Source organism: Furipterus horrens, unplaced genomic scaffold (genome assembly GCF_987537825.1).
Source record: "Furipterus horrens unplaced genomic scaffold, mFurHor1.1.pri manual_scaffold_4, whole genome shotgun sequence".
Taxonomy (NCBI): Eukaryota; Metazoa; Chordata; class Mammalia; order Chiroptera; family Furipteridae; genus Furipterus; species Furipterus horrens.
The window spans coordinates 4,051,821-4,121,757 of NW_028327174.1; the positions used below are offsets into that span (position 1 = coordinate 4,051,821).

Here is a 69,937-nt window from a genome sequence, read left to right on the forward strand (position 1 = left end):
TTTGCTTTCTGTGACAGAAGGGAAGTGGGTAGGGTTTTGTGCCTGCCCCTCAACAGTTGCACGCCTTCCCCACAAGGGTACCTCTTCAGTCTCTTTCTCTGTCTCCGTCTGTCTTGTGAAGAAAGAATTCTGGTGGAGGTTTGCGGAAAAGTGCCTGTGAATGAATGTAAACTCCCTTTGTATCTGAGGCCCCCGACTTCTCCAAACTGCCGTGCTAGCTCACATTTGGCCATTAAGAATTCATTAAAATTCTAGGTGACTTCCTCTTGCCCACTTGTATGGCAGCTACTTTTTTCTCCTGTGCTCTGCCAAAGATGAGAGCGTTCTTGAGTGCCATCTCTTTTGGAGAGTCTCTCTCTTGGAATTCAGTTTACTTGGTTGCTTTGCAACCTCAGCTTTCTGATGGGCTCAAGAGAAGTTATGATTTTGTAGATTATCCAGCCTTTTCTCATTATATTAGGAGTGACGTTCTTCATACTTATACATTCTAAGCCAACACCAAAAATCTTTACTGAATGTATAGTCTGTGCCTGTCATTGTGTTAGGTACTGGGGATAGGGAGGTAGACCAAATAGATCTGATCTCATGGAATTTATATTCATAGAAGGGAGGCAGGTATATTTACATATTATAATATCAGGTGGTAATAAGTTCTATGAAGAATACTGAAGCAGATCAGAGAAAAGGCAATAATGGTATTTTCCCCTTCCCTTATGCCTGCCTATTAGCGTAGACATTGTCTACACTTCATTGTACTTTTTCTTCTCCTCGGGGATCTCTATGTTGGAGAGCTGAGTAAACATGTCCTGCCCTAATCTGATACATGAATTGCCAAGATTTCAGCTCCAAACAGTAAATGGGACCATCATCCCCATCAGAAAGGATATGACTGTTCCTTATGAACATGCCAGGTGTTGTTTGAGGTCGAACTAGTACCAAGAGACACAAAATAAAGGGGCATATACTTCGACTCCATATAAGGAAGAACTTTCAAATAGTCACCGCTGCCTGCAGAAACAAAGGATACTGTTCTGGAAGGTAATAATGTTCCTTTCCTTGGATAAGTTCCAGCCTAATCCCGGCACGTTTCCAACTTCCCCTAAGGGTATCTAACCAGAGTGGTGAGAGGCACACGATCCTAGCCTCCACAGGGAGACCGTTGCCAGAGGCTTTTCCTGGGAAGCTGCCTCCCGAGCCGCTGAGCGCCGGTTCTTCATCTCTCACCCCATGGTCCGGACGAGCAACCCGAGTCTTAGGGAAGAGCAATGACTGGACGAAGACCACGGAGCTAGGAAGCAGTCGGCAGCACGGGGCCTGGGGCCAACGCTGCATTTGGCTCCAAAACCTGTTATCCTCCCCTGCCGCACCCAACCTCAGGCGGCGGCTTCCGGTGGCTCCACGCCCACTGTCGTAAGAGGCAACTTTCTCCGGGTCAATGCCGGAAACATTGGCCAAAGGGCGGGAAGCAGCCCGCGGTGCTGGAAACATCCGCTTGTCGCCGGTGCTCGTCAGCTCGGAGCGGCTCCCGAGAACTGGATTTCCCCCGGACCTTGGACCCAAACCGATACGTTCAGAAAATCAATTTTCAGCGCAGAAAGTTTCCCGCCCAAGGCAAAAAAGAATGTAGGGGACTAACAAAAACTCGGTGTCCGGCCTCCAGTCCTCTCCGCCGGGCGTCGGACACGGCGGGTAGGCCCGCTCCCCTCAAGCTTCCTCCGTTGCCCCCTGGAGTGGCTGCTTCTGCCGCACTGGTAGGGAGGAAGCGAGAAGACGTCGGCGAAGGAAGCAGTCCTCCCGCGTAGGTGGCAAGCCACCAGATGAAATGGTGGGGGCTCCGAAGGCCGCGCGCACGGGAGCAAGCGCCGCCCGGGCCCTGGCCCTCCAACCGCTGGCGAAGACCTGGAAAAGGCGCGCAGGCCTTCTGCGCACGCGCGTGTAGTGCCGGGGGCGGGGCTTGAATGGGCGGAGCCAGCGGCACCGCTGAAGAAGGCCCGAGGCTCTGAGCGCGTGCGCCGGTTGTGGGCGGGCCCGTGGGCGGGGTCTGAGGGGCGGGGCCCGGCCGTCACGCGCAGCCCCGCCCCCTGGGCCGCAGCCTAGCTCCGGGAGGCGGCAACCGCTCCTACTCGGCCATACCCGGTTGGCTGGACCAGCTGCGCCTTGGTTCTCCGGTGACCATGGGGGACCCCAGCAAGCAGGACATCCTGACCATCTTCAAGCGCCTCCGCTCAGTGCCCACCAACAAGGTAGCGTCCGCCGGGCGCGTTCAGGCTTGCTCGGCATCCCCGCCGGACCCCGCGGCCGCCCTGCGGTGTCAGTGTCTGCGGCCGCGGAGGAGGAGCCGGCCCGGCCTGTGACACGTCGCACTTGCGGCTGCGGCGACTGGGCCTCTCCTGGGTCCGAATCGCTTGCCGCCCCCCAGCCTCAGCAAGGGAGAAGCGGCGGTGGGGGGCGCACACCCAAGGCCGCGGGTGGGGCGGGCAGCCGGGGGTCCTGGCGGCGGGAGGCGAGCGCACCTGGGGGGTTCTGAAGGCGGGGGGCAGACACCGGGCGGAGGAGCGCACGCGGGGCAGGGCGGCCTTTGGGGTGGCCGCGGGGACACTGTGAGCTCCCGAGAGTGCTGGGGGTGAGCTTGGAGGTCCCGAGAGAGGTTGGGAAGGGTACCCGCGGCTTCCTGTGAGTGGGGCGGACACCGCAGGCCACCTGTGACCCAGCTGGTCGCATGCACCGGGTCAGAACTCCAGCTGGTAGCACTGGGCGCTTGGGAAGGGTCGGCTCACCCCCTCCCCACCCTGGGACGCACCCCTAAAGTGCCTCAGGGCGCCGTCGGAGCCTGATTGGTTCCGTGAGTCCCTCGATGGCAGCTTCAGCGTTCTTCTGTGATGGAGCTGCCCCGCGTTCTGCGCAACGGCTTCCAGCTCTTTTCTCCTTCTGTCTCTTTCGAAGAAAGTGCAACCCAGAGCATTTCCTTTCCTTCTCTGTGGGTCTGTCTCTTTGGAGACTGGGGTTTTCCTTGTGTTCCCGTCTCCAAAGCCTGTCCCCCGCCTCAACCACCCCCTCGCCCCCCATGGCTTTTGAAACTTTTGGAAACTGGCTGGAGATGTGATGACGCATTGGGCTAAAGTCGCGCCCTCCTCGGAGGATCACAGGTCCGGATCACAGGTCGGACTGGAACCTGGAGAGTGCAAAGGGCTGTCCCGTCAGCGTGGACTCTCTCCTCTCCTCCGGTGACAGCGCTGCCTGGGCCCCATCGTCAGCTCCAAAGCCAACAGCTGTTAGCGAGCCTGGTCCTGAGCCGGGGCGTGGCGGCATAGAAAGTTCCTGAGTTTTACAAACTGGGGGTGTCTTTGTTTTCAGTCTGGATGCTGGAGGGGATCCCGTAATTTTACAGCCTAAGGGGAGTAAAAAAGGAAACAATTCATTGGATGTCCGTGAAGGCAGGAAAGTCAGGAGGAGAAAGCCTGCAGGAGTTCTCGGGTGCTAATTTCTTTGCTAGTTTCGTGATTTTCAGTTTTAGAGTCTTCTGTTAATAAAGAGGGATTCCTGTGTATCTAGGCAACATTTGGATCTGCAGTTAGCTGTAGAAACTGTATTTTTCAGTCTGCTTTGTTTCAGAAACATAACATCAAAGGGAGAGCGCTCTCTTCAAATAAGAAGTTGGTGTCTTTCTGCCAAGAGGCACTTTGAGGGACATGTACAGGCACACTTGTACGTTGTCACCCTGCTGCTTTCTAGACACGTCTCCCTGGGCAGGTTACTTGAACATTTACTTTGTCCCTTATTTTTTTCAACTGAAAAGTGGGACGTGAGCAGGATCGAACTCAGAGGGTTTTTGTGAGGATGAAATGAGGAAATCCCAGAAAAGCACTTAGAACAATACCTGCATATATTGTTCTAGTAATACATGTCAGCTCTTTTTAAATTATTTTTATTATGAATACCACACCTATGAAACATTTTATATTCTGTCATAGAATTAGTAAAAGCATTGAGCAAAAATAATTTCTGGTAATGTTCCACAGTATCGTGCTACATTTCTTGATTAGGACTTTTGCCCTGGCTGGTGTGGCTCAGTGGGTTGAGCGCCGACCTGCAAACCAAAGGGTCGCTGCTTTGATTCCCATTTGGGGCACATGCCTGGGCTGTGGGCCGGGTCCCCAGGTAGGGGTGCATGAGAGGTAACCACCCATTGATGTTTCTCTTCCTCTTTCTCCCTCCCGTCCCCTCTCTCTAAAAATAAATAAATAAAAAGCTTTTTTAAAAAAAGACTTTTTATATGATCATTAGTAAGAAACAATTAACCAAACAAAGATGAAAAGTAGTTTTAATGATGTGAAAGAATTGGATGACAATAAGCATTTTCAAAATGGGCTTCCAAAAAGAAGCTCTAAGATACACGAGACAGGAAAGCTAGGTAAAGAAAAACAACTCGGTTTACTTTTAGAATGTGGTGTCCAATTTCTTCCTCTCATGTGTGATGACCAGTAACTCTGGACCAAGGGTTTTAACTCATAAGGGTCCGTTTTCTAGTTTGTGAAATCCTTCCTGAGAGCTACACTGTTGCTTGGTTTTCTGTTGATTGCATGAGTCACTCAGCAAATATCCACTGAGCACCTGCGGTATGCGGGACACTGCGCCGAGCATTGTGGGTACTCTGATGTACCCTCAGCAAAGAGACAGGCTCCTGCCTTCGGGGGGTGGGTGGTCCAGTGGACACAGGATGGGTCGAGGGCTGCCCGGCTGCGTGAGAGGCCGTGTGGGACAGGGGTGCAGACTGCCTGGGTCCAGTCTCCGAGATAACGTTTCTTAGCTGTGATACTTCATAGTTCTTTCATTTTCTCTAAAATGGGGATCAAAACTGTGTGCTACATAATTTGGGAGAATGCAGGATGAAAACTCAAGGACCTCGTTTGAAAAGAATCAAAATGTTAAGGTGAGACAGCGGAGCATTAACCAGCCACCGGCCCTTCTGAGTGCGGGTCCCTGTGGGACTTGCAGGTCACACGCAGCCCGGCAGCTGGCCCTGAAGTTGTCATGAAGAGTCATTTGGCCAACAGCAGTGCCTGACGGGGAGTGAACACTCAGTGTCAGCTATTATTTCTAGAGCAACCATTATTCTCATCATCAGGCAGAACAAACTGTTAGTCAAAACTACTTCTTTTTCATCAACAGAATAACTCAAATTCTGCTTAGAAAAGCGTGTCCCAGCTTTGTGCAGTCCCCGCTCCCAAAGCGCGGTCTCGTGCTCCGCAGGAGACTCGAGGGGGCCCTGGTGGGAGCCAGACTCGTATTTCTGACTGCCTCCCGCCCTCCGATCCCACGGGTCCCACTCCCGGCTCGCGAGCTCTTCCACCCCTCCAACTGCCCCCCTACCTGATTTGTGTTTAATGCCCCTTTGTGCCGGGCTGGTGCCCAGCGCAGGTGACCGAGATAGACGGGGCCCGCCCTTCATGGAGCTGCATTGTAGCAGTCTCTCATCTCGGTGGGTGGGTCTGGAGGGTGCCGAAGTGGCCGCATCAGGGAGCCCGCCCTCCTCTCCATGTGGCCGGCCTCCCGACTGCCTCAGGAGTGGGTCTCGGGCTTGCCTGCCCTGGGCTGTGCACACCTCACCTCTGCTGTCACCTCCGTCCACACTGCCATTTCCTGCACAGGCCTTTGCCTCTTACAGCCCTTTTGGCTTCTCCCGGAGACCCCAGGTGCCTCCTGGACCCTGTCTAGGAAGCGTATTGCACCCTGCCCTTGCTTGCTAAGGGTCAGCCTTGCGGCTGCCTGCCTCGCCCACCAGATGCTGGTCTGTGGGCCCCGGCCACGCCTGCTGACACACCTTCGTACGTCCGCTTTGTGTGCGCTGGGTCCGTACCTGACTGCACGCGCGGTCACCCCTGTCACTTCAGGAAGTGAGGGATTACAGATGGCCTCTCGCAGAGGGACAGCGCCTTTGGCACAGTCCCACGGAAAGGGATCCCTGACCCTAACGGCTGTTAGCGCGGGGCGTCTGAATTTCCGTGGCCTCGTCTCCCACTGCAGTGAGCTCCTCCAAGGCCGGCACGTGGCCCGGCGGGGGGCAGCGGGCAGCGGGCAGGGGCTCAGGGGGCTTGTGGAATCAGCGACGCCATCTACTTCATAACACCTCGGTGCCTGCCACTGCGCCTGGGACTGTGGCACCGAGGTGAGCGGCCGGCACCTTTCATGTCAACTGTCACGCCACCCCCGCAATTTATGCGTGCTTAGCATGAGCCTGTCATGGGGAGGGGTTTGGGAAACCCGCTCGTGATTTTTGCTCTTGCATTGCCCGCAAAAGGCCAGAAGCCAGGTCGCTCTTGATGGTTATAGTCGGGTCAGTCTTCAGATAGGTGGCTCTGCCTATAAACTACCTAAAATATAGGCACTTTTTTCCTGGAAAAACATTAAAAACAATTTTATTAGTGGAATTGTTACTACCCTGTAGTCCTGACTTTAATTCATTGTGTTAATTTATGTGGCACGCATTGCATGTCCTAAAGTATTTTCACACTTCTGTTATCAGATGAAGAATGTCAGTGTTGAGCAAGGCAGGCTCGGGGTCTCTCGTGAGGCTGCGGTCACCTGAAAGCTGGGCTTTCCACTCCCACATGTGCTCACGCAGTGGGACTGGCTGCTGAGGGCCTCAGTTCCTCCCCTCCTGAGCCTCTCCACACGGATGGCCAAGTGTCCTCAAGACATGGCACTGGCTTCCCCCAAACCCAGTGATCAGAGAGAGAGACAGAGAGAGAAAGAGAAAGTCACGGCATCTTTTATAACCTAATCTGGTGGTGACATAGAATTTCTGCCATATTACGGTCACACAGACTCCCCGGGAAAAGTGAGGGTGGGGATTATGCTGTGGACATCAGGAGGGGAGGGTCACTGGGCGCACCAGCGAGTCTGGCCACTACACTCCCCCTCCTCCAGCTGAGGACAGAAGTGTGTACAACGCCTGCCATCCATCACAGAGCCACTGTCCAGGACCATTCTCAGCAGGGGACATCCCTAGCTAGTGTTCATTTATGTGACTGGTAGGAACCCTGTTAATGCTTCAAGGATAAGTAATGTTTGAGGTGATACATGCCCGATCTCTCTTCACTACCCTTACTGCATAGTGCTATAACAGATTCATAATAATGTATAATTTACTGTGTAATTAATGTATTACTAAGATATAATAATATAATGATAATGAAAGAAATTAAAATTTGAGGTTTTAAAAATCTAGTTGAGATAGTCGCTATTAACCAGTTTAAACTGTGAAGGTTAAACAGCTTTCAAGCTAAATCATGTATTGTGTCTTACGGGAGGGCTCATCTGGCTAATATAAAGTAATTAGTGACTGAGTTTTTGAATTTTCTTTCAGGCGTGTTTTGATTGTGGTGCCAAAAACCCCAGTTGGGCGAGCATAACCTATGGGGTGTTTCTTTGCATCGATTGCTCGGGGTCACACAGGTCCCTTGGTGTCCACTTGAGTTTTATTCGGTAAGTCAATCCGTCCCCATTGGGGGGTGGGAAGGGTTCCATTGTCACGTGGGTCACTTGCCCCTTTTTTCTTTAGGTTTCCTTTGACATCAAGTAAAATGAGAGGTTGATTATGAGTTATGAAGATTTCAGCCATAATTCTGTAAACTGGGGAAATGAGTTATTTTCTGTTTAGTTACTGCTATATACAGCTCTGTCCGAGACAGGAGGGTGTGGTGTTGAGGACAATCGGAGTGCTGGGTGTGAGACAGTATTTCCTTTCACTTTATGGTCTTCTCATAACCCAGCAGTACCAAGGAGCCCTGCTGTGACACCAGAGAAGGGGGCGTGGGGGCTGTCACACCCCAGCAGGTGGAGAGCTGATGTCCTTGTAGCAGGGGTTCCAGCACCTCCAGCATCGTCCCACAGCCCTGGCTCCCAGGCCGCTCATACTGCAAAGCCTGAGTGATGACTTTTGTATGAATTGCGGTAGCAGCTCCAATGTTTATAATAGGGACGTCTTTTGTCTCTTTTCATCGGGAGTCTCAGGCTGCACTGGCTCCTGACAAGCCCCGATCTCTCGCTCCCACACTGGTATGGGTGGGGCAGAGGCCTTCGTGGGGCCTTCATGTGCAAGAGAGAAAGGCGGCCCCTCCGGACACACACACACACACACACACACACGCACACGGCCCGAAGCCTAGTGGGAGGTGGCAGGTGCCCTGGTGTAGGGCAGGAGAAACTGAAGTGATAAAAGAAATAATCAAAGGCTTCCAGTAGGGCTCAGGGCTCCGAAGCCCAGCAAGGCCTGCACGTCAGCAGCTGTGGGTGTGTGTGCCCCCCACCCCGCCCCAAGCAGCCATGCAGGACCTCTGTGATTGCAGGCCACCTCCAACCCGGTCACCTATTTCCCTGCCACTTCTCTTCCCAGGGAAGGAACCAGCTAGGCAGGCAGGCAATTTGGAATTGTGGAGAGCAATTTTACCTTATATTTATGACTTACGGAATATTGATACAATGCAGTTACTATAAAGAGCATTTGTTCCTAAAGCAGAAAGTCTATTCTAATTCATAATATTTTGTACGATGACACAAAAACTAAACAGTAATAATAGCAACATAATTTTATTTTTTAATATATTAATTTAAAATTTTTCGCGAGTTTTTTTTTACTTTTCAGAAATCAGTTTGTGAAGGCCTGATGTGCGAGATATTTAGAGCCTTATAACTCCATATGTAAATATCTAGAAAGGGGAGTTCTGCCGTGTGTTCTTATTGGTATTAGTGTCAGTTTCTGGTCTTCTTTTCTTTTTCTGAGCTGCAGGTATCAGAATATTTTGAATGCACTATTCTGTCCTCGTCTCTCTCTTTCTTTTTTTAAAGATTTTATTTATTTTTGGAGAGAGGGGAGGGGAAGGGAGGGAGAGAGGGAGAGAAACATCGATGTGCAAGAGATACGTTGATCAGTTGCCTCTCGCACGCCCCCAAATGGGGACCAGACCTACAACCCAGGCATGCGCCCTGACTGGGAATTGAACCAGTGACCTTTCAGTTTGCCAGCCGGTGCTCAATCCACTGAGCCACAGCAGCCAGCGCCTCTTGTCTCTTTTTTAAATCTTCAGGGATTTAATTGCCTGGGGCAGTTTATTTTTAATGTGCTGCCCTCACTCCCCCAAATCGGTGGTTACCAGTTAACACAGAGACTTCCTCTGCAGAGCGCAGGAAGGCTAGACTCGGGGCGTACGTGGCTGTCTGTCTGTCTCTCCTTGCTGTGTTCTTTCCTCTTCTTCTCTGCCAAGCCCTGCCCTGTATGAGCCGGCCCTCCCTTTTCCTCACCGCTGAAGTGCACTGCCAGTCTCAGCCCTTCCAGGAAGTGAGGTGGCTTTCGGGCGTGTTCCTTGGTCAAGGGAAGGACTGACTTAGAGCCTGGCAAGGCTGGACAGCGGGGTCAGTTTGGGCTCTGGCAGGTTTAATCACTGGCCTTATAAAGTCAGATAAATAAAACTGAATGAATCACAGTGCTCATAAACGATTCAGAAACAGCTGTTAGAAACTGCCGTGGAGAGGGCAGTGGCCTAGGCTTCGGCCGAGACAAAGTCAAAGGTGATAAGGGCACTCGGCCTCTTTTTTCTTTTTTTTTAAGAGGTGGAGGGTTGTTCTTTGAACATTTCTCGCCAATTAAAAAGAATTACAAACACTAGCTTATTGGGGAGAACATGGTGCCTTCACTCATACGGGGTTATGGAGGCTGTGGGTAACCTGTTTTCCCCTTTACACACTTAGTTAACTGGAGCTATTGGGTTAAAGTGAAAACTCATTTTTCCACTCTTCTGACTTCTGCCGCTTACTTTTTCCTTAGCACTCAGATTCTCTTACCTTTCACCATCTCTTCATCTAAATTAAAGACAAGGAATCACGCGCCGTGAGCCGCCTGCTGGTGCCGGAACGGGCACCCACGAGCGACTCGGGTTTCTCCCGAAGGCGGAGTGTATTCAGAGCCCGCTGTCGTCACAGCGTTTTGTTTTCAGTCCCAGTGCAGGAGCGAGGATCGCCGTCAGCTCCACTCAGCGGCTATTCGTTTCTTTTTTATCTTTGTTTCTAAGTAATATATAAACAAGGTTTGGCTTTATTTTCCCAAAGGTAGTTTAGGACTAAAATTTGTAAGGCACATTAGCATGTCTGAGGACCTGCAGCTTTAGTCTGAGGTCCTCGTTTAAGTCAGGTCCCCATTATGCGCCTGTGGCAAGAGTGAGAAAACCAGGGCCACCCCTGTCCTCCGGAGCTTGCTGCTTCCGGCACAGGGTGACGGGGTTACCGTGGTGAGACTTAGCCATCTGCTGTGGCGTTTACCAGGGACCAAGCGCTTTTGCAGATAGTAGCCTATTTAATTTCTATAGGGGTGAGACAGCTAGTCCTGTCATTGTTCCCACTTTACAGAGGAGGAGAGGAAGGTGCAGAGGTCCAGTAAGTAATTCCTCCAGGGTCACGCAGCCTGAACGGCAGAGCCGAGGTTCACACCCTCTGGGCTGCTGCCGGGGCTGGCTGTTCGCGGCCACCCTGCAGGAGGTGGGTGCGACGGCCACCTAACTCCCTCTGGGGGGACAGGGGTCCTGACAAGGTGGTGGCTAAGCAAGATCTTTCAGAGAAGGAATTTCAGAACAAGATACATAATTTAATCACCTTGCTTGGTAATCATTCTTTTTTTTATTTTATTTACTTATTATTTTTAAAGAAAGGGGAAGAGAGGGAGAAAGAGAGGGAGGGACACAACAATGTGTGAGAGAGAGACATGGATCAGTTGCCTCTCCCGCGCCCCCAACTGGGGACCTGGCCCGCAACCCAGGCCTGGGCCCTGACTGGGAATCAAACCAGCGACCTTTCGGTTTGCAGGCCGGCACTCAATCCACTGAGCCACACCAGCCAGGGCTCAAACTCTAAAAGATTTATTTTTGTCTTTGGGAACTCTGTTTCTTATCAAGTATGGTTTAATTTTCACTTATGTCACCATGAAGTAGATATGTCATATGTACACATAATAATAATGTGTATTAGTGTCATGATTAGTCTTAAGGCACCCATTGGCTTTAAAATAACATCCTAACACTTACAAAGGTTAAATGCTACAAATCGGCACAGAAATCAGGAAGTGGAAGGGCAGCATAAGAGGACATTCCGGGGAGGTCTGATGCCTTTTTCCTTCCTCCCTTGCCCATCCTGGGACGGGTATTCTACCCGTGGCCATTCCAACATGTCCGCACTCCTTTACAGTTAGTGCGGGACAAGCCGCTGTGGGACACAGGCTAGCCTCGCTCTTTGCCACCAACTATTGATTCAGCATAAAGACGTCCAGCGTTGCTGTGCTGTCCCGTCTGGCTTTACCCTGATCACCTGGTGAATTTTTATTGTGGGGAAATACACTTACTGCCTTTCCCTTGCCCTGAGGTAACCTTAGATTCCAGGTGTGGTGGGGTAGGAGGCACTTGCAGCTTTCACTTAAAGAGCATTCAGCCCTGAGTGTTCTTCCCTCCCTCATGGTGGTGATGGTGGGTAGGTCCTTTCCGCCTGACGGTAAATGATGAGCATCCTCCAGGCTCCTACTAGGGGTCAAACTGGACCCCTGAAATAATCCAAACAGGATACCTATTTTGCGTAGAGACACATTACCTAATTTTAGATCATGACCCACTGAGGGTGTGCGGCAGAGCCAGAGGTGTTCCCACAGCCCCAGGAAGCTTGTTGTATTGTTCCCTAGAGGATATGGCTGCTGGTCAGTGCAGCAGAGGTGCTGCCGGCCCGGCGTGGCCGGCCCGTGGTCGGCGTGGCAGGGACAGGTGGTCGGGGCCATCAGAGCCCTGGCTTCTAGGGAAGGGGAGAGGGACCAGGAGCTGCTGTACCAACGGCCGTGCACTTCGGGGCACCGGCAACCTGGAAACCTGTCACTGTCAACACGAACTTAGAATTCTTCAGGATCCTGATGATCGAGGAACGCTTGTTCTCCAAAGTTCAGTGGCTTGATTCTGGGGAAGAAGAGTATTAACATTTAAGAATGTCCTTTCTGTTTAGATCCACAGAGCTGGATTCCAACTGGTCTTGGTTTCAGCTGCGATGCATGCAAGTTGGGGGAAACGCTAACGCGGTGAGTTCCTCTCAGACTTGGTTTCCTTCTGTGCGGACGTGTGTTCCCCTAGCAAAGACGTTCAGCGTTTGCACTGTCTGGGAGGCCCCACTGCAGCGGTTCTCACCCTTCCTAACGCCACGACCCTGTAATCCAGCTCCTCATGCTGTGGGGACCCCCAGCCATAAAATTATTTTCGTTGCTACTTCATAACTGTAATGTTGCTGCTGTTATGAATCATAATGTAAATACCTGATATGCAGGATGTATTTTCATTGTTACACATTGAACATAATTAAAGCATAGTGATTAATCACAAAAACAGTATGTAATTACATAGGTGTTTTCCGATGGTCTTAGGCGACCCCTGTGAAAGGGTCATTCGACCCCCAAAGGGGTCGTGACCCACAGGTTGAGAACCGCTGCCCTACTGGATAACAGAAAGACACGAGGGGCTTGGGAGTTGGACGACCTAACTTGTTTATCCAGAAGTCTGTTAAACACCTAATAAACACAAAGCTTTGGGCTAGGTGCTGGGATATAATGATGAACAAGACAAATAGATCCCCTCTCTTAGAGACGGAGACAGAGTCGTTAAAGAAGCAAATAAACAAGAACCTAACAGGGGGTGATAGCGCTTGGAAGAAAACTGAAAGAGAAGGCGGTGATGTAGAGGAATCGGGAGGCTTCTGTATGACAATAGTTTTTAATGTGCAATGGTGACTTTTGTGCTTGGAGTGGAATGAAGGCTTACAGCTGCTTACATCTGAATTTTATTTAAGTTAGGAAATTACGAATTTTTAATAAAACCTATTCTCCAAAATTTCACATACAGTACATAAATATCATATATTAATTTATAAACTTAGTAATAATTTCTGTGCAAAATAGCCAATTAAATGGTCACTTAATTTATAATTGTATATAAAAGAGCAGACTTTTTAAACCCTACTTACAAACCTAAGGATCCTCAAACATTTTAAACTTCATTTACAAATTCAATATATCTGATTTCTCAAACTCTAAACTGGCAGCCTTGCAAGTCTAGCCAGCAAAATGACCCAAAGCTATTTATCTTTTAAAAGATTTTATTATTTATTTTAGAGAGAGGGGAAGGAAAGGAGAAAGAGAGGGAGAGAAACATCGATGTGCGAGAGAAACATCAACTGGTTGCCTCTCTCACGCCCCTAACTGGGGACCTGGCCTGCAAGCCAGGCCTGTGCCCTGACTGGGAATCGAACCGGCCACCCTTTGGTTCACAGGCCGGCACTCAGTCCACTGAGCCACACCAGCCAGGGCTGATACCCTATTTATAATGCCAAGTGGTAGAGGTTTAGTAAATAGAATTCTGATAGATGTGCTGTTAAACATTCAAAGTATAAGAAATCAGATTTGCATACATTTCAAATAAAAATTATATCTAGCATCAATTTGTTATTAAAAATTAAAATTGTAAATCTAAAATCGTAGTTTTCAAAATACCAGATCCCCTTGGATTAGTGTTTCTCAAACTTTTTTCATTATCATCCCCTGAGCAGAAAAATTAACTTTAAATTAGATTTAATTTTTCCTCAGTTAGAGGAAATTAAATACTAAGGAATATGATTTTGTGAGGTAAGGGTGAGCACTGGAGGTTCCTTTTCCAAGAAACAGTTTCACCCCATTAAGAATGCACTCAATCCTTAATATTTCAAGCATCTTATTAGAAACCTGTGCCCATTATCAGGATGTCCACAAACTTGTTCCAAAACTTGGTGCTGTGGGTTTGATGTTCTCCGTCCTCATTTCTAAGCCTTCCCAGGGTTGCGGAGTTCCCTGGCCCACCTCCAGAGGGCAGCTCTCTCTTCTCCAGCCAGCAGGGGTGGCGGAGGCTGGGGAACGGGGTAGGGGAAGGTCAGGTCATTGTCGTTCCACTCAAGCAGGGGAGGCGGAGACGTCCTACTCAGGTTTGCGTGCCAGCTCTGCCTCTCACTCACCTGTGTGACGTGGGGCAAGTTGCTGAACCGCTCCGTGCCTCAGTTTCCCCGTCTGCAAAGTGTAGGTAGTAACAGTGACGTCCGATGACGCTGCCACGAGGATTTAATGGCATGGTACCGAGAGAGCCCACGACAGGATCTGGTACTTGTGGGTGCGCAATGCCATTATTCATCAGATGGGGTCAGTAAGAGGATTGCTTATATAGGCCTTCGGGACAGCCTTCCAGTAAAACACGGACTCTGTACTGCACCCTGTGCCCGGGCCCTCATGGGGGGCTGGGAGCAGCTGCCGCTGCTGAAGCGTTCCCTTGCCCCCGCGTGTGCGCGGCGGTGCTGGGTAAGGAGCGCTGAACACGGCGGAGAGCGCTGCGGCTCCGGACCGGTTTGTCAGAAACTCCGATTTACTGGGATACAGATTAAGAGTGGGTTTCTCGTGAATGAAAAGTGGTCCCGAGTGGAAAGCACCCCCGCAAATAACGTTTAGAGTGACAGAGGTGGTTTACTGGGGCCAAGAAGGGCCAGTTATTTCATTTTTTAATTCGAGGCTTATGTCCAGTTTTACCAAAATAGTAACGTTCCGACTGTGGAAGGCAGTCCCTTTTACAAGGAAAACTTTACTTTAAAACGCCCGTGCTTTGCACGGTTTGGGTTCCCACTAGGACGGTGTGTATTTTCAAAACCCCTCAGAGTAACGTCTGGGGTCCCTGTGCGCAGCGGGCTGCCGTCTGTCTAGTAACCGCGTGCTTCCCTCCGCAGTCGTCCTTCTTCCACCAGCACGGCTGTGCCACCAGCGAGACCAACGCCAAGTACAGCAGCCGCGCGGCCCAGCTTTACAGGGACAGAATCAAGTCGCTGGCCTCCCAGGCTACACGGAAGCACGGCACTGACGTAAGCGCGGCACTGACGTAAGCGCGGCACCGACGTAAGCGCGGCACTGACGTAAGCGCGGCACCGACGTAAGCGCGGCACTGACGTAAGCGCAGCACTGACATAACACAGCATGACGTCAGCGCGGCCCTGACGTAAGCGCGGCATGACGTAAGCGCGGCACCGACGTAAGCACAGCATGACGTAAGCGCGGCACTGACGTAAGCGCGGCCTTGACGTGAGCGCGGCCCTGCTTAAGGGAGGACCTCACGTAAGCGCGGCACTGACATAACACAGCATGACGTCAGCGCGGCCCTGACGTCAGCGCGGCCCTGCCCGATGGATGGCTCCTTCCGAGCGTCGTTTCTGTAGCCCAGGTGCTACCGCCCCAAGCGGGAGACCGTCCCAGCGGGGCTCTCGGAGCAGGAAGCAGCGTCCGGCGGCGCCGGGGTGCCCGCGCAGCGTGCTCTCGGTGGCCGCCCGGACGCTGCTGAAGCCGCCCCCAGGGGACGACAGGGCCAGGCTCCCGCCGCCGCCCTGGCCAGGGTGTCGTCCCCTGGTCACCGCACAGCCGCACTGGACCCGTGCGACTGCTGACAGCCGCCTTACTCTCTGTGGCCCGTGGGCTGCGGCGCTGAGCCCGGCCAGCAGCCCTGTGCCTGGACGGGACTGTATTCCCCGCGGGGCACGTCATGGCCGTGCGCGTGCGGGCACCCCGCAGCCGTTCTAACCCAGGAAACGGGCTGCGGGAAGCACAACAATGTGAGGCCGTGGCGCTAAACGCATAGGCCCCGGGGAGGAAGCTGTTCTACGGTGTGAACCGAGACGAGGCCGAGTGTCGCCTCGCGCCGCCCGGCGGCGAGTGAGTACGTGCGGCGGCTCTGGGCCTTTGCTGCTCCGCACGTGCCTGTGAAGGGTCACGAGCACCCCGAGAACTCACCTGGGAGGCCGCGGGCGGAGCAGGGCGAGTACGTGCGGTAGCAACGAGGGTCTCCACAAACGCGGGGCCTCCCCGGCCTCTGGGACCCGCGCTCAGGCCCGCAGTCCCTTTCGGGGCTGTCCGTGACCCCCTCAGGGTTTGGAGGCAAAACCGGCGGGGCCGGCGCGTTACTGACACGCGCCCAGGGGTCCCGCACAGGCCCGTGCCGACTCGATGACAACGGGAAGCGCCGACCTGCAGCACGCGGGTCTCCAGAAGGGGAGCGGGGGGCGTAAAGCCTTCGGAGCCGGGGAAACGCCAACGGGCTTCCGTTTTCTTCCAGCTGTGGCTTGACAGCTGTGTGGCTCCGCCTCTGTCCCCTGGCCCGAAAGAGGAGGACTTTTTCGCCTCGCATGCTTCTCCCGAGGTACGAATTCTTCTGCTCTCCACAACCTCGCAGCCTGCAAAGGGTGCGCATTTAAAACTGCTTCCGTTGGGATCCAGGCTCAGCGGCTGGGCTGAACGAGCCTGGCACGGAGTCGCTTACACAAAGCTAGGCGTGACTTTCGCATCAGCAGTTCCGAGGGACCCGGCCAGGGTTGCCCCAGGGGTTTGTTTCGTTGTTTTCATGAGGCTTTCGCCTCAAGGCCCACGGTGGCCGCTCCAGTTCCTGGCCTTTCCCAGCAGTGGGACGAGAACAGACCCCCAGAAAGCAAGGGCCCCGTCCTCCTGCAGACAAAGCCTAGAGGGAGCGCCCGTCACTCTGCTCGGGTCCCACTGGGGAAGCTGGTCACCTGCCCGTTACCTCGCTGCCCAGGAAGCTGGGAGATGGCTGCTGGCAGTCTGCCACAGCTCAGTTCGGAGCTCTGGAAGTGGCAGCGAGGACAGCTTTTTGTTTTTTTTAACCCAACTGTTAATAGGAGCTAGAATCTCATCACCCCTGGTTGGCTGTGTACTAGAACTTATCTCACGGCTGTTGGAAGAATGAAATGAGTTAATGCAGATAACAGTGATTAGTACCTAGCACAGAGTAAGCCATCAATAAATGCTGTCTCACGATCTTCATCTTTGTGGCCTGATAGTAGCAGTGGCAACAAGCCATGGTCCTTCTGCGATTTTCCCCGAATCACTTAGATCAGGGAGTATAAACCTCTAACACCTGACATCTTTACTGACTGGCCCTTTAGGGAAACGTGTGCTGACCTCCGACCTCCGACTCGAAGCCTCAGCTCTTCTGTCCACCACCCCCCGGCCTCCTAGTCCCGCTGGGGAGAGGGCACCGTTTGCTAACTGCTGCTCATCCATTTTTTAGTTAATTTTCAAGTAAAAAAACATGTAAAGTTTCATAAATTGCTAAACCTTGATTATTTTTGTTATCATAACTTAATTTGCATATACATGTTATTATTGATGCAGTCAATAGTTACCAGAAATAGTTATCAAAAAAGTGAGGAACAGAAAACAGTAAAAAAAAAAAAAAAAAAAAGTACAGTGTTCTATTGTGAGCTTTGCCATTGTTTACTTTAGAACTAGACACAGAATATCTGTGGTTAGTTAGTAGCTGAGAAATGTTAGGAATAGAAAAGAGGGGCTAAGAAGAGGAGAGAAATGAATAGTTTGGTGTGGTTAGAGTTGGAGAGTTAGTATGAATTCATGTTTTTTTACTGTCTATACACACATGTACACACATGAACTGATTCTAGATACGTGTGTACATGGGTTAGTACCCACATATGTGTATTGCCTGGCTCTGTCCACTAGAGGGTTTGGGGACAGTGACATTTCAGTACAATAAGCACACTCAGCACCCAGATCCTGGTTTCCCAATACCCTGTCCAATAAAAGGAACCAGGGCCTCCGTTGGGGCTGAGGCAGCTAGTAGGACAGGGGCTGCTGGGGCGGACGGCCTGCAGCGTCCTGTAGAGTTAAAAAGGGAGGAGGTGCTGGAGGGGGGGCGCAGGAAGAGGGTGGGCATGTCTAAGGGACTCGGGAACCAACCTGAAAGAGCTTCCGGTGTTCAGAGCTGGAACAGTTTGAACAACAAAATAAAAAATGACAGTATTGGATTGTAACCCAAAGAATGACATAAATATCCGTAAGTCTATTCTGATATAAATAGATGACTAAATAAATGGGGAAAAGGGACAGTCTTCCCTACAGAAATGTTCCAAATCCTGTATAATCGATACTCCCCGTTCAGGAGGTAGTTCTGTGTCCCTGCTTTTGAATGGGGGCCAGCCTTAGTGCCTAGCTTCCCAAGACTAGGAATGGGAAGAGGAAAACGGGAACCTACCAGGAAGAGACTGGCAGGCACCGCCTGCACCAGCTGCTCAGCATTAGCATCGCTGGCGTTCAGTCATTTTGACGTGAAGCCATGAGAAGGGCACCTGCCTCTCTGGTTTTCTTTCCCCGAATCTCGTCCTGTCGTGAGAAAATGTCAGACAAACCCAGGCTGAGGGGCATGCTACAAAACACCTGATCAGTACCTGTCAGGAGTTTCATGATCATGAAAAACAAGGGAAAACAGAAACTTACAACCCGGGGCCGACTAAGGAGAAGTGACAGGTGTAGTGTGGGATCCTGGATTGGATCCTGGAACAGAAGAGAAACGTCAAAGGAAAAATTGGTGACATCCAAATCACGTCTGGAGTTTAGCTGGTCATGTTCTTAGTTTTGACAGCCGCACCATGGGGATTTTAACAGTAAAGGAAGCTGGGTGAAAGGAAGAAACTCTACTATCTTAGAAACTTCTGTGTAAACCTAAAATTATTGCATAATAGAGATTTTATTTTTTAAAAAGAAAAGGAATTTGAGCATTGAAACAGAGACTTAGACATGTTTAATACAATATCCTTCCCACTAATCCAGGTACTAAGAAGGTGACTATTTAAATTATTTGATTTGTTGTTTTATGACCTTTCTAACTTTGTTCCAGGTGAGTGGCACAGGGTGGACCTCAGCGCACCCAGAACCATCTCCTTTGGCGCCAAGGAACGTGGAAAGCCCCGCAGCAAATAATGAAGGTAGTCTTGGGAGCTGCCCCCGACTGCTGTCCTGTGGCTCAGTGACGTGCTATGAAACCGTTAGAGAGGCCAGGTTAGGAGGTGGACAGAGCAGATTACTGGGCAGGAATATGACCTCATTTTTGTAAGAAAGAGAAACAACACACACGCGCTCACAAAGCATTCTGGAAGATACACCCCAAATTCTGGCCTGGAGGAGGAAATTACGGAGGATTTGTACTTTTGATACAATTTTGAAGTAACTAAACTTTTATAACGAGCATGTTTTATAATAAGGAAGTAAGATTTCAATTTTAAAAACTTCTGTGAATGGTTGATACTTAATGATTCACATTTGGTGACTTTATTATAGTATTGTATTTATTGTAAATATACTCATATAAATGGCTTACATTTAAAAAACCGGGAGAGGGGGGTATAAGGGGTCTAAATGGTAATGGAAAAAAATACAATAAGGATTAAATTTAAAAATTTAAAAATTTAAAGAAAACATGCCCTGGCTGGTGTGGCTCAGTGGCTTGAGCGCAGCCTGTGAACCGAAACCTCGCCAGTTCAATTCCCAGTCAGGGCACAGGCCTGGGCTGCAGGCTGGGTCCCCAGCTGGGGGCGTGCGAGAGGCAACCAATCAATGTTTCTCTCGTACATCGATGTTTCTCTCCTTCTCTTTCTCCTCCCTCCCTTTCCCTCTCTCTAAAAATAAATAAAATCTTTTTTTTTAAATGCAATTCATATTTAGACAAAAAGCTTGGTTTCTTAATATGCAAGGAGCTCTGGCGTGGCTGGCTTTGTATGGTTTACAACCTGTGATTTTTTTCACATTCCCTTTTTCATGCACATGACCCTAAATGCCTGCAGACAAGGCAAATGACACATCCCCAGCTTTTTGGCTTCTCCGACTTCCACTGCCCTGCGGCCGCACCAGCCTACACGTCTTCCCTGTGCTTTCTGTGTGGTTTGGAGCGGGACTCGGACCCTGGCCGTCACGTGGCCGCCTCCGTACCGGAGTCTCAGCTCCACGTCCCCTCCTCAGAGAGCCCCCGAGCACCCAGCCTCAACTGTGTTGTGCTATGTTGCCTTCCTCATGGCATAGCACCCCTCGGCTCCAGGGACTAGCCTGTCTCTTCGCTCCCATGCCCATCATGTGTCCCTTCCGCTGGGCTGTGAGCACCTAAAAGCTCTTTTTTTTAAATTTTGACTTCTTCATATTTGGAGAGAGACATGGATTTGCTGTGCCGCTTATTTTTGCACTCACTGGTTGATTTTGAGTGTGTGTCCCTTGACTGGGGATTGAACCCTCAGCCTTAGCGTATCAAGATGACGCTCTAACCAACTGAGCTGCTTGGCCAGGACAAGAATTCTTTTTAAGCTAAGCAGTGTGCCTGAGCTGGTGACGGGCTTGTCATCGTCCACGGGGGAGAAGAGACACCTGATCCCAGCGCACCGCTGACTAACCGGGGAGGCTGGGCTTGTGCCTTCCGGAATACAGACCGCCGAGCGCCGACCGTTTGAACGTTGTTACTGTTACAACGTAGTGGCATAAAAGGCCTTTGGAGATCGAAGGCTACCTGCCTTGGGAGACCCACTAAGCTCTTAAGTCCAGGTGTCTCAGTTCGTTTTACTAACCGAAAACTAAGGAAACTAAATGCAAAACAAGGTTGTGTCCTTGTAAATATTTTTTAAGCTACATTCTTTGCTGAAGAGTTTCCCCAGAAAGGTTTTATTGTTTAGAATGCCCCCTCCTTTTGCACTTGTAACAGCATTTTTCTGTCTCTTCCCCATCCAGAATTATTATTTTCTGTTTTTTTTTTTTTTCAATCCTCACCCAAGGATGTTTATTGATTTTAGAGAGAGGAAGGGGAAGAAAGAGAAACAACGATCGGTTGTCTCCCATGCGTGCCCCCACCGGGGATCAAACCCGCAGCCTCGGTCTGTGCCCTGAACCAGGGGTCGACCTGCAACCTTTTGGTGCGTGGGGTGACGCTCCAACCAACTGGGCCACCCATCCAGCGCCAGAAGTTCACTTAAGGAGCTGTTAGTTAGGGAGACTTGCCATCTCAAGGCCTGATCCAGAATTGCATTTGGGTGACCAGGTGCAGTCTTGAGTAAACGTAAGGATTGCACAATAAAAAGGGGAGAACAACATAATTTTAACAACTAGAATATGAGGCCTTAAATACCCTGCTGGTGTGTCCTTGTTCACTGCTGTTTCTCCGTTCATTGCCCAAAGCAGTTCCCGGCCCAGAGTAGGTAATCAGTAAATGCGTGGTCATTCTTTTTCTACAAAAACCGTTGCTCTCACTCATCCTCCTTTGCCTGTTTGAGAGCCTTAACTAGAGTTTACCTTTTAAATATTTATAAAAATAGAACATTTGCACTTCCTCTGTTGGGCCTGCCATATTTTAAATAACAGCTTTATTGACATAAAATTCACATACCATAAAATTCAGTGGCATTAAGTATATTCACAAGGTTGGCCACCCTCACCACTAATTCCAGAACATTTTCATAACGTTACAAAGAAACCCCGTACCGCCCTAGCTGGGTGCTCAGTTGGTGAGCGTGTCGTCCACATACGCCAAGGTCGTGGGTTCGATACCCCAGTCAGGGCACATACAGGAGTCAACCAATGATGCCTCAGTAAGCGGAACAGCAAACTGATGTCCCTCTCTCTCTCTGTCTCTCTCTCTGTCTCTCTCTCTGTCTCTCTCTCTCTCTCTCTCTCTCTCTCTCTCTCTCTCTCTCTCTCTTCCCCCTTTTCTCTTTCTCTAAAAAAAGAAATAAAATATAACTACCAAAAAAAGAAACCCCATATTCATTAATAGTCCCTCTCCATTCTCTCCTGATCATACCCCCAGCCCCTGGCAACCACCAGACTGCTTTCTGTTTGTAAGGGTTTGTCTGTTCTGGACATTTCATGTAAGTGGACGCAGACAATGTATGGTCTTTTGTGACCAGATTCTTGTGTTTAACATAATTTTTTAAAAGTTCATCCATGTTGGAGCATGTGTCAGTATTTTTTTTTTTTTAATGACCAAATAGCATTCCATCGCATGGATATAGTACATTATGTTTACCCATTTTTAAAGTAATGAAATTAAAATAACAATGTTTTTAAGTAAAGACGTAATGGAGTTCCTAACTAGGATCATTTTTTAGGTCAGTTAGAAAACAGGGCAGATTGCTTGGCAGCTGAAAATCTAGGTTTCTATCGTCGATATCGTTGGTGTTAGAGTTTCCAGATACTACTCTATGTTGGGTGTGTAGTCCACATACATGCTAGCTGCCTCAGAACAGTTTACTTTAAAACACGAGATCACACGGTAGGGAGACCACTAACATTTTTACTCTATAAAGCAACTGGATAAAAAATACACTTCTATTTTAATGTACTTTTAAATCAAAATTCTTACAATGATACAATAGGGTACAGAGTGAAAAATAAAGGGACTCGTTGACAAAATTAGGTAAGATATGTAGTACTTAGCAGGTTCAATGTATTACATATTCAAAAGCGAGTTTGATGAGTATATTTTCTGCATTCACGTCAGCATTTTTAACTTGCAGGTGGACCAGAGCAAGGACCAAGTGTGGAAGATCTTAACGTCCCCGCCAAGGCTGCCTTAGGTAATGTGAATAAGGATATTCTGAGTGGGAGGGTGAGATTCATTAAGAAAAAGCTGAATCCTGTCTTTGCATCCTGCCTAGAATTTGTAGAGTCTATGGCACCGTGACTGTTAATCTGTACTGTTAATGAGATCGTATTGAGCCGACATGCCGTTCTGTTTCGGCCGGCTCGACGGCTGTGCCCTGCCACAGCGGCCCGGGGACCTGGCAGAGGCGGCTGGTAGTGCTTACGATTTGCTGTTTTATGTTGCTTTATGTTAGGTTTGCAGCCCGGCATCAGCGGGGGTCAGAGCAGCCCCACCGTCCCTGTTTACTCGGAGACTCTTAGCATTTTCTCCTCCTTCTGATTTTATAATAGGTGATCTTAATCTTTAATTTTTCATTATCAGGGAAGTACTGCCTGAAGTTAGTGCATATTACTTTGCAGTCATTGAAAAGCAACTGCTTTAGTGAAACATAACTAAACTTTAGAAATGTTTCAGGTCTCCTCGTCATGTAATAACAGACTTGTAGGGGGCTGGCAGCAGATTATGTGGCCGCTGCAACGCAAACCTAGAAGCAGTGGTGGGAAGGAAGTGTTCGTGGGTCTGTTTTTCCTGCTTGAAATGGAATGACATTCTCTCAGGAGGGCTAAAGATTTTGATCTTTTGTTGTTTGTGGTTTTATACTATCTTTTCCTGTTAAAGCACATTTTCAGCTTTGTAAAACAAAATTAAGTTTTTATTCTTACTGGGTCTCTTACACATGATTCTAAAAATAAAACATATATTCTGTGATTAAAGTTTACCCAAAAAACAATATTTTAGAAACTTTCTCTAAAAGCAGTATATACTTTTGTGTAATTTGGAAAGTCCTACTACTAAAATAATAGGCTGCCTTAATATTTCTTATTGATTAATACGTCAACTCTATATCACTGGGGGCGGAAAAGCATATCACCGACTGCTTTAGTTGTGTGTACACAACGAAATGATGCCTGGCTCACTTTACATTTTAAATGAATTTTGGAAGATTTTGCGGAGGAGGTGGCTGAGCCCGGCACAGGCCGTGTATTTCTGTTCAGGGCGGTGTTAAAACAACACGTCCTCTGGTTCGGGTGCGATGCGGGGAAGCTGAGGCCTGCGCCCTGGGGCAGCCGCGTTCCCATAGACCGCGCTCGTGCGCAGGGCGGCGCGCAGGCAGGGCCGCCGTGGGGAGCGCTGAGTGATATACAATGTCTTAGAATTTTTTAAAAAGGAACACTAAAAATAGAAAAAATTATTTCTGTTGGTCTGACTTTCTACTTTTTATTTTTTGACAGAGGGTTCCTCCATCATAAAAAAGAAACCAAGTCAAGCTAAAAAAGGAGTGAGTATGATGCGTAAAGCGCCCGGAAGCTCAGCTCTAGAATAACGTGCGCACTGGAGAAACCCTCCCTTGTCGTTTTACGTTTGTTTACTTTGCGCCGTGTTCCGTGTAGTAAGTGTGGCCTGGGCGAAGCCTCCGTGTTTGGTGCAGCGAGGTGAGCGTCATCCCCAGGGAAGATTTCCTAGGACGGGAGCTTAACGTCCTTTCTGCTGGTGGTGACATTCCACAGAACAACCCCAGTCAGCAGGGCCCCCGGGAGTTTCTGGGATCGCTGCGTGTCTGTCCGCAGTGCGTCTCACCATCCGGTGAGGCCGGGGGCGTCGTGTGTGGGTCTCGCAGATGCCATGGTCCTTTCAGAGCCGCCGTTCCGGACGCGGGTGGCAGGGTTTGAATCCTGCCTTCGTCACTAACTGGCCGTGTGATCCTGGTCAGGCGGCTTCACTAGCACGAGTTTCTGCTCCTCCTCTGAACACTGGGGGGAAGAGTGGCGCCCGCTGCCCAGAGTTACGAGGACCGAGCAGGGAACAGGTGTCAGGTGCTTGTCACAGCGCCTGCCGTAAGTGCTGGCTGTTGTCACAAAGTCGTCCAACAGTTTGGGTGGAATATAATCTTGTGTCTCTTCTAGCTTGGGGCCAAAAAAGGAAGTTTGGGAGCCCAGAAACTGACGAATACGTGCTTTAATGAAATAGAAAAACAAGCCCAAGCTGTAGATAAAATGAAGGAACAGGAAAACCTCGCCAGTTCGGGACCCAAGGAAGAATCAATGTAAGTCTAATAATAGTTATAGTAATACAGTTTTAGCAACTGAAACTAGTAATTAAACAGCTCGTGAGTTTACTTTGCTGATGCCATTTATTTTTACGTGGGTATGAGGAGGATAATGTAAGATTCGGTTTTATGCAAACAGACATCACAGTGATGTGTGGACGGGAAGGGAGAGAGACCATGGCAAGGGAGCGCATGACGATTCCTGGCTGTGAGGGCAGGACAGGGGCGCCCTCAACGGGGAGGGGAAGACAGCTGTGTCGGGAGGTGCTCCCCCGCGGAAGGTGCTCAACCCCATTGGTGGGAAGTGCACAGCGAGGCGCCCCTTCAGCCACGAGGAGGCTGCAACCAAGAAGACAGATAATAACAGGTGTTGGCAAGAACGCAGACAAATCGGAGCCCTTACACATTGCCGGTGGCAGCGTAAAAGTTCAGCCTCACGTATGACCCAGCAGTTTGACTTCTGAGAGAAGTTAAAACGTACGCCCACCCATTCACACAGAAACTTGTGCATGAGTGTTCACAGCAGCATTGATCCCTAGAGCCAGAAAGTAGGAACAATCCAAATGTCCATCAGCTGATGAATGGAAAAACAAAATGTGGTCCATCCATATAGAGGGGTATTGCTCAGCCATGAAGAGGAATGAAGTGCTGACTCATGTTACAGCCTGGTAAACCGTGGCGAGTTTGTGCTAAGGAGCCAGCCACGGAGACGGCATGACGTGTGAGTCCATGTATCTGAAACGTCCAGGACAGGGACGGGAAGCAGACCAGTGGTTGCCCAGGGCCGGGGGCAGGGGCGGGGGCAGCGGGGTTACTGGTAGTGGGCGCGGAGTTTGTTGTGGGCGCGATGAAAACGGCCTGGAATTAGCAGTGGTGATGGCGGCGCAACCTCATGGGCATGCTGGCCACCAGCGAGCCCCGGCTTCAGAGGGGCGCGTTTCATGCTGTGCGTCGCAGCTCGGTAGGTAGTGAGAGGGTATCCATAACGTGGCCCTGCCGGACCTGGGCTCCGACCCCCCGCGGGAGGCCGCGGGTGTGCTGGTCCTCGCAGGTTTGGGTCACTCGGCGCGGGGCAGAGGGACGAGGAGGAGGCTGAGAGAACAAAGCAGAGGGAACTGGGCCAGCGTGCCGGGAGCTGGAATGCGGAGGGGACAGTGAGGGCTGGAGCGCGGGGCCGGAGGCAGTGTGTCTGGGGAAGGGAGCCCGGCCAGCTGTCCCGGGGGCAGAGCACAGGGCGGGGACCGGAAGCCAGGGGCCCGCGGTAGGCTGGTGTGAAGGAAACATGCAAGGCTCTTGAGAATCTTCCTTCCGTGTGGAAAGAAGGAGGAAAATGTGGGCGTCTGGGACGTGCCCGGGAGCGGCTGTCGGGGGGCCCCTGGGGTCCTGGCCTCCCGGTGGCTTCGTGGCGTGGCGTTCCTCTCGCTTTCACATGCGCTTGTCCGTCTCGGCACGAGCGGTTACAGACCGCGTGGCGGGAACAGCCGCGCTGCGTGAGGCTGGTCGGAGGGCTGGCTAGTCCGTGCGCATTAGGGCGCGTGACTGGGGCGCAGCGCAGAGTGGGGCCCCGGGGTCGTGGCCTCTTACTGTTCGCACCGGGGCGGTGTGCTGAGGGGAACTTGCATGGTGAGCCCAGGTCCTGTGAGGCTGCCGCTTCTCCCTGTCATTTAACTCCGAGGACACAGGGGGCAGCACGGAACCGTATTTGTCTTTAAATGGGGCTTGGAAAGGCTTGTGTCGAACGTTAGCAGTCCCAGACGTCCGTCCTGTTCTCTGACTAAGCTGCGTTTTTGACGCTGGGAAAGGGGAGCTTAGATCTGAGTGTTCTGCTGGCTTCCCTGGGTGGCCGGGAGCGGGTTGGACCCCGGTGGCCCGGGCAGGGTTCCCAGAGAGCGCGCCCCTCCCACGCCCCCCAGCGCCCTTCCTGCAGGCGGGGGGAAGGGGACTGGGACACGGTTTGGAAGCCGTGCCAGCCTTGACGCACGGCCGTCGTTAGGGCTGTCTAACGCTCTGTAACAGCAAGGGTGCCGGGCACGGGGCGTCTGTGACTTCCTGCGGGAGCCCAGTTTTGACAGCTGCCTCCCCCTGTTCGGGGCAGCCGACGCTGGGCCCAAGCCCTGTCCTGCCTCTCAGACCCGCCGCAGCCCCGGCTGCCGGGCCAGTGCCGTGCGCGCGGTGAGCAGGGGCGGGTGCTATCCTTAAGATGTGAGACTGTTATTCTTCTGCAAGCCAGTGGGGTTACCAACTTTATTAAAGTAAATAAAGTTAGTTCAGTTCAGTAAACTGCCAGGAACAGTGTTGTTTCTCGTGTCACCAGACTGTGAAACTGAACTGTCCCTGCAGTAGCCTGACCCTCGCCTTCTGGCAAGTTCTCCGCCCATCCTGAGGTGTCTGTGCACAGTGAGTAGGAAGTGGGAGAGGAGGCAGAGCTCCCCGCAGGCTGGAGCTCTTGCGTGCCCCTCGCCCCCGCCCTGCACCCCCCAACCCAGGGCCGGTCCTGGGAAGGGCTCCAGCAGTTCTGAGAAACGCCAGTCCCGACTTCTTAATCCCACGAGTGCCTCCAGCGCCCAGGGCACAGCAGGTTACGGGAAGCCCCGATGTTAGCGCACACGCTTTGCCCGGGGACAGGCCCCACCCCCTGGCAGATGTCCTCGGGAGGCAGGCTTTCTCGTAGACTTTCATTCCCATCCGTTCACCTTCTCCAGAAGAATTTGTTGCTACAGTGGTATCTATTCCTGATTTTAAACAGATCTGTTGTTCCCTTCCCAGAGTTATACTTGAAAGTGTCTTTTTCTTCTGAGTAATAAAATGGGTCTATTGCCATAACTTGTCCCATAGGACTAACAGTAAAGAAAACAAGCTGCCAGGTTAAAACAAAATGAAGAAGCCCTGCTTGACTCATTAAGGAAGGAAACAGTAAAAGCAAGATTACTTTTCCTGAGCCGGAAACTTGGTCGTCATTCCCTGCTACTGCACAGAAATGCATTTGTAGTCTTATGAAATTTATACAGTACCTTGCTTATGAGGAATTGATGACATTTTATACAATATTATAAAATGGATGATAGCTTAGAAATCCCGGTATGGTACATAGGTTGCTTTCCTGGGCCCTGAAGTTTTGTTGCTCTCTTACTAATATGATAAAACACTCTTGTGATTGCTAATATAGGCATAGCTTTCTTTATGAAAAATTAAGTATTTGCAGCACTTAGAAATGTGACAGTAAGGGACATTGTTTTGTGCATCTTCGTGCTGATTTTGGCGCAGTACTTGTAACGGGTATTTGAGAAGCGATGCTCGGTTTCTGTCTGGTCACACAGGAAACCCTATTGGCAGAACAGTGACGATTCTGTTTTAGACGCTCTCAGAAGCCTGATGACATACAGAGAACTATGGGACATGGCCTTGTAAAGCGAAGCATCTGTTGCAATTAGTCGTCGGCGGCGGCAGCCGTCCGTCTCGAGAGACGATGGTATAGCTTCCCAAGTCCATCTGCACCGCCGAGAATGGTTGTGCAGTCCGACTCGGGAGTGACACGGTATCTGTCTCCTCCCGTGTTGAATCAACATCTTGCGATGACGCTGGAGTGTCCTCTCCAGTGAAGCTGAAGCTACAGAGCCTGGGCAGGGTGATATGGAGGGTCTGCTGTTGCCCATGCAGCAGACCCCCCCTCTCTTCGCAGCTGAAGGGTCCAAGGGAAAGACTGAGTCAATACAGCTTGGCTTCAGGTGCGCCGCAGGAGTTGCCGGTGTTGACTACAACGTCAAACCGCCTTAGGGACTCCAGCTCCGGATTTTCTGTCGGGGTTTACTCCCTTAGCCTTTCCCCTGAAGAGGTATGCCGCAAGGCAGCGGAGGTTTTTTGGAGTCAGAGTTTTCCTTCTCTGATGTACCCTGACTGGAAGATCGAACCAGCGACACTTAGCTCGCAGGCCGACGCTCAATCCACTGAGCCAAACCAGCCAGGGGGGTGTTGCAATTAGTAACCCCTTCTTAATTCATCTATTTGTAAAGTCAAGTATCTTTTTTATCTTAAACCAGAAGAAACCAGTGAACTAACCTCATATGCTGCTGTGTAATGTGGAAGTATAATAAAGTATCAGTCCAAGTAAGAAACTGCTCTTTCCCGTCCTACGTAGCGATAAGTTTGGTGTACATTGTTATACATAATAGGTAGTATAAGTTATTATTATATGACAGCAGGTAATATAAACTAGGACATATGTAGGTTCAGCAGTAACCAAAAAGTGACTTTAAATTTTCTTGAGCACCTACTCAAAAAAGACGTTTAAAAAATGCCAGAATGCCTTCACAATGGTATGGGGAGAAGCACAACGCTAGAAGTGTAAGTGACGTGTTTAATGTTGCGTAGTATTTTACTAAGAACACAGAACTGCAGCTGAATTAAGGAGCATTCCGTTTTCTGGCAGCGTTTCGTCCTTACGATTAGCCTATAAGGATCTTGAAATTCAAATGAAGAAAGATGAAAAGGTGGCCGTGAGCGGGAAGAAGAAGGCGGAGTCGGAGAGGCTGGGCATGGGGCTTGGGAGCTGCAGGAGGTACGTATGCCCGGCTGCCTGGGTGTCAGGGCTCACACCCGCTGGCGGGTCCTGAATGCATTGTCTCTGTTGTTCGCGACTTTAATGACAGTGCTGTGGTCGTCAGCCTGCCTCCGGTGGGTCTGCCTGAAGCCCGTGCCCAGTATGGCATGAGAACAGGTCTCAGGAGTGGGGAGTGGGCCTGACCCGCCCTCCGGCGGATGCCGCAGCGGGGCTGGGGTGTGTGGCTGGGTGCTGTGTAATTAGTCACAGTCCTCACTCGTGTCCACTGCTTTCCATGCTTATACAAAGGACAAAAAAGGTTTTATTATGCGTGTTTTTAACCTCACCAGTGAATTCATTTCTGCTGAGAGTATAGAGGAAGACATTCTCTGGTGAGCACAGGGGTCTTTTGAACTAACTAATGTAACTTTTTCCCATTGGACTGTTTTTCCAAGTGGTATTTCACATTCAGCGACGTCAGACATGCAGACCATCGAACAGGAAACACCAGTTACAGCAAAACCAAGGAAAAAGTACAGCGATGACCATGATGATTCATTCTTCACTTCCAGCTCAAGGTAATCTGATAAACGGTATCTGTAAGTGTTTCTGAAGAGCAATGGTCGGTATGCACTTACTCATTTGCATTGGGAGCAAATACAAAGCAGCTTGCTTCACTGCTTTTAAAAGTTTCGGGGAAACATTGTTAGTGGGCAGTGTTTGCTAATATTAAACTGTTTGATAAGAAGGTGGGAAGGTTGTGTTCCTCTAAAACGGGGAGCTGGAGAAACATGCAGACCCCCGGAGGTACACACTCAGGTGTAGCCTGAGTTCCGGAGCCGGACCATTTCATAGCTGAGCCCCCAGCTGCCCGTCTCGTTTCAGAATCCCGGCTCAGGAGCGCCCACTAGGCAGCGCGGAGCACTAAGTAAATCCTCTGTGTGTGTGCGTATTTATTAATAAAACGCTGCTGCGCTCGGAAGTGCTCCCAGGACAAAGCCTCTCCCTGTCCCTGAGCGCGCACCTCCCGACCGGATGCGTTGCCCAGCAGGGCCGTGAGGCTGCGAAGCTGGCCGTGGAGAGTGCCGGGTTCAGGTTCCAGCAGCCCGCGGGGGCGGAGAGAACGGGGTTGACCTTGAGTGTCTCACTTGTGGGGCTCCTCCAACAGCCTGACCGCACAGCGAGGGTCCTGCTGACAGGGCACCGAGGGGCGGGGCGGGGTGCCCGCTGAGAAGCGAGGGGCTGAGCCTGCGGGCCCAGGAGCCAGGCAGCCCGGACCCGAGTCCCGGCCCTGCCCCTGGACGACGGCGCGGCCCTGGCCCGGCGGTTTCACTCCGTGCCGCGGCGTCCCCATCTGTCAGGCAGGCGTGCTGGCGGCGGCTCCGCACAGCCCGGGCGCGGGTCCGAGGGCTTCACAGGAGGCGAACGTTTGCAGCGGCACTTGTCTGTTATTGATGTTGTTTTACCTGCTGGTGTTATGTAGAAACTCAATTCAAGAGACGTGTGGCTGCGTCTAGATGTGGACCTGTTATCGTTAAACCACAGTGAGGGCCACCTTCCAGTTAGCAGTCTGGGAGACGCAAGTGTGGGCCCGGGGGCCATGGGCGGTGCCCACGAGAAGGTTCCTGCTGCGGCCGCGGAGGGGGGCCGTGGGGCTGCGTGGCTTTCACACACAGGCTTGGGCGGTTTCAGATGAGTGACACTTGTGTACCTCATCATTGTCCTGCCCAGGTTCCTGGAGAGTACTAGCCTTAAAAACCTCTCTTAGCGTAGCTTCAAATTATTTCAAGTCCAGATATTTTACCCCCCCCAAAAAAGTTGCTGGTTTTGTGGTGTCCGCCGTCAGCACTTCAGAGGCCCGAGGGCTTCCTGTTTGCCGGTTGTGAGTACCCTCTGTCACACCCCGGTGTCGGCTCCCTTCTCGGGAACACCCAGGCCATGGCCCTGAGAAGTATTTACATTCGTGTCCTGCAGGGGCAAAGGAAATGTCGTGTGGAAGCGGCGTGCAGGTCTGAACATGTCAGCGGCGCGTGGCGAGGGAGTGTGTGTGGTCAGAGGACGGGGGGGGGGGGGTTGGGGAGTGGGGGGGTTAACGTGGCTTCGACATTCACCTGGGAAAGTGAGGCAGGCAAGTCTCAGTTTATTCAGGTTAAGTCAGTACCGCAGCCGCGTGGCCCGGGGCACAGGGAAGCGCCCGACTCCCGGCCGCCTGACTGTCGGCAGCTCGGGGCTGCTGCAGGCTTCTCCTCCCGAGGCTCCGTCGGAAGAGGTGGCCCTAAAGGCCTTCACTGCTATGAAACAATTATTTATGCCTGCGACCGGGCTGCAGATGGTGTTTTCGTCCAGACCACGCTTGCTGGATCCCTGCCAGCCAGACCTAGGCGCGGCGCTGACCGCGAGGAGCGCACCGGCCTCCTCTAGGCCTCGGTCGTTACCTCCGTGGGCGGAGCGAGGGCGCAGGCGGGCCCTGCCAGCTGAGGTCAGCGCCACATGAACTTGCGGAAAGCAAGCGGATTAGTGCCATGAAGAACTCTCATTGCTTCCAAATTATTCATTAGCCCATTAGAACTTGAATATTATGAATTATGAAAGAGTGCTGTTTCTATTAAAAATAAGATCAGCCATATCTTTGTTGTTTGTTTTTTATTGAGTTCCATTATTTCCAGGACATGGACAATGTAATTGTCTATTGAGCACAAAACGATGAAACTAGAACAACGCGCGCAGCCCTAATGTCCGTGGGGCGGACAGTTGTCTGGTGCAGTCACGCAGATATGCAGTGGGTGGGCGGGCGCCCTTGGGGGGATTTTAAGGGATGTTTTCAAGGCTGAGAAAGATGGAGCAGGAGAGCAAAATTTAAGTAAAAGGCCTCGAGACGTAAGATCTAGAAATCAAAGCGTTAGGAAGCCAGTGAAGGTGTGGGGGTGAGGTTTTGGAGGCCGTCGTGTTTCTGAGGAAAGGCACGCGGGCTGTGGCCAGTAGTGGTCCCGCCACCCCGCCCTCCCGGGGGCAGCAGGGAGCCGGGCCAGGCGTCTGTCCGTCCATTCCGGTGACTGGGCCTCCTGCGTCGTGTGAGAGCACAGACCCCGCCAGTGCCCCGCTCCCCAGCGCCCCCACAACCCAGCACCCTCCAGGGGACTGGGCAGCCCCCTGCCCTCCTCAGTGCGTTCACACTTACACATCTCCCTCGGCTTCTGCGCTCAAAGCCGCCAGTCCCGCAAGGACAGGCACTGAATCTGTCTCCTTGCCCTGCACCCTCACCTAAAAGGGTGCCAGCCCCTCACGGGTGCTTAGTAAGTATTTTTAAATTCCTCATTGAATTGGTCTTAGTTCTTTCTCTTGGGCCCTTAGAAATAAGCCTCTCACATATCTGAAGGTGACCCCAGGCCACCGTGCAACCCACATCTTTCAAACCTTCTTCCTCTGATGTCGAGTCACTTTGTCGTCCTGGTCTCTGCCCGGAACAGTGACGGTTGTCTGCTCCTCCAAGCAGAGCCCGCCCGCGGCTCCAGGCTCCTCCACCAGCCAGCACAGGGGGGGCCCGGCCGGCTCCCAGCCGGAGTCCACGCGTGCTTGGACACGGCGTGTCTTCCTGCCGGAGGGGAGGCAGGTGTGGCGACGTTCGTTCGGAATGACCCTCTTGCCACATTTGGAAGTTCTGCTTTGTCTGTCATCTGTGAGCATTCACGCTCTCGGCCTCAAACAGCAAATGTATCCCTTCGCCCTATTTTTGTCTCTACCAGGAAAAGGAGTATATTTGTTCTTAGCTTTTCCTCCCAAGTCTTAGCTCGTCAGGGTCCCTTCCCTGCCTGTGGGTTTTATATTCGTCTCTGATGACAGGCCCCTCTGGCCGCCCGGCCACCTGCCTCTGCGTGGCTCCTGATGGCTTCGGAGCTTGGAGCTCACCTCGGTTCCTTGTGCTCTGGTCTTACTCTCTGACGCTTGGGAAGCCACTACGTTCTCTGCCATCATCCTCCCTTTCCTAACCCTGAGCCTTGGCACCTGCCTCTCTCCCCCGAACCCCTTGAATGCCAGCTTTCTTGGGAGCGCACATCCGGCTGGGCTGCTTCCACCCTAAGCTGTCGTGAAGTCTGAGGGGACGTGATTGCTGCTCGTTAGGGCTCTGACACGCCCACCTCACCCGCCAGTCGCTGCCCTGTCCCCGCAGACCCTGCCTCTCGTTGTCAGAGGCCTCCTTTTTTATTTTCACCCTCACCTGGGGATATGTCCCTTGATTTTTAGAGAGAAACATCAGTCAGTTGCCTCTCCTACGTGCCCTGACTGGGGCACGGACCCGCAGCCTTTGGTGCTCGGGACCACGCTCCAGCCAGCCGAGCCAGCCGGCCGGGGCGTCGTAGGCAGAGATCTCTCTCTCGCCGGCAGGACGGAAAGCTGAGCTGCCGCTGAGTTTGGTGTCTGGGCCATGCCCTTCCTGGTGATGCTCAGCCAATTAAAATGTAAACGGGCCCAGAAGGGCAGCATCTCCTCTGAGATGCTTGCAGATCAAGGTCACAGCTTCAGGCTGAAGGAGCGTCTGCATTATAGTCCGTTTCAACAACCCACAGCTTTGTGTCTGGCTCCAGAGGAGGCCAGTCAACGTCCTGGACGTGAGTGGCTGTCGCTGTTAGGGCTGAGGCCTTCTCCTGGGGCTCCCGGGGCGGGGCTGCCCCCAAGAGCTCCCCGGTGCCACTGTTCTGCAGGCCCCGCGGCATTACGCGTGACTGCCTACCTCAGCGGAACTGGACGCCATGCAAACAGAATGTGTTACCCATAGTGGGTAGCACCTAAAGGCGTCATGTGCTGTTGGGATAGGCTAGGTTATGCTGCAGTGGCAAACAGCTTAGCACAACCAAGGTTTATTCTTTTTTTTTTTTTTTAAGATTTTGTTTACTTTTAGAGAGGGGGAAAGAAGGAGAGGAACATCACTGTGTGAGAGACACATTAATCAGTTGCCTCTTGTACACTCCCAACTGGGAACCTGGCCCACAGCCCAGGCCTGTGCCCTGACTAGGAATCGAACCGGGACCTTTCGGTTCGCAGGCCAGAACCCCATCCGCTGGGCCGCACCAGCCAGGGCCCAAGGTTTAGTCTTGTTCAGTAAAGTCAGCTGAGGGCAAAGGTGACTGTCCAGCCTACGTGTCCTTCAGGTGACACCTTAATTGTCCAGATAAGTGGAGGCCTCAGCTGCCTGCAGCTGCAGCACGTGGAAAACAGTGGACAAGGGGCCTGGGCAAGTCGAGCATGTGGAGTCCTCGGAAAGACTCTCCCCGTGTCTGCTCCTGCCTCACTGGTTAGATCACATGGCTGCCTCCACCTTCCAAGGAGCCTGGAAGTGCAGTCCCCACGCCCCCGCCGCAGGCGGACAGCGGCGAGGTCCCCACCCCAAGTCACTGTCCCCATGCTTTCCTCACAGGTACTTTGACGAGCCAATGGAGCTGAGGAGCAGTTCCTTTTCCAGTTGGGACGACAGCTCAGATTCCTATTGGAAGAAGAAGACGGTCAAAGACACCGACACCGTCCCGAAGACCGCAGGCTACTCAGACAGGTGCGAGGGGCAGGGCAGCGGGGCCGACGTCTCGGGGACGGTCTCCGGGACTCGTGAACGATTGTCTTCTGCGAGGTCAAAGAAAGCCTTGGCGCCCTGGGCTGTTTTCTGACCTTACCTTTCCCAGAATGGGTTATCAGTGGACGTGTACAGGAACTGGTTTAGACTGGCTTGTTCAACGTTTCTTGGTGCCTTAAGACTCATGCGCGTCCTTGTGTTGATGCCTTTTCATTGCTGAGCCTGTCTGTCCACTCTGCTGTCGAAGAGCTGTGCCTAGTTAGGGGCGTTGTGAATGAAGGACGTTTAATTCACTGTCCAAACCAGGGAACACGGGGGGTAGTGCAGGGTGACACTGTCGGATCGCCTTGGGACCACAGGCGTAACCAGGGGTGTCCTGGGGAGCAGGCGGGTGGGCACATCCGATTTGTCCTGTGTCCTCCGTTACGTGGAGCTGCGTCCCGTGCGCGTCCCAGCGTGTTCCGTGTTTGCTAAGCAACCTGTGGGGCTGAGTGAAATGACAAGCCCATCTGAAATGGAAAATTCCTTCGAACGTGCGGTTTGGGCGGGTATTGATTTTTTGTACTAGAGTTCTCGGGCCTTTTGAAAGTGGCCTGATGTCCTTTTACAAAACTGTGTGTGGCTGTCGGCTTTTCTGAAAAGTAAGGCGGTGTGCGCAAACGCGACGCACGAGGAGCACGTCACCTCACCTCGGATCAGTTTAACTGCTTTGCTGTGGTTGTTTGTTCTGTGTGTGTGTGTGTGTGTGCGCGTGCGTGTGTGCACGCTGAGGACGCAGGGTCTACTCTCAGCAACTTTCATGTCAAGATGTACCGGTGTTACTAAGTCCTGCTGTCCGTCAGATCCCCAACACTGACGCGTCTGATAAATGGACCGACGTCTGCCCATCCCCCCAAGCCCCTCCCCCACCATTCTGCTCTCTGTTTCTATGACTGTGATTTTTTAAAAACTTTTTGGATTCTACTTATAAATGAGATCATATGGTATTTGTCTTTCTCTGGTGTTTTTAACTTAACAAAATGTCCTCCAGATTCATCCACATTGTCACAAATTGCAGGCTGTCCTTTTTTATGGCAAAATAATACCCCATTGTGTGTGTAGGTGTATATATCGCTCCCATTTTCTTCACCCCCTTCCCCTGTTGACAGACATGGGGTTGTTTGCACACCCTGGCCGTTGTGAGCAGTGTGTCAGTAAACAGGGAATTGCTGCTGTCTCTTCAGGATACTGACCTTGTCTCCTTTAAATATGCACCCAGAGGTGGGATTCCTGGATCACACGATACTTCTTTCTCTGTCCTTTTTTTTTTTTTTTTTTTTTTTTTTTTTGAGGCACTTTCATACTGTTTTCCACAGTGGTGGTACTGATTTACATTCCCACCACCACTGTGCAGGGGTTCCCTCTTCTCCCACCCTTACCAACACTTTCCTCTTGTCATTCGGGTGACAGCCACTCTCCCAGGCGTGAGGTGATACCTCCCTGTGGTTTTGATTTGCCGGTACCAGATGGCTAGTGATGCTGAGCACCTTTTCATGTACCTGTTGGCTATAAACTTTCTCCTTAGAACTGCTTTTGCTACATCCTGTAAGTGTTGGTATGTTGCATTTCCATTTTCATTTGCTTCACGATATTTTTAAAATTTCTTCTTTGGCCTTGTGGTTGTTCAGAAATGTGTTAATTTCTACATATTTGTGAATTTTCCAGTTTTCCTCCTGTTGTTGATTTCTACTTTCATATCACTGTGGTTAGAAAAGGTACTTAATATGATTTCAGTCTTCTTAAATGTGTTAAGAGCTAACATACGATTTGAATTTGTTTGGTGACCTAACATGCGATTTACCCTGGAGGATGCTCTACGTGCGCTTCAGCATGCGTGTCCTCCTGCTGTTGGACAGTGTACGGTTCAGTTCCAATTGCCTGTATTGATTTCCTGTCCGGGTGATGCATCCGTTGTTGAAAGTGGGACACTGAAGTCTGTTATCATTGTGTTCTGTCTGCTTGTCCCCTCAGACCTGTTAGTGCTTGCTTAGCATATTTAGGCGCTGCGGTGGAGGGCACATCTGTATTTACAGCTCTTATATCCGCTTGATGAGCCGACCCTTCCATCTTTACGTGATGACCTTTGGCTCTTATTACAGGTTTTGGCTTAAAGTCTATTGTGTCTTATATAAATAGGGCGCTGTCCCTGCTCTTTTGGTTTCCCCCTACATGGGGTATCTTTTTCCTTCTCTTCAATTTCAGCCTGTGTGTGTCTGTGGACCTGAAGTGAGTCTCTCGTAGGCAGCATGTAGTTGTGTCTTCTTTCATTGTTTTCAGTCCTCACCTGAGGACATGGTATTAATTTAGAGAGAAGGGAAGGGAGGGAGGGAGAGAAGGGGAGCAACAACAATATGAGAAACATCGATGGGTTGCCTCTTGCACACACCCCAACCAGGAACCAAAGCCGCAACCCGGGCCTGTGCCCTGACCAGGAACTGAACCCACAACCTTTCAGTTTACAGGACAGCGCTCCAGCCAACTGAGCCACACCGGCCAGGGCTTGTTTGTTTGTGTTTTAAATCCATTCAACCATTCTGTCTTTTGATTGAAGAATTTAATCCATTTACGTTTAAAGTAACTATTGACAGGTAAGATTACCATTGCTGTCTCATTGGTTTCTACTTACTCTGTGGGTTCCTTACTCCTTCCTCTCTTGCTGTCTTTCCTTGTGATTTGATTCCTTTCTTTTCAATGCTTTTGTATCTGCGGTAGGGTTTTTGTTCTGTGATTTCCATGAGATTTCCATTCAGCGTAGTTACAGCAGCCTGTTCTAAAGCGTGGAAAACTTAGCTTACACAGAGAAACTCTACCTTTTACTCTCCCCACCGACATTGTATGTCTTTGATGTTCCAGTTTAAGTCTTTTGACTTTGTGTAGTCACTGCCAACTTATCCACTAACGAACTGTTGTTGCTGTATTTTTACCACTTTTGTCTTTTAACCTTTGTGCCAGAGTTCGGTGACTTACACACACCCTGACAGCAGCGTGCTCTGCGTTCGGCATCACCAGGGAGTCTTAGACTTTCATACGTCTTCATGTTACTGATCAGCAGCCTTTCATTTCAGCGCGAAGGACTCCTGTTCGCACTGTTTGTGAGGCAAGTCCAGTGACTGGCAGTGTGTCTGTCCCAGCACTTGGGATGTGCCGTCTGCCGTCGCCCGGCCTGCAAGGCTTCTGCCGAGAAACCAGCTGCCGGCCTCCCCGGAGCCCCGTCGCGCGGGATGCGCTCCCTCGCTCTCGCTGCTTTCCAAGCTCTCTCTTTGACTTTTGACAGTTTTATTAAATGTGTCTTGGTGAAGACATTTTTGGATTGAATCTGGGGATTTATGAGCTCCGTCTACCTGGCTGTCTGTATCTCTGTCCAGATTGTGGAAGTTTTTAGCCATTATTTCTTTAAATAAGCGGCCTGTGCTTTCTCCCTCTGCTCTTCTCGGGCTCCCATAATGTATCCGTTGTTTGCTGGGTGCTGCCCGATAATTCACGCAGGATTTCTCCCCGCCCTCATTCTTTCTTCTCCTCTGACTGGGTAGTTAAGATAAATTATCTTTGAGTCCACAGGTTCTTCCTGCGTGAGGACGGCCGCTGCGGGTGCTCTCCATCGCGTTTCCCTTGTGCTCTCCAGCCCAGAGGCCCGGTTTGGCTCTGCTTGGTGACTTCTGTGTCTCCGCTGCGTGTGTGTCATGCCCCAGATGTTGTCGAGTTGTCTGTCTGCATCCTTGCAGGTTGCTGAGCTCCCTTAAAACAAGGATTCCGAATTCTGTCGGGCAGCTCTTCGCAGCCGGGCGCTGGGAAGTTGCCTGTGCCGTCTGCTGCCATGTTTCCCCGGTTTCTCACTTTGTGTTGCTGTCTTTGCGTTGAAGAAGCCGGCACTTCCTCCGGAACGGAAGGAGGAATCCCTTCTTCCTTCAGTCCTGCTAGGCATTCTGAGGCGCACTCAGACCCTTTCTATGGATGCTCTCACGCCAGGCTTCTTAGTCCCTTCCGGGGTGAATTCTTAAGACGGTATATCGTGTCTCGGCTCCCCAGCCAGGCCGGGTGCTGAGAGCCTCCGTTTGCGTCCCCCGAGATGCTCCCGTCCGTGTGCCCCCTCCCAGCCCCGCAGTGGCCTGGCTTTCGGCAGAGGCTTGGCCCCACCGTCTGCACGTGCAGGGAGCCAGCTGTGGGGGGAGGGGGGGGGGCGCCCGGAGCATTGGACGGTGCCTGCGGGCCAGCGGGGAGCTGTGCAGGCGCCTCGTGCCAGCAGCTTGTGGGCGGGCCTCCGCGCAGCCTGCCGCGTGTGAGCCGGACCCGTGTGCCCTGGCTGTGCGCTTCCAGCCCTTGGCCATGTCCCGCCCGCTGGGGAAACCAGGCGCCCACTCACCACCCTCTCCCTTCCCCCAGGGGAGAAACTGTGGGCCAGGTGGGTCTCTCTTGGCACTGAGCTGTGCCGCCTCGGGGGGGGGGTGATGTGGGCAACGTGAAACTGTTCCTCTCCTTCAGTGTGCCCAGCCTCGGGGTTTTTGCCCCAGAGCTGTGCTGGAGCCTCTCTGCTGGGCCCCTGAGCTCCCACAAAGGCGTCCTCGGGTGACTGTCAAAGTCAGTGTTCTGTAGGAGGCGGTGGGAGGAAACTCCGATTCCGCCATCTTGTTGACATCACTCCTGTTTTGGCTGTTTCTAATTGTAGACCTACTGCTCGCCGCAAGCCAGACTACGAGCCAGTTGAAAATACAGACGAGGCCCAGAAGAAGTTTGGCAACGTCAAAGCCATTTCATCAGATATGTACTTCGGAAGACAAGCCCAAGCTGAAGTAAGTGTCGGGGAGTCTCTGTGTGGGCCCCACGGAGCGGGGCCTGGGCGCGGGGGGAGCAGGTGATGGGCGCCGCGTGGGGGGGCTCGGGCTGCGAGGAGCCCTGCCCCCGAGAGCCGGAGGCCGGGCTCACACCCAGGGCGCTCTGGCGGGGAGTGGCAGGAAGGTAGGGACTGTCTCCTGTTTCTCTAACTCCGTCCCCAGGGTTTGAATAGCCATCCATTCAATCAGGCAGCTTTGATACAGCTGCAGTTCACCTCCTAGTTTTCAAGCACAGCTAAATGAAGGAAATAGGTGTGTTTTGGGAGGGTGGGTATATTTATTTTCAGGTTGTTGCATCTCTTCTCAGAAATGTTAGTGAGCTCTCGGAGTGGAATTGTGCTATGCAGTAAAGCTCCAATGGAAACGGAGAGGGTTAGGCTTCATCCCAATTCCGAGGTGCTCGTGGGCTGGCCCACAGCTCTTGGAGACGGTCGCATTACCAGGCTTCGTGGACTATCCCAGGAGCCCTTTCCTAAAATGCACTGATTTGACTTTGGAGCAGTAGAACTTTCAGCACCTTTTCAGAGTATTCAGGGGGCCCCCCAATGGGTGTCGCTCCGTGGGTTGGGTGTCGTCCTGCAAAGTCAAAGGTCGCAGGTTAGCTTCCTGGTCAGGGCACACGCCTGTTTGCGGGTTTGGTCCCCAGTCAGGGTGCATACGAGAAGCAACAGATCAATGTTTCTTTCCCTCTTTCTTCTCCTTTCCAGTTTCTCTAAAAGTAAATAAATAAAATGTTTTTAAAGGCACAGTTAGAGAGCCACTGGGCTTTCCCCCCCACCCCCTAAAATCTGCCTTTATAGTTGACAGCATTAAAGCTTAGTTACAAAAGAACATAATGGGTGTTGGAAGGGAGCTTCTTGGGGTGGCCCCTCCGGGGAGGCGGGTACGAGCAGCCCCACGATGGAGACCTCATGCTCTTGTCTCGCCCTGGGCGTGCCCTCTTGTGATCACGGGCCATGGCTGTGTTTGTTGGTCCGTCTGCGTGTGACCTGCCCAAGGCAGCATCACGCCGCAGCTGTTGGAGACAGAGCCTAGGGCACACGTTCAAGTGACAGCTCCTCGGCGAGGCTTTCTGTAAGTTGCTCGTGGTGTCTGAGCCTGACGTCTCCCTTTCCTGACCGTGTCTAGTACGAAACCCGTGCGCGGCTGGAGAGGCTTTCGGGAAGCTCCGCCATCAGCTCGGCCGACCTGTTTGATGAGCAGAGAAAGCAGACGGCAGGTAAGGGGGCGCAGCCAGAGGGGCCCGCACTGTGTCTGGGGCATGAATGCATCTCTCTGGAGAGGACTCTGCTTTTCCAGTTGTTTGATGCTCTTACCTTCTCTGCAAGTCAGGCAAAGCGGAAGGTATTCCCGGCTTTGCACGTGAGGAAACCAAGCCTTGTAATTAAGCAGCGTCCCCTGAGTCACCTGGCAAGTCATCTTCCTGAAACGTTGTCACGAGGAGCGTTCCCAGCCTGGTGTGAACGTGGGGTCTGATCCCGGCTGGTGTCGCGGCCCTGGGCTCCCTCCCTAACTGGGGGACCTTCAGCATTTCATGTCGCCTTCACCTCAGTCTCCTCTGGAAAGCAGGTGGATAGCACCTGCCTCCCAAGGTTGCCCTGCACAGAAAGTGCCCCCTTGGGGTCTGGCACGGGCAGGCCCTCCCAGTGCCCCCCAGCCCCAAGGGCAGGCAGAGCAGGTGGAGCGGGTGACCCCACCAGCCCCTATCCTCCAGGGCAGGCAGAGTGCAGTTCCCCATCTGCCCCTCCCTCTTCAGGGGGCAGATGGCCGGGAGCCCCAGGGACTGGGCCTGAGACGGGCCCACCCAACACCCAGAACTGTGCCCCTCTGTCCCCGAGCCGTAGGGCAGCTGTGTTCAAGTCCCACCAGGGCTCAGCCAGGACGCAGGGGTGGGGAAGTGCCGTGTGTCCTCTTGTGTCACGGCTAACATTTAAGGGGGCAGTGTCGTCTGCGTGTCTCCTGCTCATCCACAGGAGAGCCCGAGAGGAGGGCGGTCCCCAGAGTGAGAGCCAGGGTCCAGGTCAGCCTGCGCCCCGCATTACAGCCCTGGAGGAGCCGGGCAGTGGGCGTGGGGTGACTGGCATGGGCAGCTGCTTGGTCTGCAGTCACAGAGAACAACCATCTTCTGAGTCCAGAGAGAAACGGCCTCAACAGAGGTCGTAGGACAGACGCATGAGCCTGGGGCGTTCTGTGTTGGGGTTCAGGGCTGTTACAAGGCCCTCGGCCTGCAGTGGACGCTGGCAGGCAGCTGTGTGGCAGGGTGAAGGCACGTTCCAGCCCGGCGGTGCCAGTGAGCCCAAGTGGGTGCTGGGAGCACCCTCAGGTTCCGCCCACTGACCTCGAGCAGGAGGGGCTTGTCAGGCCAGCTTCTGGTGGGGTGCTTCCTGCACCCATGGACAGTGGGGCCCTGGCGGGTGTGGCTCATGGGCTTTGTGTCCTCGTCTTCCACTTTTTGTGTTCTGGCCTCTTGTCGAGGCGACTCCCGTGAGCACCCCTGGCAGGCTCCCAGCAGTCCCCCCTCCACCCCCATGGGTCCATGCTGGGTCACCTCGAAGGAGCCCTGGCACGGGGGGCAGTTCAGTCCAGAGAGCTGCGTGTTGCGGGTCACCCCGGCAGTGTGTGCCTCCGTCATTCATGTGCCGGAAGTTTCACCCTGAAATGCTGCTACTTGCTAAAACCCTTTGGAGGTCAAAGGAGAGCAGGTTTTTCAATTGCTGAAGGAAACTGCTGGCCTCTGTTACCTTCCTGTGTCCTTTCAGGGAACAAAGGTCTGTTAACTTTTTTGGCCTGTGTGGGTCCCAGGCAGACTCTGGTCCGTGGGGAGCTGCAGCCATGGTCGGGGCGCCCCCACTGCAGGCCGCCTACGACCTCCCCGCCCCCCCGCCGGCCAGTTCGCGTGGGCGTCCTCAGAGCCACGCCCCTGTGGACATTAGGAGAACAGAAAGTGGGGAGATTGGGGACTCGACCTAGTGCACAGGTCAGGGCCTCTTCCTGAGGAAGGAGCTGCGCTGTCATTTCCGGAACTCACTGCGTGGCCGGAACCCGCGTGCGCTGCCCTTGGCCGCGGCTGCCATCCCTGCCCGCCTGCTCCCTGGGCGCCCGCAGGGGACCCGGTGCCAGGGGAGGAGGGAAGCGTCGCCAGACGCAGGAGACCCGCAGTCGGTTTTCTGGAGTTTGGAGCCTGGGCTGCAGGTCCGCAGGGGGTAGGACAGGAGAGCACCTCCTTCCTGGGACCTGTCGCCAGGTCCAGGAGAGGCTGAGTCACACACCCCCGGGAGCTTAGATCGTTAGTGCGGATTACGTAGGTAAGCTCACAGGAACAAAGGCTAACTCAGATCGGAGTCTGCTCCTCTCACGCACAGTCTGGGGAGGCCGCAGGGGCTGGTGCGCTGTGTTCCCTGCGTCAGGAACGCAGGCCCCTTTCATCTTGTTGTCCGTGACCTTCATGCTCTGCTGCACCCCAGGCCCAGCGTGGCTGCGGCAGCCCGGCCGTCACATCTGCATTCCAGCCGGCAGGAAGGAGGAAGGGGGAGGCAGCGGGCATGCCCGACATCCTGGTGACCAGAACTCTGTCACTTGGACATACTTTGCTGCATCCATTAGAACCTGAGAGTTTTGTACAGAGAAGGGGAGGGGAGGAGCGGCACGGGGGACGGTTACCCATCTCAGGCCCCTGGGGACTGAATGCAGTCAGGGAGGGGCCGACACCCCACAGTGGTTCCACCCAGAAGCAGGGTGGGCTCCGAGGAGCAGCCGTATGTCAGAAGGGCTCCGGTCCTGCCTCAGCCCTGCCTCTCTTTTTAAACATTTCTCAGTTTGGAAATTTGTCGTAAGTGGAGGTGCTTCCTCGGAGGTCACCGCCACTCGGTGCCTCTGCATCATGGTGGTGCCGGGTCCTGGTTCACTGGACAGACCCATTTTACAGGCAGGCGGGATTGACATGAGTGACCGTGTTGGGATTCGAACCCAGATCCCGTCACGGCTCTGGGCTTCTGCCCTGTCACTGGCAAAGGCCCACAAAATTTTAAAAAGTCTGCTGGAGGCAGAGAGGGGAGACCCCGCACCACAGCCCCTCTCCACATACCGGACCAACTTTGTATACAGGGTGGGGCACAAGTAGGTTCACAGTTGTATGTGGAACAGACTTTATTCTTGTATTATAATTTATTAACTTCTGTGTATTTTCCACACAAACAACTGTAAACCTGCTCTGGCCCTGCCCCGCCCTGTATAGCAACCTGAGCGCTGTGAGAAAGCACAGCGTGTCTCCTGGCTGCTGGCCTCCGGAGGATAAACACGTCCGTGCTCTTTTGTTCTTGGGAAGTGACCTGGCTTCCGTCGCCTAAGAGGCAGGCGGGTGTAGACAGGCCCCGTGTGAAGCCCGGGAGGCAGCTGGGCCTGGCTCCCCAGGGGACCCGCAGTGCTGGGCTCACACCATCCCGAGCCCCTCCACATCTTAGCACAGTCGTGTGACAGGCTCGCCACGAGACGCCGGCTGTCAGCTTCCCATGTGCCGGCACTGACACGCTCCATCTGTGTTGGTGGCAGCGTGCTAGTGTGTATGTGGGGCCAGCCAGAACTGGGCAGCAGGGCCCCTGCTGTCACTGGCCTCGGCAGAGAAGGGGCAGGGTCGGCCCCTGTGCCTGGGACACCTGGCAGCATGGAGACAGGCCTCCCGTGTGGTCACCTCCCTGGGTGAGCCTCACCCTCCAGCACAGGCTCCCACCGCCCGTCCTTGAGTGGCGACGGCAGGGGACAGCCATAGTCACAGCTGCAGCGGTGCCCTAGCCCCCCCCCCCCAGTGACCCCAGAGAAAGCAGATGGCACCTCTCTCCTGAACATTCATAATCCAGGGGAGGCTTCGATCGGCTGGGCCTGGGTCCCGTGCCCATCCCTTTGGGCAGGGTCAAGGGGGGAGGCCACCCCCAGGAAGGGAAGAGGGCTCTCCCAGAAGAAGGGAGGGTGCTGAGCAATGCAAACCAGGAACGTGCGTCTGTCCGCTGCCTACCGAGCACGGACTTGTCATCAGGCCTGTGCTGAGCACCTGGAGGGAACAGGGCCCGAGTGGCGGTGACGAGCCCGGGGTGGGCCTCAGGCCCAGTACCACGTCTCTCACGGGGGTCGTGCAGCCGGCTATGAACGCAGGACGGTGGCGCTGGGGCCGAAACCCGAGGCGCGACCCCACTGCAGGGGCCCTCTCCCTTGATCACCTGCGCCGGGCGGGACCCAGGACCCCTGGCCATCGCGTGCCTGGCACTGGTCCTGCTGCCGTGGCGGCGGGGTGACAGGCTGGCGTCGCCCTGTGTGCAGGAAGCTACAGCCTCACGAACGTGCTGCCGGCCGCTCCCGACATGGCGCAGCTGAGGCAGGGCGTGAGGTCCGTGGCCGGGAAGCTGTCCGTCTTCGCGAACGGAGTCATGACCTCGATCCAGGTGAGTGCAGCTGTGCGACGGGCTGCGTGTGACCGCGGGGTCGTGGCTTTGAAAATGGGGCCTGCCCCTTCCTCTCCACGGGCTACAAAATCAGGTTTCGTGTGGCTGAGTCACACACGTGCTACCGTGTAACCCAGGACACCATACAAACCAGAAGCGAGGGTTTTGTATTTGTTTCAGTTTCCTGATGTGTGGCTCTAGGGGATGGTTGCAGGAATCGTCATGACCATTATCTGCTTTTTTCCTATATTAGAACGGGGAAATATTAAGAAAAAAATTAAAATGACCCATAAACCCACCTCACAGCGTAACGTCTGTTAATATTTTGTTTTAGTTATAGATTTCTATGCATTTTTCATCTTAAAAAAGATATCCTATGCATATCTTTTCAAAATTAAAAAATTACACTGTATATATGGTTTTATATCCTATTAATATGTTCAGTTATGAGCATTTTTGTATACGTAAAAATTCTTTAAAAACCACGTCCTATTGAATGAAAACACATAGTTTATTTGACTATTCCTCAAGTTGGACATTTAGGGTGTATTCCAATCTTTTAAATTAGGCGAGGGTGGACCAGCTTTGTATACGGGGTGGGGCCAAAGCGGGTTTACAGTTGTATGTCAGACAGACTTTATTCTTCTGTTATAATTTGCTAATTGTTGTGTATTTCCCACACAAACACCTGTAAGCCTGCTTCGGCCCCGCCCCGTGTAACAACCCAAGGCCGCCCCGACCACACGGAAGGCTGAGCGCCTGAGGGCTTCCCGCTCACGTCAGGTCACCGCAGAGGCACCGTCAGGAACGCAGAGCAGGGCCTCACCCGTGGGCTCCGGTGCCCTCCGCGTCCCCAGTGGGGTGCTGTCTCCACACGGGGAGTTCCCCGCGGCTCCTGCTGATGCGCTGCAGCTGGTGACATAGTCTCTGGTCCCAGTGCAGAGAGAGCTCCTTCACGCCCCTGAGGGCAGCCGGGCCCCATCAGTCCTTCCGAGGAGGTGCCATCCCTGATGCATAGATAGGTGATCGTCCCCGTTTTATAGTGTGCCCCCTTTCCATACTCCCTTCTGTAGGCCTTTCAGTTCCTTCCCTCAGCGGAACCCGAATTTCTGGGTTCGGACTCCAGGGTGTTCCTCTGTCCCCCCTGGCACATGCCTCCCCGGGGGCTCCCCCCTTGGCCTGCACTGCCCGCCCTCCGGAAACCCTGCTCCCCGCCTCGCAGCCCGGGGCCGCTGCAGCAGCCTGGTGTCCCCCGGTGTGGCGTCCCAGCGGTGCCGTGGGGCGGGGACGAGGAGCCGATGCGGGGATCTGTGACTCTCACGGGGGTCCTCTCTCTTCAGGACCGTTACGGTTCTTAACCCTGACGTCCTCTGTTCCGTGGAGAAACCCCTCTGACCAACCAGCGGCCACACCGCAGACTGCAGGGAAGACCGGCCGGTGGGGCAGACCTCTTGCAGCCTTTCCACACGGTGTACGTACTTGACCGACTTGTAACACTTCTCTTGATTTGGTAGAAGCTTTATTGTCACTTCTGTTTTGTGTCACTTCCTGCACATGCCCTCCTTTCGGCACATGCATACATATCCTTGCTTCGTTTTCTTGGAATCTTGAGTTCCAGCAACTGGGGTCCTGGAGACACAGGCCCCCCCCAACCTCTCCAAGGACAGGGAGCCTTTGTGGGGTCTCAGCACATCTGACCCAAGGGCTGGGGGCCACCGAACCAGCTGATGCCGGGTGCACCTGGAGGAACAAGACTTATACCACACATCTCATTAAAAATGGAGCAAAGGATAAAACAGAAGACCAAAAATGACTGGTGTCTGATGCGACATCCTGCTTTCTTCCTATTTCCACACGTGAAGGGATTTCAAAACAACGTTTAAAGGCATCTGTCCCCTTGTAAATTGTTTACTTTGTATGATCTATAAAGTCAAAAATAATTCTCAGTGCGTGCCTTTGACAAACCTGAGCTTCTGCGTCGCCAAGGGGATTGATCTTTTGACCAGGCGCAGCTATGCGGCTGTGAGGGCCGCAGGCCTGGGATGTCTCAGTGTGTGGGAGCAGGGGTTGCAACTTGCTAGTTTTGTTAATATTTTGTATCTTAATCTTCATTTTCAAAAATTAACAGAATGTGTATAAATGAATAAAGAAAATAATTTGGCTGTGTTTTAGACAGCACTGGAATATATTGTTCAGAAGAGTAACATGTATTTGAAATCTCATGAACCAGAAATGTGGTTTCAACTGAATATTTTGTGAATCTTTCTTAAAAGCTCCGATTTGTAGACTCAAATAAACGGCTGCAGCAGGCTGCGTTGCAGCTTTTCCGTGAGCGAGGCCCGTGAGGTCAGCTTGGTGTTCGTTTTGAGTGGTGACGTGGTCGCCGATGGATCTGTTTGTACGTGCGTTTGGGGCCTGACGTGCCGCTGTTGCTACCCGCAAGGACGCAGTGGGAGTGGGGGGGGTCCTTGCTGGAAGTTAGGGTGTGCAGAGCGGCATCTTCCAAGCCCACGGGGCTGTCGTAACAAGTTACCCCGGACTGATGCTTAAGCAGCAGAAGGCGTTGCCCCGCTGTTCTGGAGGCCGGAAGTCTGCGGTCAGGGGGCCCTCCGATGGCCCCTGAAGAGGCCTCCCCCTCACGTGGCCTTTTCCTGGGAGAGCCAGGGACCACTGCTGTCCTATGGGACTTAGCCCAGCAACCTTCCTAAAGGCCCTGTCTCCACGTCAAGCCCCGCTGGGACTTCGGGCTCTCACGTGGGCCTGAAGGGGCGGATCCAGTCCACAGCAGGGTCCGTAGGAAGTTCCCACGCTGGTTGGTTGCCCTGCTCCAGGTTTAGCGCCCGCGCGTAGTCCACCTCCCGGAAATCTCCGCACAAATTAGGCTCCCACTTTTCAGGGGGAGGGCGTCCGCCTGTGCTGCAGGTCACTCCCTCTGACCCCGAGTGTGCCCTGCTTTCCCCATCACCGGACGTCCCCACCGGGCCTTGCCAGGACACCTCTCCTGAGCTTCCCATACATGACCTTGGGGCCCACCTTCCAGAGCGTTCGCAAAGGACTGAGCTCAGTGCCCCACTGGGCAGGGCTCGTTCCCTGCCCCCCCCCCATCTGGCACACGAGATTTGTGAGTGTTTGTGTGTGTATGTGCATGCGTGTGACTTCAGGGTTTGTGTTCCTGGCCCATTTATCCTCAGGCCTCGGTGTTCTGTTTTATAATCAATTTGCACGAGTGCTCATATAGTAAAGAGCGGGGTGATCAGACCATCCAAGCCCTGGAGACGCTTCTGGGGGCCTGGAGCAGCAGAGGAGGGAGCCGGCAGTGGAAGGGGCGTGTCTACACGGGCCTCACCAGGACAGATTTGCTTTCCCATCGCAGCATTTCTGATCACCTGGGAGAGCTGTCGGGAATGTAGGTAAACAGAGAGAGAGAGGGCCGTGCCCAGTGATGCTGAACCTGCCGCGGAGACCAGGGCTGCCCAGGACGCTGGGGGCCACCGCGCTCCTCCCCTGCCTGACCTGCAGGGCCTTTGATGCCAGGACCTGGGCTGCAGCTCAGCAGCACTCCCAGCCCCCACTCTGGCTTGGTCTGGAGGCAAATACAGGCCCCAAACTGAGTTTCCCCAACACTTGCTCAGCCTGAAAACCTGGTCCCTAAATGTGACCCTCCCATCCCTCCTGTGGAGGGCCCCAGGGTCACAGGCTGGAGCCCAGGTCTCCGCATCGCTGCGCCTCCAGCTCAGGCACGTCACTCCCTCCCGAGCCCTCCAGGACCACGTCCCGGAGCCCCATCACCCCTCCTGTTTGAGGCAGGGGCCCCAGCCACCTCGTTCGCCGGCGCTCATTTCTTCACGGCCCTTTCCCTACCCGCACCTGCTCCCAGCAGCCACCGAGCCACCATCTCCCAGGACGCATGGCAGGCGGTGGCAGTGGGGCAAGACGAGGACTTGGGCACCCTGGCATCGGGGTCTGGGCCTGCCAATGGGAGTCAGGGTGCCGTGACTTCCCAGAGTCAGACACTGAGGACCCAACCGTGCCTCAAGGGGTGCTCCTGCCCTGGGATGGGAGGTCACTGACCTTCAGCCCCGACCCCGAAAACTGCTCCTCGCAGGTCACAGGACTCGGACACCATCGCTGTGTCTGCAGTGTCCTGTGACCGGTTTCCAGGGGCCCACGTGCTTCCTCCCTGCCCTTCTCTGCCCTGCCCTTCCCTGTCCATGTTCCTCTGTTTGCTGTTCTTATCGGTCTGCTTGCTCAGGACATTTGTCTCACCGGAAACAAAAGTGCAGAGGCAGGAACGGCACCCGTAGACCTGGCACGGACAGATGGCCGGACACACGGACAGATGGCTGGACAGATGGACCGAGACAGGGATAGTGAGGGAGCAGACACCAGGGGTCTCTCCGGCCACACAGGCTCATCTTGCAAACAAGCTCCCTCTGCCTGGTCCCCTCCCTCTGTGCTGGTCCTTCTCCGGGACCTCAGCGCCCTCCCTGGGGCAGCGTGGTCTGGGAGGCACTGCCCAGCCCCAGGGGAGTGGCCTTGCTGTGCCCTGGGGACAGCCCCTTTCCTGACTCATCCGGGAAGCCCCACCTGCCCCAGACATGAGCTGAGTCCGGAGCCCCAGTTCCTGTCTCGTACCCTCTACCCTTCCTGTCAGGTGTCCTCTGCACCCTGTCTGCACCACACACCGTGGCGCGGGTGCTGGCCTCCCTCGGGGCTGTGCCCGCAGCCAGCACAGGCACCAGGGGCGGGTTCGGGGAAGGTCGCCTGCTTGCTCAGGCACCCAGGGCTCAGCCTGGGCTGAGGCCATCCCTGCCTGGCTCGTAAGTGTTCCCATGGGACATCCAGGACACCCTACCATCAAACCAGGCCCCCGCGGCAGCCTCCGCCCTCCCCTCCCACCTCACCCCTGGCTGGACCCCTGTGGCCTTGGCAAGAGGGCAGCACCACCCGGCTGCTCAGGCCCCCCTGTTACTGCCCCCACCATCCACACACGAAGAGCCAGTGGCTCTGCAGAGCTTACTTCCCAAGTGTCCCCAGGTCCCAGCCGCCACCAGAGCTGGGCCCCCGCTGTCTCTGGCCAGGAGGACTCTGCCGCCCTGGGGGTCCCTCCTTTAGCCGCCTGCTCTCTGGCATAGAGTGGCCTGGGGACCACACACTGCTCCCGCCTTCCCCTCACCGGCTCCTCTCTGCACAGAGTTCTGAGCTCAGGGCAGCCCAGAGACTCCTGCACCCCGTCCTCACAGGCCCCGGGCAGTCAGCTCGTCCCTCCTCCCTGCCTTTCCGCAGGGGGGGGCCTCCGCCTGGAAGGAACCCTTGGGGGGCAGCGATTCAGACCAGGTTCTGGAGGTGAATGAGCTATGGGGGGGGGGGGGGGGGCTGACAGCCTCCAGTGCCCACCACCTGCGGGTGTTGGGAGGAGCCGCAGGAGACACCTGCGCTTGCCCAGGGGTCCCCAGCACACAGTAGGCACAGGACCTCAAGCCCTGAGGGGAGGCGGGGCGATGGGGAAACAGGTTCAGGGATCCAAGGTCTTAAAGGGCCTGCTCACAGTCACAGCCATGATGCCACGCCATGCACAGACCTTCCTGGCCAGCCGGAAGCCCCAGGGCCTCCCTGCCGCTCCGGTCATCTCCGGGGCACAGGCCTGAGCCTCACCGGGCCATTGTGTCCAGCGCCGCCGCCTGGAGCTCCCTCTGCGAGCCCCACCCACGGACCCGGGCAAGCCCACATTTTGGGTGATGCTGTTTGGGGTGTGACACAGCCAGACCGGAAACAAGGCCGCAGAGACCTTGGGGCCTCCGAGCCTCCCGCCTGGCCCAGGCTTGCCCTCCCCGCTCCGGTAGGGATCCCAGAGGGATCTGAGCACCCACCCGCCTTGTTTCACAGACTGACACGGGAGCCTGGAGAAGCAAGGGCGCATCCGGGGTCCAGACTCAAACCCGCGTCTCCTGCGCTTGCTGGTGACACTGTTCCTGCGGCCTCCCCTTGCTGGGCAGCTGCGTGGCTGGGTCCGCTTATGGGGCTGGGGGCATGGACACAGAAGAGGAACTCGGGCTCACCCCATGAGCAACCATGCGGGACCCCTGGAACCAGAGTTGGGGCAGCAGGAGTGAGGGCGGGAGGAGGGGAAGGCGGGTAGCGGTCAGGGTGGGAGGGAGACTCGCCCCACACAGATGCCTGAGGAGGAAGCTGATGTGAGTTGCTGGGGGGTGAGGGGCGGTGCAGGGACATGATCTTCCCCCCATCTTCCCGCCAAGTCCCCGCAGTGGCTCCCACATGGGGTCAATTCCTTTGGAGACTATTTAGTAAGAGTAGCTAAAGTGTCTGTACTTAGGTAGCGAGCTTTTATAGGGCTTGCCAGACGCCGGGCGCATTGGTGCACTGTCCCTTCACAAGGGTTCTGTGCGGTCTGCACCTCATCACCTGCCTTTAGAAATGGGGAAACTGAGGCACAAGGAGACACTCGAGGACGGGCCACCGGAAAGCCTCAGAGGGGACCTACAGTGATTCCCTCCCCTGCCTCCCTACCCCACGGCGCTGTGGGAGGCCAGTCAAGCCCTTGGCACTGAACGAAGAGCAAACCCTCCCTGTGACAGTCATCGAGATGGACAGACCCGTGACCCTGGAGGGTGCCGCATGCCCTCCTCCCCAGGGAAGTGGTGGGCATTTCCCTGGCCCAGGTGAGGGGAAAGCTGGGTAGCAAGTGGACTGTTTGAATGCCTCTTTATGATAAAAAATAGATATAAAACTGTGAATATAAAATTAGGTATGAAAGTGAATATGAAGAGTAAAGAAATCACAACAAATTGCAAAAATTAAAAAGTCTAATAGAGTAAGCATAATAAGATCCAAAAAATTAACATACTATTTTTATTAGAGGGCCTGAGGTACCTTCATCCTGCTCTTTCCCCCGTGTACCCTCTGATGGTCTCTTTGCGAAATGACAATTCTTTTTTTAAGTATATTTTATTATGTTGTTATAGTTGTCCCAATTTTTTTCCCTTTGCTCCCCTCCGCCTAGTACCCCACTTCCCTCCAGCAATCCCATCCCCCCAGTTTATGTCCGTGGGCCGTGCATATAAGTTCTTTGGCTTCACCCTTTCCTATATTATTCTTAACTTCCCCCTGTTTTGTACCAACTGATTATGCTTCTTAGTCCCTGCACCATTTCCTCATTTCTCCCCCTTCCCCCTCCCAGCTGATAGCCCTCCTAATGATCCCCATACTTATGATTCTGTTCCTGTTCTGGTTTGCATAGTTGGCTTTCATTTTCATTTTTTAGATTTAGTTGTTGATAGTTGTGAGTTTGTTGCCATTTTAATGTTCATAGGTTTGATCTTCTTTTTCTCAAACAAGTCCCTTTAACCTTTCATATAATAATGGCTTAGTGATGATGAACTCCTTTAGCTGTATCTTGTCTGGGAAGCACTCCATCTGCCCTTCCATCTAAATGATAGCTTTGCTGGATAAAGTAATCTTGGTTGTAGGTCCTTGCTGTTCATCACATCGAATACTTCTTGCCAGCTCCTTCTTGCCCGCAAAGTGTCCTCTGAGAAATCAGCTGATACTCTTAAAGGCACCCCTTTGTAGGTGACTCTCTGCTTTTCTCTTGCTGCTTTTAAGATTCTCTCTTTATCTTGAACCTTTGGCATTTTAATGATGATGTGTCTTGGTGTGGTCCTCTTTGGGTCTAGCTTATTTGGGACTCTGTGCTTCCTGGACTTGTATGTCTATTTCCTTCACCAAATTTGGGAAGTTTTCTGGCACCTCTGTGGTTCGGATGTTGGCACGTTTAAAGTTGTCCCAGAGGTTCCTAAGCCTCTCCTCATTTTTTTTCAGTTCTTGTTTCCTCATTATGTTCTGGTTGACTGTTTTTTCTTCCTTATGTTCCAAATAATTGATTTGAACCCCAGGGTCCTTCCCTTCACCATTGGTTTTGTGTGGATTTTCCTTTATTTCACTTAGCATAGCCTTCACATCTTCCCTTATGTGTCTGCCATACTCAAGCATATCTGTCAAGTCTGTGAACATCTTTATCACCAGTGTTTTGAACTCTTCATCTGTTAGGTTGACTATCTCGTCGCCTGTTGGGTTGGCTATCTCCTTGTCGCTTGGTTCTCCCATTGGAACCTTGATCCATTCCCCATTTTGGGCCATAGTTCTCTGTGTCCTCATTCTGACAGGCTCCTGTGTTTGCCTCTGTGTCTTAGGTAGAGCTGTCGCTCCTGTTACATTGTAAGGGGTGGAACCTTAGAGATTCGTCAGTACAGGGTGACCTGTTTCACCTCATTGTGGCGCTGTATGTGGGGGAGGGGTCAGAGAAGGAACACTGCCTCCTACCTAGCACTCGTCCCTTTTCCAGGCACTTCTCCCACTTCTGTGACTGGCACCTCTCTAGCTGTTGCTCTGGCCGTTGTTTCCAGAGTGGATGGGTCTGCAGACATTCTAGGACCGTGGGGGCCCTTTAAACAAGTGGACTCTGCTGAGAGACCAGCAGTTTCTTCCTCCGCCCCAACCCCCACTGGTTTGCACAGTCAGAAGCAATGAGGCTTGATTTTCCCCGGTGCTAGAACCATGAGCAGCGTGGTCTGATGAGGACCTGAGAACACTCCCCAGGTGTCCCTCCTGACTTCTTAAAATGTGTAACTGTGCTTTCCGCCGGCCTGCTGCTGTTGCCGCTGCTGCCACTGCTGCTGCCACCACACCATGTCCTCTCCACCCTGGCTTCACCCCTCCCACCTGCCTGGATGAGTATTTCTTCTTTATATATTTGTTTGTTGGACTTCCATGCAGCTTGATATTCTGGAACTTCTGGTTGTTTCTAGTTTTGAGGTAGTTGTATTCCCTCTTAGTTGTGGAGGGAGATGCAGCATGTCTGTCTAGGCCTCCATCTTGGCCAGAAGTCCCCTATAAAATGACAATTCTGTAATATTATTTTTCATTTAAAGAACACTAATTCCGCCTTTCTTCCAGCATCATTGATTTAAAATGTTTTTAGCCCTGGCTGGTGTGGCTCAGTGGGTTGAGTGCCGACCTGCAAACTGAAAGGCCTCTGGTTCAATTCCCAGTCAGGGCACAGGCCTGGGTTGTGGGCCATGTCCCCGGTTGGGGGCGTTCGAGAGGCAACCAATCAATGTATTTCTTGCACGTCAATGTTTCTCTCCCTCTCTTTCTCCCTTCCTTCCCCTTTCTCTAAAATAAATAAATAATTTTTTAAAGTTTTACTATAGATAGTTTTGTCCAGGTATTTGTAAGAATCAAAGTCCCCACATACACTTTGACCTGCCTCTGCTGGGACAAACGCCAACACCTGGAAGGATGGTCCCCCAGCTAGCTTCTGGCTCTCCATCCAGCCTCTGTTGAATGCTGTATATTTCATATTGTTGAAACTGTATAAATTGTACATTTCTCCCCCTTTACTCACATACCTTCTGGCCGGAGAACCCATTGTCATCACCATGCTCTGTTTGGGGGGCCCCAGTGGCCAGTGCAAACCACATCAATGTAGTCTGCTCACCCAAACCAAACACACCTCCGGTTCCCCTCCCTTCAGCTGAATTTCCAAAATGCCTGTGCCCTCACCAAAGCCAGCCCCACGCCTGCACCCAGGGAGTGACGTGGAAGGGGTGGGATCGGGCAGATAGGGATAGCTTACTTCCTCAAATTTGCAAAAGCACATGGCCCTGTTTGCCCCTCCTCAGGGCCTCCTGGCCCGAGGACCGGTTGCAAGGTTCCAGCCTCCTGAGCTTTGCTCACATGCCCGCCTGGCTCAGTGCTGTGTGAAGTCACTTGTCAAGGAAGTTGAAGAAACTGCCCCGTGAAATCCTGGGCTGAGTTTGAGCCAGAACAACATCCTGTCTTGAGACCTCAGCAGAGAGGCAGTCCACAGCGGGTGCTCGGGCCAGAGACTCAGGCCTGCCCTGTGGTGACCACCAAGGTAGCTCCATCCAGGCTGAGAGCAGGAACCTCCGGGTGGCCTCAGGTGGGTCTCAGAGGCAGAGGAGCCCTCGGGTCACTGCTAGAACGGAGCCAGCAAAACGTCTTCGCATGATGGGGCTCAAAGGTGCACTAGTGACTGACAACCCGGAAAAACTGGGGATCTACAGGGACTCAAAGTCACAAAGTCCTGTCCCTGGGGCCCAGTGCCACCGAAAGGGACTCACCAGTGCTGGGAAAGCGTAACTCAGGTTCGTGGATTTCTCTAGACCAGAGACACTTGGGCAGTGAGCCCCACAGTGTGATTGGGGAGCAGGGCGCCTGTTTGCAGACGAACCTAGCAGGAGGTGGCTGTGGGCAGCAACATTCCTAGGAAATTGAACTTGATCAGAGACTAGGAGGCCATTCAGCTCCCTCACTTCCCTTGGCAGTGAGGCTACATTGATAGGGGACTCACGGGGTAAAGATTTCAGCCTTAGTGATTAATGCCCGTGGGACGCCCGTTATTCCAGGAACTAGAGGAGGGGACAAGCCATTCCACCTTTGTGCCCGGGGGTCTGCGGCTATGGGGATGGTCTCTGATGAAGAATTACTGACTGGCAGATAAAGAAGCACTGGGAAATGGCACCGAACTGCCAACTCTTATCCAACTCACCGTTCTTCTCCCTATAAAAAGGTCAGCTTGAAAGGAGATGTTAAGACAGCTTTTGACAGTACCTAACCCACCACCTTCTCAGACCGCCAGCCACCTGAATAAAGCGCCCATAAAGATTCAGTCCTCGTCTCTGCTTGTCGGTTCTGATGGTGACAGGGAGCACAAAAGTGAACACTAGCTTTTCCAGTTTCAAAGTCAGGAAAAGGAAGAAAGAAGTGGCAGGCTGTTGCAGGAGGACAAAGCCACATTTGGGGTTACAATCAAGGTGGCCCTGGCCTGGAGACTGGTCCCCACCCATCAGACAGGAGCAGGCCTGGCCACCGCAGTCGGAAGGCAAATTCAGGGACAAAATTGTGCAAGGCTGGGTGTTACCTTCCAGCCCAGCCAAGGGAGGGCCTGAGCCGCTAGGTCATGGGGTCGAAGACTCAAGGAGGACTGACTGCAAATGCATTTGACCCTGACAGAAACAAATGCCCTGGCCCCTTGCGGTTCCCTGGAGACTGAGCTGTCTGTCAGTGTCCCCCCTTCCAGCCACATGTCTTCCCAGCCAGGCCCAGCAGGGAGCACAGTCCTAGCTCCTGGGGGGAGGGGGGAGGCTGGACCACAGATCTGAGAAGGTCCCAATGGCCACAGGAAGCCTGCACAGTCTCTGCGGGTGGAACCCCCAATTTCTTCAGGGCCAGAGGTCAAGGTGAACAGAAGACCCAGGTACCTGTTCGCAGAACCACGGGCGGTCCCTGAGGACGCTAGGGTTCGCTTCGGCGGTTGCGTGCAGCTAAACCGCTGTGTATGGACACAGACACAGAGAAGGAGGAGCCCTGGAGGTGGTGCGGGGGCGCAGAGGGCTTTGGTTTTGTCCTTTGGGGGCGGGAGGAAGTTTGTGACAAATGCCGAGGGCAGCCTCCAGGTGGGGCGAGTGGAGCCCCCGTGGAAACTTCGGGCAGTGGGGCTGGGCAGGGGTGTGGTGGGGGCCTCGAACCACCGCGGCAGCCCCTCCGGGGCCAGCAGCACGGCTTCCCTGCGTCTCGGGCCCCGGGCTTCATTCTCTCTCACTGCAGATCGCTGTCCTCACCGGGTAGGAGCGGGGCTGCCACCGGCATCTCCCCGGCATCTCCCTCCACGGGAGCGCTGCTGGCTCCAGGCGAGAATAAACTCCCAGGAAAGGGCTCTGATTGGCTATGCTCCAGTCAGCACCCGCCCACCTCCCGACCAATCACGAGCAGCCAGAGGGCAGAGTCGGGGAGGAACCACACAGTTGCGTGGGAGTTCCTGGGAGAAGGGGTGGGGGCCAGGGCAGCAGAATGGCAGGCGCCCGCCTGAGCATCGACTCTGCGTCAGGGACTTTGCATACGTCACTCTGAACCCCCGGAAAACCTCTTCCGCAAGTCACAGGTGAAGAAACCAAGGCTCGGAGATGACACAGCTAATAAATGGGGGTCCCGGACCACAGCCCGGGTCTCTGGGTGCCCAAGCCTGTGCCCACCTGCTGCTTCTCCTCGTGGTTCTGCACATCCTCTCGCAACATCACAAGGCGCCGAGGCAGAGACCCCCCTCCACTGGGTCTTTTCTCCGAGGCCAGGGCGCAGGGTCTCCCCACGTCGGGTCTGGGCAGATCCCTCTTTGCGCACCCAGGGGTCCCCCAGGGAGTTCGCACTGATAGAGGGAAGAGCCACAGACCCATTTTTACATAAATCTCAGAGATGAGCGATGGAAACTCGATAATGACTCACAGAAATTTCCCCATGTTCTTTTTTTTCTGCAGAAAGCTTTACTGTTCCCCGTGGGTCTCAGGCCTGGGAGAGGGCTCCAGGGCTGCCTAATGGTTGCAGGGAGGGGCTTGGGCAGGGGCCAGACACCAGGGGGTGCAGAGGGGCTCCTCGAAGACCTCTAGGCTCCAAAGGCTCTAAAGTGGGTCTTTCGAAGAGACACTCGCCCAGCCCAGCCTGCAGGCCGGCCTGCCTGAGGACGTGAGCCACGTGGTCACCTGTCCTCCTGATCAGTTTCACCTGCTCATCCAGGAAGTGGCTCTCCCGGAAGTCACAGGGCTGAGGGGCCATGCAGGCAGAACGTGGGCCTTGCAGGTCCACGAGGGCCTCGTTCAGGTTCTTCTCCAGGACCACGGTGGCTTCCATGTGTCCTGAGAGTCACCCCACTCCAACTTGGAATGGCGGCTTCTGCACACCCTTGGGGGGGTGGGGCGCAGCGACCATGCCGGTTTTGCATTTTAAAGAGCTGCTCGATGCCCGTGAGCTACTCTGCGGCCCTCCAGAGCCACACCGGTGTGGTGGAACCAGAGCCCCAGAGCGAGGTGAGCATGGCAGGTCTCAGATGCAGGGTGACCGGGCGTTTGACGGGGCCCCCACCTCCGTGGAATAATCCTGATGAACTGGGGAGCTCACGGTTGCTCAGCAATAAGGAGTTAAGCTCAGAAAGCAGTGTTGGCTCCTGCCGAGGCCGAGGACGGTTCCGAAGGTGGTGAAGGAGATTGGAGGGCGGTCGGAGGCTGGAAGGAGCAGCGTCCCTGGATCTGTTCGGCCCAAACATGGCCGAAGCAGGAGACAGAGCCCGGGGACCGCCGAGGGCACTGCTCCCGTGTCCTTGATAGTCATCATGTCCTCAAGGGTTGCACATGATGAGGGCTGTCCTGGCCGGTTCCCCTTGGCGGCTGGATTTTCATGTCATTTGCCTGTTTTGCGTTTCCATGTGTTAAATTTGCACTCTCTTTGTTACTATGGTATTGCATTATATCCCCAGTCTCGGGGCTCGAGTACATGGCTCAGAGCGGCTCAGCAGGCGTGTTGTGGGGGTGCAAGGAGGCATGTCAATCCTGCCTCTCAGAATGACATGCAAACAAAAACGCGGGCGGGAGAGGGGTGCAAACACAGGGAGGCATCTGCGGGGCCCGGCCCAGCACACCACAGGTGCCGGGCTTCCGCAAAGCAGCTGGGACCAGAAGGAGCAGCTCACAAGGGTGATGCCGAGGGCTCTACATGGAATTTGAAACCAGAAAAGCCAATGTCCATACTGCCTGTCACCACCAGACCCAATACGTGGAGACAGGGACTGAGTCTTTATGGGCACTTTATTCAGATGGTTGGCAATCTGAGAAGATGGGGGGGTGGGGGTGGGGGACAGTTTGTACCCTAACAGACCATCTTAAATTCCATTGTAAATGGACCCTTTTTATAAGGAGAAGAAAAGTGTAGGTAAGGGGTTTGGAATTCAGGGGAAAAGTTAATCAGATAAAAGCTGCAGCGTTCTTTCGTCTGTGTGCTGGGCAGTGGTCCTTGTGCCCTGGGCGGTGGTCCTTGTGTCCTGGACAGTGGTCACCCTGGAGTGCAATGGCTCAGATACCGTCTGGATTGCCTGCCGTCCTCCTGAGGCGCACGATCTCCTGAAGTCAAGTTAGGTCACACCTCCAGTTCCTGAAACAATAGCTTTTTCCCTACACTGATCACTAAACTTGTTAGCTGTTACCTGAAACTAAAATTTGCCAACCTTTGAGTCCCCCGTCCGTTTCACAAGCGACTTTGCCAGGCTGTGTAGGAGCGGCGGGAGCGCATTGTCAAAGGTGGCAACATGGCTTCTCCAGGTTAACCATAAGGTTATTTCTGGAACAAGAAAAAAATAATTCTTTCAAGCACAAAACTGATTCATTTTGACACTAAAGGCAGAGAAGATGTTCAAACCACAGAGACACCCTTCAACACCCTCTTCCTTTTAAGCAAGAAAAGAAAAACCCGGTCACACTGTTTCTGAGAAAGTAGGAAAACCTGCCTCCCGTGGGCTGAATTTTGTCCCCACCCCCAAATGCATAAGGTGAAGTCCTAACCCCCAGGGCCTCAGAGTGTGATTGCATCTAGAGGTGGGGTCTGTGACTTAAAACGTGGTCAGGAGGGTGGGCCTGGCACTCTTGCCTTATGATACTCCCAGGGAAGACCAGGGGAGGCCCCCGGGAGACAAGGACCACTTGCAAGCCAAGGACAGAGACCTCAGAAGGAGCCAGCCCCGCTGCCCCCCGGATCGTGGCCTTCCAGCGTCCGGGCCGGTGTGACAGCACACGTGTGCTGTTCACGCCCGCGATCCAGCACCCAGGGCGAACTGCCAGGTATCCCGTTCATCAAGCACACCACGCCCTTGGTGGAGTTCCTAGATCCAAAGCCAAGGTTGGCAGGCACAGAATAGCAGCTGCATCTCAGCTGGAACCACACCGAGGGCTGTAGAAGGGGCTTGTTGACCTTGTGACAGAACCACGGCCGGCAGGTACGTGCGGACGTCCGATCAGTAGAGAAGTTTTGTAAGAGCTCACTTGAGTCCAAACTGACAGTTACCAGGAAGCAAGCCATCAAATACTTCTGGAGAAGAACACTTTGCAGCTTCTTCTGTGCATTCGGCGCTAAGGGGGTGTGTAAGGAAGATCGGGGGCAACTGGAGAAGGCAAGGGGGCGGATCTCTGTGACTGGATTACCAGCGCATTAACAAGATAATGAGCTCTCCTGAGGGTGGTTCTGCTTATTTGAAAGGTGCGTTCACCCAGCTGCGCAGAAACAATGGGCAGGACTGGCGGAAGGCAGAGCCAGACCTTTCACTGAAAAGTCTGTGGCCCGGGCCTGACTACCCACCTGCACCTGCACTGCTCAGTGGGAAGCTCAGGACCAGGTCGCCCAAGGGCACTGCCCGGAAAACCCCCTTCTCACCCACGTGTATGAGGGAGAACCGCCTGAGGCCTTCGTGCTGTTTGTCACTGAGAACCCAGGCTCAGAAGAGGGGTTGGTGTGTGTGCGTGTGTCTGCGCGTGTGTGTCTATTAACTGCCCCGACGCTGATGTCAGGTTTTGTTTTAAAGATTTTATTTATTTACTTTTAGAGAGAGGGGAAGGGAGGGAGAAAGAGAGGGAGAGAAACATCGATGTGTGGTTGTCTCTCATGCGCCCCCAACACAGGACCTGGCCCCCCACCCAGGCCTGTGCCCTGACGGAGAATCGAACCGGCGACCCTTGGGTTCACAGGCTGGTGCTCAGTCCTCTGAACCACCGCAGCCAGGGCTTGCCATCAGTTTTAAGGGAGCACCAAATACCCATGCACTGTCCCAGTGATCACAGAGGCTGTGCACGAATGTCCGCACACTTTTTACCGCTCATGAGGGCCTGTCGCTGAGAGGGACGGGGAGGCTGGGAACGAAACCCCTGCGGCCGGCCCCGACAGCTCTTTTTGGCGGGACAGCTCTTTTTGGCGGGACAGCTCTTTTTGGCGGGCTGGCCCACGCCCGCAAGACCGCATCCCACCTGCAGGTGTGGGCCCCTGTGGGAACTCAGGAAATGTGGGATGTGGTCTTTTTTTTTTCCCCCTAACACTGTTAATTCCAGTAAAAGCCATCTCTCTGATTTCACATGATTGGCCAACATGACACTTCCTAACAATATTTCGTTAACATGAATTTGCTTGATCGTCAAGCATCACAATTTTCCTGTAAAGATAAGCCGTGTGGACTTCTGGGAGACAGAAGTGTGATGCAAATAGCTCGTTTCCCAAACACTCCACTGCAATCAAAACAAAACAGGCATAGTTCTGGCGACCATTTAGCAAAGCCTTCCTTCCTGTGTGCCAGCCACTGCCTTCTGCTCCTTGTATTTCACGCTCATTTAATCCTTACCGTGAGGGTCTGAGGGAGGTGCTTTTACCTGGGTTTCCAGAGAAGGAAGCTAAGGCCACAGTCAAGTGACTTGCTCATCACACAGCTGCCAAGTGGGGACCCAGGACAGCACCCCAGGCATCCAGCTCCACAACATGAGTGCCACGTCTTCATTTACTGGGCCGAGGATGAATCAACGGCGCATTATCAGCTGCAGCTAAATGTCACGGCAGAACTCGAAGAAACCCTCGCCGGAGCCACATGCCATCAGAGAGGCACAGACACACCCCAGGTCCGGAGGGGAAACGTCCCCAGCTTCTGAGCCCAGATGTGACCTGAACACCCAGAAGGTCCCGGAGTGACTCAGGTGTGGACTGTTTAGGGGGCCCTCCAGGAAGGGCGCACAGGACACACTTGGGCTGGTCGCCGCCACGGCCGTCCTCAGTGGGATTTCTTCTTCTTCAAAAAGCACTGTCAGCTCTTCAGGTCTTCTGATGGACAGGCTCCTGTCCACCCACCTTCTCCAGGATAATCTCGTCACTCGTGTTTGTCTCATGGACACAATATCTTCCCAGCAGCCCTGGAGGAGTGGTTGATTGATCCCCGGGACAGAGCCCAGCCAAGCTGACCGCCACAGGCCGCAAGCCAGACCCGCTAGGGAAGAAATGAAGGACCAGGGAACAGCAGCTCTCTGGCTTGACATGCAACCTGAGACCAGATGAAGGTGCGTGCAGGAAAATCCGTCAGCCACGTCAGCCTTCTTCCAGGCACAGGCTTTGGTTTTTCAATGATTTCAGTTACCTTTTGAAGTTTTTGAATTAAACCCTGGCCGGGTGGCTCAGTTACTTGGAGCATCGTCCTGTGCACCAAAAGGTTGCGGGTTCGATTCCTGGTCAGGGCACACACCTCGGTTGTGGGTTTGGTCCCTGGTCAGGGCACCTGTGAGGGACAACTGTTGATGGAGGCCTCTCTGCCCCAGCCCCTCTCCTCAAGTGAGGACTAAAAAAAAATTTTTTTTGAATTAAAATATTCCATAACTACAAAATACAGTAGGATGAATTTTCACAAATGATGCCCCCCCATAACCGGCACCAGAGAGCCCTCTGGGGCCCCCTCCCACCATGAGGGCTCCCCAAAGCCCGACCACAACGCCTGCTTTGGACCCGGGGGCATGTGGCTTTTCTGACTCACGGCTTGGTCCGTGAGCTCTACCCACGTGGACGCGTGTGGTTGTGGTTCGCTCGTTCTCAACGGCGTGTGGGAGGGAACGCACCACCAATGACGTCTCCAGTCCGCTGCAGAGAGACTTCTGGGGGGTTTCTGGCTTGGGGTTATTGAGAGTAAAGCTGCTGTAGTCATTTGGTACAAGATTTGGGGGAACATCTGTGCCCTTGCTGTTGTATGATCCTGGGGGCGGAACTGCTCGATCGCAGGGTGAGCGGTGATGGTGGATAATTAATTGCCAAGAGGTTTCCCAGAGAGGCTGTACCCACTCAGCGCTCAGCAGGGCGCTCCACCACCGACCCTCCGCTCCAGCGCTGGCGGGGAGTGTCCCTCCGCTCGAGCCCTGCTGGAGGGAGTCCAGGCCAGTGATGGGGCATTATATTTTTAATGCTCATTTTCTTAATGATGACTGCACTTGAGCATCTGTTTATTGGCCATTTCCAGGCCCTCTTTGGCAAAGTCATTTCTCCGTTTTCCATCTCTTGTTACTGTATTGTTCTGGAAGAGTTCTCTAAATATTCCAGATACAGCCATTTGTCATAAATTTCTATTGCAAATATCTTTTCCCATTCTGTGGGGTTACCTTTATTTCCTCTCAATAAACAAATTGTTAGGTTCTTTTTTTTAAAGATTTTACTTACTTATTTTTAGAGAGAGGGGAAGGGAAGGAGAAAGAGAGGGAGAGAAGCATCAATGTGTGGTTGCCTCTCACACACACCCCCAACCAGGAATTTGGCCCCCCCACCCAGGCATGAGCCCTGACTGGGAATCGAACTGGCGATCCTTTGGTTCGCAGGCTGGCGCTCAGTAAGTCCACTGAGCCACACCAGCCAGGGCAAAATTTTTAATTGTAATGTAGCCTAAATAGCAATCATTTCCTTTATGGCTCATGTGTTTTGCATGCTCTTTAAGATGCTTTGCATAACGCAAAGTAATGAAGATAGCCCCTTATATTTTCTTCCAGAAGCTTTATTGTTTTAGCTTTTTCATTTTTTGATTCTCAGTCCTCTGGGAATTGAGGTTCGTGTATGGTGTGCGGAATGGTATAGAAATTCACTTAGGTTCATGTGGTTATCCCGTCGACCCCACACCATTATTAAAGCTGTGTTATTGTCACTATCTGAGTCTGTGAACTCTTACTTTTTACCTCTTATTTCAACAATCGGGAGTCCTCTTAAAAACTTACTGAAAACTGAAGGACCACGAGTGTGCTTGGGCGCCCAGCAGGGACTGGGCTGCGCTGCCCTGCCATGGAGACAGGCCCCGCCCACTGAGCCTGTGTGTGTGACGGGCACCCCCAGTCACACACTGACCTTCCTGTTAAAGGCTCACACTGGCCCTGGCTAGGTGGCCGCCTTGGTGGGAGCATCATCCCGGCACCAACAGGTTGTGGGTTTGATTCCCGGTCAGGGCATGTACCTCGGCTGCAGGCTTGGTCCCTTGTCAGGGCATGTAAGGAGGCAGCTGAACAATGTCTCCGTCTCTCTCTTTCCCTTCCTCTCTCTCTTAGGTCAATAAACACATCCTGGGGTGAGGATTTAAAAAAGAAAAGCTCCGCCTGCCTATAGCTCTTGTCTCCCCATTCTGCAGAGAAGGCTGAGAGGCTCAGGAATCTGGGGACTTCCCCGGAGAGACTTAAATTCAGACAGGTCCAGCTCCACAGTTGTTTTGAATGAGAATGGTGATCATGGTGATCACCATGGGGGTGATGATACAGTTTTCAGAGCACTCTGCACCCAGACAGGGGCTTGCGACTCCAGCCCACTGTTCCTGCCTGGCCCCGGCTAGAGGACAGGAGCTCAGAGCCCACAGGAGGGGATGTGCCCTGACATACTGGCGGAAACTGAGACATCCCTGAGGCTTCCTGGAGGAGGCGCCCCAGGGCTGGGGGGATGAGTCTCCCTAGAACTTGCTAGAACCTAAGCTGCTTTGGAAATGGCAGCAGCGTGCCTCTGACTTTCTTGCTTAGATAAACCCACAGCAGGCCAGGAAAACCCGGCCTGGGGTCATGGGGAAATAATTGGTACTTAATCTGTTGGTCTCATCCGATTGGAGCGAGTGGAGCGGCAGGGGAATCTGCCGGAACTGGAGCCAGATGCTGGGTAATTGGGTTAGGGCCCAAGCTGCGAGGACAGACTGCCTGCCAGGTGTCCCGGGGGCGGGGTGGGGGCAGGGAGGGAGGCCACAGGCTGCAGAACCACAGGCCCACGCGGCTGCTGGGGTCACCCTGTCCGCCTCCCTCGCATCCAGTGCTTCGCCCGGAGCCTGGGAGGGAAGCATGAGCGTTCTTCCTGGTTTGCAGATGAGGACACTGAGGCTCCGCGTGGCCCACAATGTCTTGGACGATGAACAGTTGAGTGATTCTAAGCCCAGGTATGGCCGAAAGGGGAGGGCCGTGAGGTGGGGGAGTAGGGAGTCGCCATGGCTTCCTGCCCCTCCTCCTCTTCCCCTTGGGCCTGGAGCAAATGGGGGCCCTGGCATGTGGGCCCCTGCCCTCCAGGGCAGACCAAGGGATAACTTCAGGTCTGGGACCCCGCCTCTCAATACTGTCTGAGGGTACAGAGATGCTTGTCTCCCCCTCCCATGGTGAGATGCTGATTCAAGGGACACTTTAAAGTCCTCTCTTGATTCCCAAATGGTGGACACCACCCTAGGCCACTCTGATCTTTGTCCTCCTTTTCTGCAGACACACTTTGTTGATTAGCAGACTGTTTCTGTCTCCTGACTGTTGTTTTACTTCAAATAGCAGGTCAAAGCAGCGTGGACTGAGGGACGCAGAAAGTCAGATATGACTGCGGGAGGTGTCCCCTCCGAGGGAGGAAACGGGTCCGGGAATTTCCTCCTGTGAAACGTTGGCCGTGGGGGGCCTGGCTCAGTCCGGCTGGGTCTGCGCCCAACTGCACAACCCCCCGGGTTACGGGGAAGGGCCTGGCCCCTGGCTCGGCCACAGAGCCCTGGGCTCCTGGCGCCCGGCCCCGGGGCCCTGCCCAACGCCCGGCTGGCTGCAGCCAGGGCTTTATCCCTCTTCTGCCCAATGGAGACAGTCCGCTGGCCCCCGCAGAAGGCTGTGGCGAGGGCAAAGCGCCCTGGTCCGCACGCTCCCTCCCCCTCTGTGTTCCTAGTTTAGCCTCCTGGAGACTCATCTGTTTGGTGCCCAGAAGGCCTTGGAGCCAAGCCAGCCCCCTTGGGTGCTCAGTGGCCGAGAGCCATAAATAAATGGCAGGAGCCGGAGCTCTGGCGGATGGGCGAGAACCCGCGGGAGTACAGCTTGGAGTGATGACGCACTGACTCCCGGGGCGCCAGGCTGCAGCCGCCGCTCCTCTGCCAGCCCAGGGCCTGCACCCTCAGGGCGGGCACTCAGGGCGCCCAGGAGAGGCCTGACCGGGCCTGTGCCCAGCCTTTGACAGGGCCAGGAGGGCACCTGGGGATACACCCAGCCAGCAGACAGGACGGGCTGGGGATACACGCGTCATCCCAAAGAGGGAGCAGGAGCTGCTGAGAGAAGGCGGCTGGAGGGGGCAGGGGCAGGACGCCAGTGCCCCTCCCGCGCTCACCGTGGCTCTGGGTCCCACCACGCGAGGGTCTGGAGGCAACTGCGCAGACACCCAGGCGGCCCCCACGGGCTGTCACTCAGCGTCGGGGCCTCACAAGATGATGCCCTGTGCCCTGACTGCTGTGGCTCAGTCGGCTAGGCATCTTCCTTCCCCCAAGGTGAGGGGTCACCGGTTCGGTCCCCAGATGGGGCACCTGCCTGTGTTGTGGGTTCTGTCCCCAGTCCAGGCACATACGATGGGGAGGCATCCGATCGATGCTTCTCTCTTGCATTGATGTTTCTGTCTCTCCCTTCCTCTCTCTTTAAAAAGCAATGAAAAAATGTCCTCGGGTGAGGATTTAAAATAAAAAAAAAAAAAAAAAAAGAAAGACACTACTCTAAGGAAGCAGAAAGAAAGGAGGGAGGGAGAGAGGAAAGAAAGTCACCAACCTGCTGCGAGGCAGGAGCTTCCTGCACACCCAGAAGGCTCTGTGCAGCAGGGATAATGCTTCTTTCTGCTTCAAAAGGGTGCGGGGAGTCTCGGGGCTCACAGCACAGGACAGGGCGGGGGACGGGGGCGGGTGCAGCCCTGGGAGGCCCAGCCAAGCCTTCCTCTCACACAGCAGCCCCAGCCCGCCCGACTTCAGGGCAGAATCAGGGTCCCTCCTCCAGACAGAGTCCAAACCTCCCCCAGGGCACCGCACCCCGCAAACAGGCCTTCTGGAGGGCTGGGCAGATTGCCTAATCCCATCTTCCAGAGGAAAAAGCTGAGGCCCAGAGAGGGCAAGGGACTTGGCCGAGACCACGCAGGATCAGTGGCGGGACTTGGACCCAGCTCCCGAGGCTGAAGACAGAGGCTGTAGCCGTGCACGCAGGTGGGCCCTGGGACTGGGCAGTGAGGCAGTGGTGCCCTTACCTGGCGTGGGGTGGCCAGGGCCAGCCACCTGGCCTCCAAGGCTGGGGAGAGGGGACAAGCCTCTCTGGGAGACGACGGGGCTGGGGGAGCAGCACAGCGGCCCCTGCAGGTCGCTGGCCCCGCGTGGGGCCAGGGTGGGTGGGGCCAGGGGCACTGGCCCTGACCAGGAGGCAGTGAGGCATATGCAGGAGCCACAGGAGCTCACAGGAGGGGTCTGACCTTTGCAGCTTGCTGGAAACACACCTAGGTTTAGATTATTTTATTCTGCTCAATATGTGTTGTGAGTCCTACGTTTGTAGATTCAGGACTTGCACCATTTGTGGAAAATGCTCAGCCATTATCACTTCCGTGGCCACCTCTCCCCAGGCCTCAGGTCAGACTCGGCCCTGCCTCTCCGGCCTCTCGCCTCCTCCACCCTCGCCCCCCCCCCCCCGCCCCGGGCTGCGTTGTGGGTCATTTCTCGGTATCTCTCTTCCTGCTCCTTCTTCACCGCGTCTCATCTGCTGTTTAAGACCTTCTCCACTGAGAATTTAATTTTAAAAATTACATTTTTAATATCTACGAGTTCTGTTTGGTTTGGTTTCATTTTAAATCAGCCTGGCCATTTTTTTATGGTCTCTTGTCCACTGCCCACTATTTTTATTTCATCCTTTATGCTTCTAAACATTTGAAACTGGTTTTTATGGTATATTCCGTATCTTGTCAACCTAAGAACACCCAGACCTGTAGAGAACTTTTCTAAGAGTTTATTTGAGACAAAATGACAATTATCAGGAAGCAAGATCTCAGATGCCTCTGGAAAAGAGCAGTTTGCAGCTTCTTTTCCCCATTTGGAAGGAAGGAGGGAAAGTAAGGAAGATGACCTGTGTGTTAACCTACACGCCCAAAAACAATGGACAGCCCTGGATGGTGCGGCTCAGTGGATTGAGTGCCAGCCTGAGACCCAAAGGGTCGCTGGTTCGATTCCCAGTCAGGGCACAGGCCTGGGTTGTGGGCCGGGTCCCCAGTTGGGGGCGCGCAAGAGGCAACCACGCGTGGATGTTTCTCTCCCTCTCTTTCTCCCTCCCTTCCCCCTCTCAAAAATAAATAAATAAAGTCTTAAAAACAAACAAACAAAAACAATGGACAGGGTTTGCTTAAGGCAGAGATAAGCTAAAGAAGTTATATTCCTGGAGCGTGACTACCCACGTGACCTGCCCCGTCAGGAATTTATGACCTGCGAGGCCACTTCCCTGAAAGCCCCTCTCCGTCCACAATCTGATATTGGCTGTCTGTAGGCCCCGGCCGCAGTGCTGGCTTAGGTCTGAATTGCTTGTGTTTTCTTTCAGCTGACTCTTAATCATAGTGGCTCATCTCTCTCTCTCTCTCTCTCTCTCTCTCTCTCTCTCTCTGTTGCAAATTCATATATTGTTGAATTTAATCTGGCAGTTCAGAGAGAGAGCCTCAACATAAATTTATTTGAGCTAAACTAAGGGCGTTGCCAGGAAGCAAGATCTCAAATGCTCCCTGGAATGACAGTTTTGCAATTTCTTTGATGCATTTGAGATTATTGAGGAGGGAGCGGAAGGAGGGGGAGAAAGCAAGATGGGGACTGGATTGCAGGGTATTTAAGATGACCTGCTCTCTTGAGGGTGTTGAGGCTACTTTCAAAGGTGTGCTAGCCCAGGTGCACAGAAACAATGGTCAGGGCTTGTTTAAGGCAGAGACAAACCTTTGACTATAAAGGTACATGCCTGGGGTGTGACGTCAGCCCTGGCAGGAATTTCTGTTGCATTATACACCCTTTTTTTTTTGGTCCACATCACTAACCTGGGACACTAGTGAACCTCCTTGAAGATCTCAGCTGTATGTGGGGGTAACAGGCATAGTTTCCATTCCTCACGCGCCCAAGGCTTCGTCTCCCCAGCAGGGTGCCTGCCTTCAGTCATCCCTTCGTGTTTTGTTCCATTCTCTCAGCTGGGCTCTGCTTGGTTGTCCTCTGGTCCCTTCACAGTGATACCCAGTGTTCTCGGTGTCCCCACCCCCAACACTGGAGCTCACTCTCCACCGCACCCCACCCCGCCTGGGCCTGACTCAGGCCTTGGTTTGTCCCCCAGCCAGAAGGTGCTCAGAGAGGGGTGTCTGCTGGTGAGAATGTCCTGTGGCCACGGCCCTACCCTCAGCAGCCTCTGAGTGTCTGGGGACAGTGAGGGAGCCCAGGGCCGGTAGCCAGTGTCGTCATGGTCCCCGTGGTATGTGGCCTGCTCAGCGCAGTGACACAGTGTTCCCGCTTGGAGCTCATGGGCTCCTAGGGGTGGGAGCGGCCTTGGAGCATGGCTCCCAAGCGTGTCCAGCTTCTGTCCAGGCAGTCAAAGGCCACAGCCTGCCGGGAGCTGAGACTGGCCCGAGGGACCTGGGGACGGAGCACGTGTATGCTGCAGTTGGGGGTAGCCGGGGGCAGCCCTGGGGCTCCCCTCAAGGCCTCCTCTGCCTCCCCTGGTCCTGGTCTCTGTCTTCCTTGCTGACCCTTTCTGGTGTCTGTCTCCCTCCCCCATCTCTGGTCCTCCTTCTGTGTCTCCATAAATCACCCGTTCATCCTCCTTCTTTTCCCGCTGCACCTCCCTCCTCTGCCTGCCGCCCCTCCTGGCTTCCCTCTCTCACTCTGCGGACCCTGCCAGCCAGCACCCTCCCCCCCAGCCTGCAGGGAGGCGCCCCGCCCGCCTGCCTGGAAGGACAGGTGCAGCAGCAGTGCCACACTCCTGGTCTAGCTGAGACCAACCAGCTGGAGTCTCCCCCAAAGCAAATTTCCTAGGAAACTGGGGGCAAACAAGGCCAAACAGTGGAAAACACGGAGGCCCCAGAGGGGGTGGCCAAGCGGGTCTCCTGTGGGGCTGTCTGTCCCCAGAGTTGAGCCTGAGCCTGGGCCTGGTTCCAAAGCCCCCCCCCCCCCACCAGAAGCTTCCTGCCCCAGAATGGGGGCAAGGTCTCAGGCAGGGGACCCAGACGCCCCCTCTGATCCCCTGGGGACCCCAGCAGAGGAGGTGAGAAGAGACAGGTCAGG

The 69,937-nt window shown here is 53.7% G+C and overlaps 1 protein-coding gene across 1 annotated transcript; it reads left to right on the top strand.

The window, feature by feature from the left end:
- The first annotated feature begins 2,082 nt into the window (after positions 1-2,082).
- On the top strand, positions 2,083-47,348 carry ARFGAP3 (ARF GTPase activating protein 3). Its single transcript, XM_090272305.1, has 16 exons — positions 2,083-2,243; positions 7,367-7,485; positions 12,028-12,100; positions 14,812-14,943; positions 16,185-16,268; positions 18,777-18,864; positions 22,429-22,488; positions 23,789-23,835; positions 24,461-24,600; positions 29,030-29,158; positions 29,596-29,718; positions 34,554-34,685; positions 39,406-39,529; positions 40,700-40,790; positions 44,882-45,003; positions 46,344-47,348. Exons 1-16 carry the CDS (start codon positions 2,175-2,177, stop codon positions 46,359-46,361), a joined length of 1,551 nt encoding a protein of 516 aa, XP_090128431.1. The 5' UTR covers positions 2,083-2,174; the 3' UTR covers positions 46,362-47,348.
- The last annotated feature ends 22,589 nt before the right edge of the window (positions 47,349-69,937 follow it).

Coding starts and splice junctions, on each gene's coding strand:
- ARFGAP3 (XM_090272305.1), top strand. CDS start 2,175: ATGGGGGACCCCAGCAAGCAGGACATCCTGACCATCTTCAAGCGCCTC. Junction 12,101..14,811: donor TTGGGGGAAACGCTAACGCG/GTGAGTTCCTCT, acceptor TTCCCTCCGCAG/TCGTCCTTCTTCCACCAGCA. Junction 16,269..18,776: donor CCTCGCATGCTTCTCCCGAG/GTACGAATTCTT, acceptor ACTTTGTTCCAG/GTGAGTGGCACAGGGTGGAC.